The following is a 72,089-nucleotide window of genomic DNA, read 5'->3' on the forward strand; positions in this document are numbered from 1 at the left end:
AGGGACTTTTCCTTCTTTTCTACAAAGAAGATTCCGGCACCTGCTGGAGAAGTGGAGGGGCGGATGAACTTCTTTTGGAGATTCTCGTCAATGTACTCCTTGAGAGCTCCTAATTCTAACTCGGACAGGGGAAAAGTTTGACCGAACAGGATCTCTGAGCCCGGTAGAAGATCAGTGGGGCAGTCATATGTTCGGTGTGGAGGTAGGACGTCTGCCCCTCGTTTGCTGAAGACGTCCAAGAAACTGTGGTAGGCCGAAGGGACGACCTGCCTTAGATTGGAGTCTCCATCCGAGCATAGGAGGAATTGGGGAGCTGCGGGGCCCGAGGCATGGCAGTGTTCCTGACAATATGGGGATAAGAACTGAACGGAACCGGTTTCCCAATCAATCTGGGAGTTATGGGCCCGCAACCAAGGAAACCCCAGAATGACTGGGAAAAGAGGGGAGGCTATGAGGTCTAGTTGGAGAAACTCCTGATGAAGACCGTAGTGGAAATAGGAGGAGTCTCCTGATCCACCAACCCCGACTTAATTCGTGATCCGTCGGCCAAAAATATATTAAGGCCTTGTTCTCTAGTCTGGAGGGAAATTTTTTGCTGATGGGCAAAGTTTAGGTCCACAAAGAAACTGCATGCTCCGAAGTCAATTATGGTCGTCACCTCCACGGTTCTTCCTGGGAGCTGGAAGGAAATAGGTAAGGCTAAGTAATTGGACTGTTTACTTTTTTCAGCAGACATAGAAGAAAAAATAGAGGCAGACTTACTCACTTTCAGTGGACAGGAAGGCACCATGTGGCCGGCTTCTCCACAATACAGGCAGAGGTTCTTTGACCGTCTCCTCTGGCGCTCCTCGGGCGATAGAGAAGGCCGAGCCAGTCCCAGCTGCATGGGCTCGTGGGTATCCATAGGTTCTGGAGTCTGGTTCCCCTCTAGCGTAGGTTGGACTGTTTCCCGGAAGGGTGCCTATGTTGTTCTCTGACCCTGGCTGGTTCTTTCAAACCTGCGTTCCCGCAGCCTGTGGTCTATCTGAATGGCCAAGACAATGAGCTCCTCCAAAGACTCGGGTAGACCTACTCGGGCTAGTTCATCCTTAAGAGCTTCGGAGAGCCCTACGCAAAATTGGTGGCGTAGGGCATCGTCGTTCCACCTGGTATCCCCCATCCACCGTCTGAATTCTGACACATATTCCTCTGCTGCCCGGCGGCCCTGTCTAAGGGAGTATAGGGCTGATTCTGCGGAGGCTGCCTGCTGCAGGTCATCATAAAGTATGGCCATCGACTCAAAAAAATCTGTGACTGTTTCCAGGTGGGGGTCGTGGTTCTCCATCAATCGATGAGCCCAATCTTGGGGTTCATCCTGGAGCAGGGATATTATGAATCCCACTTTGACTGATTCCGTGGAGAACATGCGTGGCTGCAATTTGAAATAGTGGAGGCATGCGTTCCGGAAGGCCCTGAAACGTGCTCGGTGCCCGCGGAAGCGTTCTGGTAATGGAACACAGGGTTCAGAAGTAGGCAGTGTGGCTGGAGCCCCTGTGGATGGTCCTGGATATTCCCCAGAAGGGGCAGGGGAGGCTGGGCCCTGGGAGGTGGCGACAGGTGCAGACAATGTCTGGATACGGTTTTCCAGATGGGTATATCCATCTTGCAGCATCTTGACGGCTTGGGTCAGGGCCGCCAGGTGCTGGTATATATCTTCCAATGGGGATGGTCCTCTTCCAGACTCAGTCAAGGAACCGCCTGACGGCACCTCTAGCAGCCCACTGGTTAGGTTTCCCCAGAGCGCGGAGTCTAAGTTCCGGTATGCTTGTTCACCAGGGCCCCTGATGGTGGGGATGGACTTGGAGCGAAGACCAGGTGGCGGCTCCTGAGTACACCCTCCTGTGGTAGAGGGATCCGCCAGAGGTTTCTGCAGGGGGAGAGTCTGATGTGAAGAGGCAGATATGCCAGAGTGAGGTGGATGGATGAGCAGGAGCGTGGTCAGACAAGCCGAGTCGGTAACCGTGGGAGCAGTGCGGTACAAAGCAGTGGGCAGAGAATGGTTGGGTCACACACCAGGTCAGCAACAGAATATCAGGTCCAATAGGGGGCATCCAGGAGGGAGGTCAGGCAAGCCAGGGGTCAGAGCAGGAGAATACAGCAAGGTCAGGAACAATCTGGGTCAGCAACAATCAGGAATCACGAACAGCAAATCAGGAACACAGGGAGACCAAACGGCAACTCCTGTCAGCGCAGGGCGGTTTAAATACTGCACCCTGCGCTGTCATTGGTGCCAGACACGCACCCGTGGCTTCGAGTGCGCATTCGTGGATTTCGTCTCCGCCGCGGCTGGCCAGGACCTAGTGCCCGTACACTAGTGTGAACGAGCACAGTGCGCCTGCACCGAGCCGCGGATCGTGGCGGCTCCTGACACATATATATATATAGCACATATAACAGCAGAGAGGAAATTATCATCTCACAATTGTGCGCCACGGACCGGAACTACAAGCTGGGAAACAAAACCAGAAGCAGCGATAGCCGCACAGGAACCTATGCAGCTTGCGCTCCACCAACAGAACCACAGAAATAAAAAAGAGAGCCAGAAAGAAAATCAAACTGATATTGTAAAAATCCATAACAAGGCGAAGATTATAGACAAAAAGCTGCAATGATAAAAATGCCTTAAATATATAAAATAAAATGAGATAAATATGCACTAAATGTCTTTGTGGAGAAACAAAATTATATAGCAGCTAACAAAAAATTGATGGCAACAATGATAAAATTAAATATAAAACAAAATGTAGCACTTGTTCTCTCACAATTAGCATAAATATTAGAACATTAAATATAAAAATTCCTTAACCCCTAGACGCCGAGCGCACACAAATATGCGTCCTCTCGGCGTCTGGGCCTTGTTGCTGAGCGGCCGCATATTTGCATACCATTTGAAAATACATATGTGCTGAGAGCACGCGCCCTGCACGCTCCCAGCACATATGTCTGTGACTCACTGAAAGGTTCCGATCTCCCCTTGCGATCTGGACCTTTTCTGATCATGTGACCGCTGTGACAGTGAAGCACGGTGGTCACATGACCCTATAACCCCGTCCCATCTTTCGGCTTCTGAAACCTCTTAAAGGGCCAGGAGGCACTGGCACAAAGGGGTTAAAGAAAAAGTCCTTCAATTGTGACTCAATCTTCCGTAAAAAGGGTGATGAATTGCCCAAAATTGGGAAAGAAGAGACCCTCCACCAACACCATATACAGCCTCTTACCAGAGGATAAGACCACAGGTATATCTTCTCCTCCTAGAGGTACCTCCACAGCTCACACCACAGAAGTTATACTCCAAAATAATAGCCACAGAATGGTGATGGAAATGTAAGACCATAAGGCTTCTCCTCAAAAAAGCAACACATAGGTTTATAACTCAAACGTTATAATTCAATAAACCACCTCAGGATGTTAAGTTGCATGAAAAAGAGAAAACAAGCTACTCATGGCATAGAGTGGAAAAGGTCATGGACATAGGCAGGTAGTTTGTCCCATTGAGTTGTCTCAGGAATGCCTCTTATTTTAAATTGACTGTAGTGGGATCATTCCTTCAGATCCACCACTTTAGATCGTAACCAGGACAATTTGTCAGCATGTTCATTATGGAAGTCTAGGAGATTGATGAAGGATGAGGCAGACTCCCTCACAAAGCATTCAGTCCGACCCACTCTCTCTCCTAGATCGCTGATATCCTCCTTAAATTGTTGCATACATGTCAAAATGTCTGTCTGCAGAGAGGATCTAATGGATAATAACCTATTCTTCAATGTGGTGTACAGAATGGGTTAGGTGGACAAAGGGAACTCAGAAATAGGATCTGGAATAGTAACACTGCCCATGTGTTCTTGTCTGTCATTCAACCCCATAGATGCAGAGTTGCAGGCAGCACTTATGTCCTGTGACAACTGAGCCTTAGTTTTCACTGGGCTCTGGATTGAAGTAGTGGAGGAGTCAGAAAATGATAGAACTGGAAGGGACTGAGGGTTGTTAGCACTGCCTGGGAAGTGCCCAGGAGAAGCTGCAGCTGCAGCATGTGTGCCCTGTGTGCGGCCACCTATACCATTTTGTTCTGGGAAGAAAGTGGACAGTTTCTGAGGCTGAGGACACTCTTTTTGCTGAGAAGACATCCTGGAGTGTGTTGGGGGACATACAGTTGTCAGTGGCTGTGTGAGCGGTGGGGAGGGAACCCTTCCTTCTGTTATAGTGTGCAGCCATGAGCTAGAGCCGTCACCACTCCCCTCAAAGCATCTCCATGTTAATGTGTTGAATAACAATAACAAAATGTTTCATTTTTGAGATAGAACTTTCCTCCACAACATGGATCACTTATATGGCCTATTAAGGCCTTTTTTTACATTAAGGGATGTAATTTTAAAGCACATATTGAAATCACATTAGAAGCTTGGAACAACTCAAAAGGGGAGATAGCAATCAACCAGTCATATAGATGTACAGTATAGTCAGTTGTATGGCATCAGAGATAGTAATAACCATAGAGGTAGAACTCCAGTAAATAACAATTCTAGTGTACTCTGTCTTCATAAAAGAAACATAAAAGTAGATAAACAAAAGAAAAATAATCAGCAGGAAATATCCACAAATAAGAACTTTAAATGGTTGCAGAGTGCAAGGATAATGTGAATTGTGCAACTCATAGAAGTGGGGGATATGGAATTCAGTAGAGCTCAGCTTATTGGGATCATGGTTATAAGTAAGATGGGCCATAAGAAACTTAAGAAGCCATGAATGATATTAGGATTGTGTAGTGCAGGAAACACATTACATGGATCCAACAGGGGACCAATCTCTTGAGAATCTTGAGAATTTAGGAGGTATAGAGTGACTGGGTTTGCATATGTTATTGATGATAAGACCTCATTGAGACAGTAATTTTGCTTCATCTTCTGGAGAATGCAGGACGCATGTTTGGCCCTGGTGTGTAATGGTTATTTTGGTAGGAAATCCCCACTGATAGGAAATGTTGCGTTCCTGCAGGTGACCAGTTAAGGAAGTGAATTTTTTACGTTGCTGCATAGTTGCGGCAGACAGGTCAGCAAAGACCTGAAATTTCAAAAAGGAGTCTGGGAGTTTCCCATTTCCTGGCAGCTATAAAGGCCCTTTCTTTAGTATGGAAGAAATGAATTCTGGCAATTACGTCTCTAGGAATCAAGTCAGGTAACACAGCAGGTTTAGCCAATCTATGGTCTCTGTCAATAGCAAAATCTTTAAGATTTTCACAGCAAAGGCTTTTAGCAACTGCTGCAGACATGGAATGAGTTTTGAAGATGTGACAGATTCCTCAGAATTTCAAATTATTTAGTTTTTTAGCCATTGGATATCCATGATGTAATCACGAAAGTCATCTACTAAGCTGTTGTGTGTATCTGCAAATCCCCCTAATTTCCTTTCAACAATATCAACTCTTTCTTCCACTTGATCAGTTTGTGAATTTGTGGAGATCCGTCTGGAGGTTACTTTTTAAGGAGGGCAGCATTTCTTTAATTGTGGATTATGAAGCGGTTTGGTCTGTGGCAGGAAACTCTGCCAAAGGTTGTTGTGCTGTGTGATGTGTGTCTGTAATTGTGTCATCAGCTGAGGTCATCTGTTCTTTACTCACTGGCCCTCTGGAGTCGGGAGAAGCAGCAAGAGAGGCAGCGGGTGCTTTTATCTTCTGTCTACAGAATTTGCAGAGGTATCGATGCTCTGGGTGCTAGGAGTGCACTATGTCAACCTCCTCTCCTCCATCTTGAGCCGCCATCATGTCTTTCCCCTGAAAGAAGTCAGGGAGCCGCTTCAGGTGTTCTGGTCCCTCTGGCTGGTGGGTCAATGTGCCTGTAGACATCCTGCTGCTCGGGAGTGATGTGTGGGCTGAATCTGGAGCTATTAACAGTGTTGCAGATCCCCACTGAAGCTTCTAGATCATGAAACCATGAAGTCCCATGGTCATGCTCCACCCCCCTCCTACCATCTTGACAGGAAATACTGTAAATTAGAAAATACCAAACATGCCTGAAATTATTTTCCTCAAAGTATATATAAACCCTTTCTATCAATGTCTATTGTTGGACACATAGATTATTGAAAGTATTTTGCGTTCAATAAGTGTTTTTATATATATATAGTGTGTATGTGTGTGTATGTATACACAGTAGTGTATATATATATATGATCTGTGGTCTAGGGGGCTTAGCTGGATCAAACACTTCTTGTCAGGGAGATCACTAAAGGTCATTGCAGGGATACACTCATCTCTGTCACCATTATTGTTTGCCATATATGTGATCTCACTGGGAAATACCATTCAATACCATAGTCTTAGCTACCATTGCTTAATATATGGCACACAAATAAAACTAGACTGGGGGACCCTGTGATCATGTCATCGTAGAGGTCAGGCCCATGATCAGGTGAAATAGATTAGTGGGGTGTGGCTTGGGAGGAGGCAAAACTGAAGGCTAGTTGGTATACTTGGAACCAGGAGGCTTTCTGGTGAGTGCTTCTATTTCATTTATAGATAGTAAGACTGCTAAGCCACCAACCCCATCATTGTCACATCACTTCACTTTTTCACTCTCTAAATCTTGTAAGTCAAAATCTATTTTGAAGTGGTTATTCATCCCATACTGAACATAAAAAATAATCTGAATTTAAATCCAGTTATACTTAAAAGTGTTAGACAACATTTAGTGAACATGTGTGTAGTGGCCTACAATTTCTCCTCCCCACCAGCACCTTTGACAAGCCAGACACTTAAGCTGGGTATACACAAGTAGAATTTTGTTTGAAAATTTTTATTGTAATCCTTTTTTTTATTTTTAATCATTAATGGAGTCAAATCGATGTTTGTTTTTAACCACAATGATGCCTATGTGGTTTTCTTTGGTAAAGTCTATTTGTTCCAAAATAGAATGCTAAAAGCAAAGGAAATTTTGAACTACTTTCGAACAACATTCACCAAGTCAATGAATGTGCTGAGAATTTTTGAACACATTTTTGTTTTCAAACATTGCTTGAAAATCTACTAGCGTATAGCTTAATGTGTCTCTGTGCCACCAAGACGAGTGTTTGTTTTGTCAGAGATGTAGGAGAGGCCATCAGAGGCCGGTTGGTGTACGTCCATTGTAAAATGTATGCTTATTCAATACAAATATGTTTTTCTTTACAGATTTGATAGTGATACAATTATAAATGTTTTTGCTTTTCTTTCTGCTATACGCGATGTTAATGAGAATCCAACAATTTTGCCCAATATTACACTTGGATTTCGTGTGCTAGATTCATTTTTGCATCCTATTTTTGCTGTAAGGAATGTTCTAAGGATTTTATCTGGACCACGGAAGACAGTCCCTAATTATTCATGTTCTAAAGAAGCTGAACTGGTGGGTTTCATTGGAGATCTTTGTTCAGTGACAACAATTCCAATGGCAGAGATACTGGGAATCTATGGATATACACAGGTAGATGCTAAGCCTTTTATCTTTTCATCATCTGCAAAATTCTAATCAAATAAAGCCAATGAGAAAATGCATTTTATTCAATGCAACTGAAATGATTGTGAAAATAACTGCTTCGTACATGGAACTCCTCCTGATATTAAATTTTAAAGAACAATTATATTTAATATCTTGTCGTTAATTAAACCCCCATCCCCCTGATTGCATCCTGCTTGATACAATGCTCCTCCTTGTTCACAGGTTTCACTGTGAGGCCCTGCCCAGAATAGCAAAGTCTTTGCAAGTGTAGCACCTTCCTAGTTAGTACAGGATGTTAGGAAAATGTAGTACAGCTCTTTTGTAATCAGTGGAGCCGGGGGTCATTATTCTGGCTTGCTCAGTGTTTCACAAATTGCTGCTATGGATACTTTCCTCTGTATTCTAGAGGATTCTCTAATTATAGTGGGAGGAAGGATAAGAGAGCAGTCTGAATATTTATGGTGATCCTGCTAATCCCTGGGGAGGTGTGTCCAGTAGGTGGCTGGAAAACCCATAAATAGTCTAAGGCATGGGGCAGGAGTAAGGAGTTCCTGGGCCCAGTCCTGCTGGAGGAGACCTTTGTGCAGAGTCTCTGCCCCTGGGGAAGGATTGCTTGAGGTGCTATTTATAAGACATTGGGGTCCAAGGTGGAGGTTAAGCTGGGGGTCTATTTGCTAAGTCTAGACTTGGAGTTGTTTTGGCTTTCACTGGAGAGTACCAGGAGGAAGTTGAAAGAAAGAGTGTCCAGGTGTCCAGTGATATTGTGAGTCAGTGTTTCCCTCACTGAAAAGTGCCTAGTGGATAACGGAAGGAGGCAACCAACGATCCTGTGAGTAAACGACTTGAGTGCAGGGCCTTAGTCACTCTGTGTAGCTCTTGTTTTCATTTTTGGAAAGAAGACCTAGTCACCTGTTACAAGTACAGAGTTATGTGGGACTTTTTGTGCAGCTTAAAGAGAGAGAAAGAGGGAGAGAGAAGAGTTCTCAAAGAGGTAAGTTCTGCAATTTGGGGTATCCCATGCTCCCTTCACCTCATTCAAGGTTAGATCTTCAATAAAGTAACAAAAGGACACCCCTAGACTGTTCTATTCTATGAAAGTGCAGAACATGCTGTGTTCACTAATCTGGGGAAAAGCATTTGTTTCACCAGTGGCTCCTAGGGGTGTGCTATACAAGTAAAACATCCTGGCCAAAGTTTTTCTACTGTGCACATGCAGCACAACCCCCTGAGCCATAGCCTGCTGTACAGACACTAAGAATACAGTTTAAAGTGGAAATGTATCCATAACAGCTTGAAAAAATAAAGTTCTTTAGCAATGAGCATACATTTAACATTAATACTTATGCTACCAAAATTAGTGTGTGCTCTAAATTGCCTCCAACATTGTTCCTGTTTCTTCTTGCTGGAGACTTACATTTTGCTGAAATCCCTGAGCAGCATTACATTTTTAGGCTGTCAGCAGATCGGCCTCTAGATCTTTGGCAGTGCCAACAAATAGAGCGCGACTAAGCATGTGTAGAGCAGGAGGATAAGAAACCACAGCGGAGTAGGGACAAATGGACGCGCACACCTTAAAAAATCAGTTCACTTTAGTAAAAAGGCAAATACAACAGTCATATTCCAATTCACTGTTGTGATACTAAAACCAAGAACAGTCCCATAAAAGCATCCACTAGTGCAGGCTAATCCTTGGAGCAAGAAGCAAACTAATGATGAAAATAAAAGGAACAGGAGAAGTGCCTCTAAGTGCAGACTTAAGGACACATTTATTATTTAAATCACAAAAATGGCCACTCACATTTTGAAAAAGACAAGAAGGCTCATCACTAAATGCACTTGGACACAATCATTCATCTCTCAAAGGAGAAACGCCACAGGATCTGGTATATCCAGCCACGTGGATGAGGAAGTCAACCACGAATCATGGATGGCCAGCTAATGTTCTGTAACTCTGGGGAGAAAAGGTTAGTCAATTGGGAAGTGGTGGCCAGGATTCAGACAGTGGCTGGGGAATGAGCAGTGTTGGGTGCTCAGTGCTGGTCAGGGGGAGGGGTTGATGGGACAGATGGTCTGTGATTCCCCTCCTCTCCTGGTCCCCCTACCGCCCCAGCTTCCAGCTCAATATCCTCACAAATAATTGATGGACGATGTCTATTGTATTGGAGACCATGACCCTTCATCTCTGCTCAGCTCAGGTGTGTCACTGCCTGCCCCCACCCCATCACAGTGGGCTCTTCCACCCAGAGCGGAGACTGTGGGGGGAGAAGTAGAATGGGGATCGGTGGTTATGACAGGGGAGCAATGTTAGAGGGAGGGTAATGATGATGGACTGGCTTCTTGTTGCAGTGTGGTGAGTGTAGGACAGCCATCGATGGATGCACATGCCAGGGTCCTGTCTGTGTGATGAGTGACATGTGAGGTCAGACCTCGGCTCTAGCAGTGTGTGTGATCCTCCAGTCCTTTGCAATGACCATTCCTTGTCTGTGAGATCACATGACAGTGTATGTGCGCATCAAAGTGAATGTAAAAATCTCACAACTGGTCCAGTGTGAACAGTCTGTGGTGGAGGCTGGATGTCCCACCAGAGGCTCTATGGCCCCTCCTCCAGTACCACTGAATGCAGACTGAAGGGGGAATAGTTCAGTTGGTTCTCTTCTTCCTCCATTAGCTGCTTCCTTTTGGGAATCCCCCAAATTCCTCCTACTAGGGGAGCACTAGGAAGGATGATACAGATTTCCTGGCAGAGGACATTTGATCTGATCCAGTAGTGATCACACTTAGGGGGTGGAATGGCTGTGACCTGTATACTGTGAATAGATCCCATAGACTGGAGGAGCCCAGGGTGACCACTCTATATGCTCTTATGTCCAGCATTCTATGTACTGGGAGGTAAGGCAGACTTCATACACCCCCAGTGCCATCTAGCTGGACGAGATCTGATCACACACTACTATTTCATTCACTGCTCATCCATAGAATACCTAGACTTCCACCTGTCCAGGATTCACCCTGACAGTCTGAGTTTTGAATCATGTGTCCAGATTTCAGTCTGCCTGAACCACGGACACATTAGTCAGATCAGACTGTGGCTCCCCAAGTAACCAAAATATTCACACACAAATGTGTTGCTATTCCAGGAGCTATGGGTGGCTGTGGGCAGTTTTGGCATCACTGGAGGAACGGGGCGATGATGTCAACAAGAGCAATTTGGCCACACTTACTGTTCACCATGGCACGCTATGTACCCTGCATTACGACTTTCCTTGGGACACCCAAAGGTATCCCAGGTCTTTGTGCAGGGAAAAAAAAATTGCTCTGCACCGCTACAGTGTTCAGGTTTGGCTTAAAGAAACGGTGCAACCCTAGGCCAGGGGGCCATGGTTGCAGAGGTCTGTGGTGGCAGAAGGTGATGGTGCTGGGAGGGAGGGGGGTTGGTTCTGTGTTGGCTAGGGCAGCACAAGAACTAAATACACCGCTGAACACATCATGGACCGCAGCGTAGCACAACTTCATAACTCCAGCGCTGCAGTCCTTGGTGCGTTCCAGCTCTCGCTCCAGATGTTTGATTGGTGACCAATTATATAGGGCTACACCGATAGGGCCAGACTGAAAAGTAGGTAAAGTAATAAGATTTATTAGGAATGCACACTTTTTTTTTAAATACAAACACCAACAAAACACAAAACCCCCTATCTAACCTGACAATTAAAGTGACATTAAAGTTTATTTTTTTTAAATAAACAACAAACATATCATACTTACATGCTCTGTGTAATGGTTTTGCACAGAGAAACCCTAATCCTCCCATTCTCAGGTCCCCTTCCAGCGTTCCCAGCTCCTCCCTCCTCCTTATTGCCCACCATAGGAAGCCGCTTCCTATGGTGGTCACATGTGCATGCTTGCTTCAAAGCTGAGCTTCATGTGTCTATACAGACATACAGCCTGGCTTGGCCTGGCCCCCACTCTCTACTCACTGGTTTTGAGCCAATGGCTCCCGATGCTGTGGGAGCTGGGAGAGGGAAGAAGAGCTGCTGGAGACGTGCACAGTGCTGGACCAAGATCGAGCTCAGCTGACTATATAGGGGGGCTGTGGGGAGAGTTGCTTCTTTAAAGATTTTTTACAGAGAATGCATTAAGGTCAAATACATTTTACCTTTTCTACCACTTTAATTAAATATGCTATAAACCAATGCAAATTTCCTAAGATATGTACAAGTGTAAACTACCTAAACTAAATGCAAAGCAGCAGGAGGAGTCAGCTAAAGCAGTGTAAGTCAGGAGGTACAAGGAACAGTGGATATGATGGGTCAGGAACAGGACCGGAACAGGAATCACATACACAGGAATCACATACACAGGAATCACATACACAGGAATCACATACACAGGAAGCAGGTACAGACAGTAGGAACAGGAGGATGGGGATAAAGGTTCATAGGAAGCAGGATCAGGATAACTGGCAAGGAGAAGCAAGTAAGACAGGTAAGGAACTGGACCAGGACAAGGTTCAGGATCACAGAAAGCAGCAACAGGATGAAAGATAGCAGGGATGAAGTTTGGGATTGGAGGGAGTACCAAGACAAATGTCCCATAATGCATTGCAGTGCCTGGGAAATCTGGTGAGGTACAGAGGTTGCATATCCACATTTAAACATTCTTGTTCTCATCAACATGGGGACAAGGTGCTTTGCCAGGGTTGTCCTTCAAGGCAAGGCCCATATTGAGGCCATGTGGCCTGGTATGGTTCAGGAGAGGGAAAAAGCACCGTTCCCCCATTCCTGGCCATCTAGGCCGCATGCTTGGATAAGGGCCTGGTAGGGATATTGGAGAGAATGATTTTTTTTTTCACTTCTGTGTGGGATTACACCTTAAACTCCACACAAGACTCAACTGGTCAAGTGTAAAATTGAAGAGAATCCATATTGTTCTTTCTGGCAAGTCGCCATAACAATTTTGGGGTTGTCTCCCTGTTTATTTTGGGGGTCACCTCATGCTGTTTACTATCCCCACCATTTTGTTCACATTCACCTTTCAGCTGAATTTCCAATGAAATGGGTTAGGTGGAGATTACTCACTATTAGAAATACTGTTGCACTTCCCACTCCAGCAGGAGGTTTGACTCATTCGCTGAACCTCCAAACAAGCAAAACTCAGTCAGAGCATGGGTTGACGCTGAACTAGAAGCTCATCCCTACTGATAGCCACTGGACCAGCTCTTTCCTGTTGTGTTTTGATTCACTTTCCCCCAGAGATAAACAGACTTTCACATGACTATAATCTTCTTTTGGTGGATCCTCCTAAAGCAAATATTACGGACATGCAGGAACAATTCTACAACTTCTCATGCCCAGTTTTTAGAGTACTTTTGGATTGGCAGAGAAGAAAGAGAGCACATCAGCAACACTGGCGAATAATACTGGCTTCTCTGTGCCTCGTAGGGAGAATATGAGCTTTTTGAGCCAGTCAATCATCATGTGTGCTGTGGATGGATAGGTCTGTCACTCTTCCCAAACAAATGGAGGCATGCCTCTTTTACCCCTTTACTCTGCAAGACTTACTTGTTGAGTCAATTACCCACTACTACCTACATTCCAAGCACACCTACTCCTGCCTTCAGACCAGCCTGGCAATGTTTTTTCAGGTCTATACCTTGCTTTATTTACTATGGGAATAAGGGGTACCATGAATGTGGGTAATAGTGTGAAGTGGTTCTGGTGCACATTGCTTTTGCACTTTTTTGTATTTTTTGCATTTTGTATTTGTTTGACTAACAGCATGCTGTAAACAACAGGCACCTACCACAGCAGATTGCCAGGATATTGAAGGCATGTGCTTTTTTAAAATAAAGAGAAAACAGGTGGCGCACACACCTAGTGCATTATCCAAGGTTTATTGAAAGGAGTGAAAAATAAAAACATACTCACAGACGAAGCCTGTATCTAAAACGCATTGAAAAATGACGATGGCCACAAAGGCAGGCAAGATATTCTCACTATTAGTGCGGTCAAATGGCTGACGTGTTTCAGGGACGAATCCCTTTCCTCAGAGCTAATGACCAGCCTCTGATGCAGATGTGTAATGAATGGATAACCAGCAAGGCTCCCATTATCCATTCATTACACATCTGCATCAGAGGCTGGTCATTAGCTCTGAGGAAAGGGATTCATCCCCGAAACGCGTCAGCATTTGACCGCACTGACAGTGAGAACACCTTGCCTGCCGTTGTGGCCATCATCATTTTTCAATGCTTTTTAGATACAGGCTTCGTCTGTGAGTATGTTTTTATTTTTCACTCCTTTAATAAACCTTGGATAATGCACTAGATGTGTGCGCCACCTGTTTTCTCTTTATCTAGTGGCTGAACTCCCCGTCTGAGGAGGGCTGCACCCCTGAAGCATTTCCTTTGGTTGTCGCTGTCCTTGAACCCCTGGCTTCCCTTTTGGCTGTGCATATCCTGAGGCGCTGGAGAGTACATATGATATCATGTGCTTTTTTTACCCCAAACTCAAAGTCAACACAAAAAAAATTATGATACCCCAGAAAATTAAAACACAAAAAATAGCTCACTTAAAAAAGTTGCTGCAAAAAAAATATTAAAACATTAAGAATGAGTACACAAAATGAAAGAAGGCAGCAAGAGCTAGCAATCGAACATGTTGTTATTACAGATAGTAGTCCTAACAAACAATTTTGGGTTGTGAAGAACTGTGAACATGGTGGTGCTGGAGGTGGGGGTGGGGGGGACAAGAAAATAGATCTTACCACTGCAATTTAGCAAAGTAAAGCACAGTTTTCTTACTGATCCCAACCTTTCTCTATGTAATCAATGATCTCTCCTTATCTCCTCTCTACAGCAATTCATACATACTGACACTATGGCCTCTCAGAGCATCCCTTTAGAGTGAGGGACCGGGCTATCCAGTCCCTGCCCTCACATTGATTGTTTTGAGTCTGCTGTCTAATTACACTGTTCAACAAATTTTTATTTTTTGCCAGTTTTGGAAACAAAAGGATTCATTTCTTAATGAATTTCACATTCTGAGTTCAAATATAACAATGAAATTTGTCAATTGGCTCTAGTTTTTCTGTAAACGGAAAGTTTTCTACTATAGGCGTAATGACTACATAATGCACAATAATTATATAGATAGATGTCTTTCCACAAATATAAAGCAAGTGATATTGACTACATAAAGCCTAAATGGCATAATATATTGCATAGGATTACCAAGAAAAATTATAGCCATAAGCTAAGTTGAATCATTTTAATACTTAGGATTCTCACTAGTTTTGTCTTCAGTTTGTGTCGGTTTTGCTTCTCTTGGCTTTTCTCTTGTATTCGAGGAAAGGGCTATCTCTTACAACTGCACGTGACTACAGCTTCAGGTTCTTCCTCACTTGACTCAACCACGAAGGATTCTGGTGCTTTAGGAATTGGTAGCCCCTCTCCATGAGGAACTGGACGTATTGCCGATGGAATATTTGGATAGTGCACAGATAACTTTTTCTTCTTATTTAGCCCTTTTACAATTGGAGGCACCATACAAAAGTAACAATTACTAACATGATCTGTTGGCTCTCTCCAAATCATTGGCACAGCGAAAGGCATAGATGCCTTTTTTCCATTCAACCATTGCTCCAGTGCCGTCCCACAAGAATTGCAGCATATATGTGGTGCCCAGCTCTTGTCCTGGTCTCCTATCTTGCAGCCAAAATACAAGTTGTAGGCTTTCCTAATCATTCCTGTTATCCTCCTTTTTTGTGAGATTAAAGTTATTTCACCGCAGATATAGCAGAAATTATCTGCTTTATTCACACAAGTTCGAGGCATTACTGAGTAGCCTATATAAGCATAAAACGAAATGTAAAGACGCTGCGAACTACAATCAGCTACAGATACTGCAGCTTTTATGCAGTGAAGTGATGCAATTAAAGGCTAATATTGCATCATCTCAGTATACATGCAATTTTCTATTGGTCACCAGTATCAATTGCGCAATATGCAGCTGAAGTTGCATCATAATTTTGAATGGCTTACGTCATTAATGGGTGAATATATCATGGAAACTAGAGCCAATCAACATTTTTTAGGGTCATTTTCGTTTTCAGCACCTCAAAATTATGTAAGATTAGCTAATTTTATGCCCAAAACTTTTTACCTGTTGAACAGTGTTATAAAAGGTTCATAGTAAGGACACACTGATACCGGTCTGAGTATTTTCATGAGTAATTGTACTCGTGAAAATGCTCCTGATACTGGAAACCGATACTTTGCGGTGCAATATGCGTAAATATAAATTGCACCACAAAGATTAGCATGCGATTTGCACAGGAATGTGATTCCTGTCAAAATCACATGTGGTTTCCTCACTGCTCCTGTGTGAACCCAGGATTTTTATAGCTTGAGTTCACACAGATGCGGTGTGGGAAAAATTCTTGTACTCATCCCATGCTGAGCGGAGAGTGGGCGATTGTGGATGCAGACTATGGAAGCAGATGCTCCATATTCTCAGTGGTAGGAGAGGAGAGGAAGTGATGGGGATTTGAAATCGCAGCGATGACAGTATGGGCTACACAGCATCTGACTGGTTAGCACTGTCCATGTGACAGTGCTGACCAATCAAAAGCCCTCTAGCCCAAACTGTCATCTCTGCAAGGAGAGGAGAGAAAGCAATGTGGATTTCAAATCCTCACCACTTCCTCTCCTCTCCCACCACTGAAAATATGGAGCATCTGCCACCATAGTAGATATCCCCACACGCCCACACTCTGCTGCGGGAAACCTCCCTGCACTACTTCTGTATGAACTCAGACTATGACAAGCCTGGATTCACACAGAAGCCATGGGGAAACCACATGTGATTTTGGACAGGAATCACATTCTATTCTTTGCAGTACAATTTGCTTCCATACATTTTGTATAGACGCAAATCGCACCACAAAGTATTGGTAATCGGCATAGGCAAGCACTTGACAGAAAGTATCCATACTTGTCGATAAAGAAAAGGGTATTGGTGCATCCCTAGTTCAGAACGCATTATGGGTGGAAGCCAGAATTCATCCAGTGCAAACTTTACCCAAAATGTACCAGTTTGAGGAGAATTTGAATCCTGGAAAATCATTTCAAATTCATCATCAGGCAAATCTAAATCTCATTCCTATAGTGCACTTGTTGAAGCCATGATATGTGTATGATAGAGGCATCGGCTTATGCGGCTCTTGCTCCTTACTACAGATCCAGCTTTATAAGTAGCATTGCTCTCTGTTTGATGCTCAGGGATGGGGGGGTCAGCAATCCCAGACCACCATCTACCAGTCACCTGGCTGCGATCTACTGGTAGATCACAATCTACAGGTTGCTGCCCCCGGTCTAGACTATAGTAGACTGATTTAATTCCTTTTATCTTGTGGATATATTTCATAAAATCGACTTCAGCATTGAAAATAATGTCTCTTTTTCTGTTCTATAGATCAGTTATGGAGCTACGGACTATTCTCTAACCAACAGGCTTCTCTATCCTCATGTATTCCGGACAGTTCAGAATGACCACGTTCATTATATGGCTGTTATTAAGTTGCTGAAACATTTTAGCTGGACGTGGGTTGGAATAATTGCATCACAAGATGATGCCGGAGACCAAGATAAAGAGATATTAATAAAGTACATGAAAAGTAACAGTATTTGTGTGGAATATACAATATCAATCGGGTCTTATATGTTTGCTGATGACATTGATATAGACCGTGCTATAAAACGTGATATCTCTGTTATTAAAGAGTCTAAAGCTAAAGTAATTGTAATATGTGGATCACTTATCAGTCAGAGTGTATTTTATATGTATTTACATGATGTAAGTACTAGCTTTGAAAAAACATTTATCTTTCCTCCTCTGAGGTATTTGAGCTTTTCTGGATATACTCCAATACTTGCCTTTAATGGTAGCTTGGCTGTGGATTTATACCCTTTATTCATCCCAAATAAACAACATTTTTTTGATGGAATTGACAAGACTTTTAGCTTAACTAATTCATTTGGAGACATCTATATTTTATCAATTGCAAAGTGTATGTCTGCAAACAAAGAAAATGAAAATATATATGTGTTATATGTATTTACATGATGTAAGTACTAGCTTTGAAAAAACATTTATCTTTCCTCCTCTGAGGTATTTGAGCTTTTCTGGATATACTCCAATACTTGCCTTTAATGGTAGCTTGGCTGTGGATTTATACCCTTTATTCATCCCAAATAAACAACATTTTTTTGATGGAATTGACAAGACTTTTAGCTTAACTAATTCATTTGGAGACATCTATATTTTATCAATTGCAAAGTGTATGTCTGCAAACAAAGAAAATGAAAATAGTACCATATCATGTCCACTTAACTATACTGATTGTATAATGGAAGAAATGTGTCCAAATTTATTTCCTTTTGTGCATCAAGGACTCGCTCCACGAATTTATTATGCAGTGAAAGCTATGGCTGAAGTACTGCATTATATGAACCTGATCTATAAAGGAACATTGAATACAAAACAACCTTACAGGCACAAGGTAGAGTACTCTCTTTTTTTGGAAAAGTATAAAATAAAAAAGCGATATGGTCAAATTTCAAATATTCAATCCCTCTACAAAAAAAAATGTTCCTCTAATAAAACAGTTTTGTTGGAGATGCTGACCATGGGGGCAAACATGACCAATTGGCCCATTCATGGTAGGGACACTTTCAGGGACAAATCACGCTGCAATATGAACGGGGTGAATAAATGTTTTTTGCACTAATGTTTCCTTGCTCTGTCAGGCTTCCCTCTACTAAGTCACCGGTCACACCGCTGCGATTTAAAATTGCGCAATTCGTGTGCAATTTCAGAGTGATTTCTGAAGACTTTATTACTACTTGTGAAGATTTTCAATGATATCTTGCAATTTGCAGAGCGACTTCCATGATATTCTATGTATGTGAAATCGCAACAAAACTGCAGAAAAAGTAATGCAAGAACTACTTTAGAAATTGCGCTGCAGCAAATCGCACATGTCAAGACACTGACATTCACATTCTTTAAATACGATTTCAGGTGCTATTTCAATTCGCACCAGTATGATCGAGCATTAAAATGTGTTTTCAACTATCCCCTATACATATACCCCTCTAAGTGTCTGCTATGTAGTTTGATGGACCTTTGGACGGGTGTTTTTTCTGTTGTTGTTTGGTGTGTGCTTTATTATTATTTTTATTTAATTATTTTATTTAATTATTTATTATTATTTTATTTAAGGAAGCCAGTAAAGAAATGTCATTTTCAGCAAATCAACTGGTTCTAAAGGTTGAAGTTTTTTTCTACCTTTAAGCATTTTATGGATAAAGGTAGAAAAATTTAGTGTGCAGATCCCCCCTCACCCCACCCCCCTTCCCCCAATACTTACCTGAGTCCAATCTCAATCCAGCGATGTGCATGAGAGCAGCTGCTCTGCTAGCTCTCTCCCTCCTCAGTGGCTCAGGCATAGCAGGGGGAGCCATTGGCTCCCACTGTTGTCAATCACAGCCAGCGAGGAGGGAGCTGGGGGTGGGGCCATGCTGCACTCTGTATGTCTTATGGACTTACAGGGCTGGCTCTGGAGTGAGCACGCATGAGTGCCCCAGAGCAAGTGGCTTGTCCAATGACACGCTGATTACCGGGAAATGCAATTGCCGGTTCTTGGCTGCACTTTCCTCACGCTGTCAGAGCGTGAGGAAAGTACTGCCGAGAACCGGCAGTTGTCAGAGCAGGGATCGGCACCGATCACCAGGGCACTGATGATTAGTGCCCTGATAATCGGTGCCCAGCAGTGCCACCCACCAGCTCCGCCCACCTGTGCCCAGCAGTGCCACCCACTAGCTCCGCCCACCTGTGCCAGCAGTGCACCCACCTGTGCCCAGCAGTGCCCACCAGTGCCACCCAGCAGTGCCACCTACCTGTGCCCAGAAGTGCCACCCACCTGTGCCCACCAGTGCCACCCACCTGTGCCCACCCACCTGTGCCCACCAGTGCCACCCACCTGTGTCCACCAGTGCCACCCACCAGTGCCCATCAATGCAGCTAGTCAGTGCCACCAGTCAGTGCCTAGCAGTTGTGCCAGTCAGTGCCCAGCAGTTGCACCAGTCAATGCCTAGCAGTGTCGCCAGTCAGTGCCCAGCAGTGATGCCAGTCAGTGCCACCTATCAGTGCTGTCTATCAGTACCCATTATCAGTGCCGCCTATCCGTGACACCTCATTAGTGCTGCCTATCAGTGCCGCCTATCAGTGCCCTTCAGTGCTGCCTATCAGTGCCGCCTATCAGTGCCCATCACTGCTGCCTCATCAACGCACATCAGTGAAGGAGAAAAATTACCTGTTTGAAAAATTTTATAATAGAAACAAAGAAACTTTTTTTTTTTTTCAAATTTTTTGCACACTTTCTGTTTATAGCGCAAAAAGTAAAGTGCCCAGCAGCAATTAAATACCACCAAAAGAAATCTCTATTTCTGAGAAAAAAATGATAAAAATTTCATAAGGGTACAAGCTTGCATGACCGCGCAATTGTCAGTCAAAGTGCGACAGCGCTGAAAGCTGAAAATTGGCCTGGTAAAGAAGGGGGTATAAGTGCCCGGTAGGCAAGTGGTTAAGTATAATATGTTTGTTATTTTAAAAAAGCCATAAACGTACTCTGAATCTGGAATTTTAAGGGGGTTACCCACTAAAAAATAAAGGAACCAAATGTATGAGGTTTCCCAGGAAATCCATAACACACCCTTTGGATCTGGTATAGATTTTCTCATGAAAAAAAAAAAATAGTGTGAAGCCGCCTTAAAAATGCAAAGCAGAGCATTAATCTGATTATGCAGTCTGTATGGCCAGAAGAGTGGGCAACAAATGTGTGCCCCCCCCCCTTTCCTGGATCCTACCAGCCCACAAGACCTGCTACAGAATTATTATTATTATTATTATTTTACAGGATTTATATAGCGCCAGAAAGGTTTGCTCAGCAATGTACATTATAGTGGGGGACAGAACATGAGACAATACAGTAACAAAACAATACATGAGGGGGTCTAGGGCCCTGATATTTGGAGCTTACAATCTAGGAGGGAGGGGATAGTGTTACAGGAGGAAATGGCTGTGGGGGATGGAGTGGTAGAAGGAGTAGAGGAGATTGGCTGTTAGGTGAGGGTGGGGTAGGCTTCCCTGAAGAGATGGGTTTTCAGGGTGTGCCTAAAGGTGAGGAGGGTAGGTGACAGTCTAATGGATTGGGGTAGTGAGTTCCAGAGGATGGGGGAAGTCCTGGAGAAGTCCTGCAGTCGGGCATGGGAGGTGGAGACCAGGGAATTCAACAAATGCCTACCAAAACTTTTCTGGAGGTACAACCCTTTCAAATAACCTGTGGCTGCTTCAAAAAGTCCTGCCTTCTGTTTTGATAGTGTTGTCAACATGTGCAGAAGATTCAGGAAGTTATTAATAATGACAGTTTTACAAAGTGGTGCCATTAATGTACCAAATTCAAAAATAATTACCTTCAGTTTGTAGATAATGAAAGTGGAGGTGTATAAGACTTGTGTCTGTCTCTGTCCTCTGCTGTGTAGCCGAGTGGCAGATTTGTTGCATCTACTGCCTCCCCTTCTACCTGTCACTGGTTGTTAATGATGTTGTTGACTTTACAGCCGACTAGACATGTGTGTTTAGTTTTGTAACAAATCAATTTTCAGACAAAAATTTGATTTTTGGAGATTCCAATGTATTTGAGTCTCTGACGAGACATAATAACACGTCAATGAGTCTGAAAAATGTTATAATGATGGTAAAAAATAAAATTTTCTAATTTGTTTGATAATTCAGATTCAAGTAAAGTTGGAATTTAAACTGAATTTGTAATTGTCAGTCAGTCAGTCAGTTCAGTTCCACAGTCTAATGCAATTCTTAGCTTTGAAAATGTATAAATGAATAACGAATCCAACTGAAAACTAATACATATATAGCGATCTTTAGAAAAAACTAATACATTATTTGTATCCACCGGGACCAACTTGTATATGAAATGAACGCCGAAGATATGAAATGATGTCACAGTGGATGGAGCCTGATGGGGACGCTGAGATACTAGTTCCCCCACATGTCCACTTTCTACTTTTGATTGATATCAGGCATCAGGCAGTTTCTATAGCCATAAGAAGGCTGTCTAGTTTCTTAACCACTTGCCTTCCTGTGGATTTACCCCCCTTCCTGACCAGGCTTTTTTTTGCTGTTTGGCTCTGCACTACTTCAACTGATAACTGCGCGGTCATGCAATGCTGCACCCAAACAAAATTAACATCCTTTTTTCACACAAATAGTGCTTTCTTTCAATGGTATTTAATCACCTGTGCGCTTTTTATTTTTTGCGCTATAAACAAAAAAAGACTGAAAATTTTGAAAAAAACCCCAACATTTTCTACTTTCGGCTATAAAAAATATATCGTAAACTCAAAGTTAGTCATAAATTTAAGCCAAAATGTATTCTGCTCCATGTTTTTGGTAAAAAAAAATCCCAATAAGTGTATATTGATTGCTTTGTGTGGAAGTTATAGCGTCTACAAACTATGGTATAGATACTACAATTTGCGCCATTTTTTTGCTATACAGCGCTGCGCTAGTTTAACAGACAATTGCGCGGTCATGCAATATGGTACATAAATGAAATTTATGTCCTTTTTTCATACAAATAGAGCTTTCTTTTGGTGGTATTTGATCACCTGTGCACTATTTATTTTTGGCCCTATAAACAGAAAAATTTGAAGAAAAAAACATTTTTTTGAAAAATACAATATTTTCTCATTTCAGTCATAAAAAATATCCCAAAAAACTAAAATTTCATCATAAATTTAGGCCAAAATGTATTCTGCCACATGTTTTTGGTTAAAAAATCCCAGGAAGTGTATATTGATTGCTTTGTGTGAAAGTTATAGCCTCTACAAACTATGGTATAGATAATGGAATTTACACAGCTTTTACTTTCTGATGCCCATCACATTTCTTGAGGTGCTAAAATACCAGGATAGTACAAACAACCTCAAATGACCCCTTTTCGGAAAGTATACACCGTAAGCTATCTGCTGAGAGGCATATTGAGTCCATGGAAGATTTATTTTTTTTTACAAGTTTCTGGAAAATGACAAAAACATTTTTTTTTTACACAAAGTTGTCATTTAAATGATTTATTTCTTGCACAAGCCATGGGTATATGTGGAATTACACCCCAAAGTACATTCTGCTACTTCTACCGAGTATGGGGATACCACATGTGTGAGACCACTTTGGTAGCCTGAAAGTGCGTAACTTCCTCATTTCATTTCCTCACTACCTATCACAGTTTTGAAGGCCCTAACATGCCAGGATAGCACCAAACCCCCAAAATGACCCCCTTCTGGAAAGTAGACACCCCAAGGAATTTAAAAAGATTCACGGTGAGTATTTTGCAGATCTCATTTTTTCTCACAAGGTTTTGAAATAGAAAAAAAGAATAGAAAAAATGTTTTTGTTTATTTTCTTCATTTTCCAAAAAAATTGTGGCAACAAATGAGATCTGCAAAATACTTGCCATGCTTCTTACTCCTTGGGGTGTCTACTTTCCAAAACGGGGTAATTTAATTTAGGGGGGTTAGGTGCTATCCTGGTATTTCAGGGCCTCCAAAACTATGATAGGTAGTCAGGAAGTGTAATGAGGAAATAAAGCCCTTGAAAAGCCTGAAGGTGCTTATTGGATTTTGGCATTAGAAGTTTATGCCACACATCTCTCACTCTTCTAACCACCTGAAGACCAAGCCTTTTCTGACACTTTTTGTTCACATGAAAAAAAATCAGTATTTTTTGCTAGGAAATTAATTTAAACCCCCAAACATTATATATTTTTTTAAAGCAGACAGCCTAGTGAATAAAATGGTGGGTATAACAATTTTTTATGTCACATAGAACTCGCGCAGCGATTTTTCGAAAACAATTTAAAAAAATAATACACTTTTTAGTTTTAATACACAAAAACACAATATATTGGCCAATAGATACCAAACATGACATGCTTTAAAACTGTGCATCCCCCGTGCAATGGTGACAAACTGCATACATTTTTAATATCCATAGGCAAAATATTAAAAGCCTTTAAAAGCTACCATTTTAGATTTACAGAGGAGGTCTAGTGCTAGAATTACTGACGTTCACGACAACACCTCACATTTAGGATGCAACCACTGTTTACATACCGTCACAGGGTCAATGCTTGTGCACAAAGGTGTGCGCGCATGGGAGGGGCGAGTTTTTTTTTTTTATTATTATTCTTACACTGTACCATTCATTTTTTTTTTTTGATCACTTTTAATGCTATCACAGGGAATGCAAATATCCCCTATAACTTCAATGGGCGTTGTCATATATTCTTTTTTGAGAAATCTGGGGTCTATCAGACTCTGGATATCTCCTCTGCCCTTACATTATCTAATCAAACCAAGTTCAGTGTGATCAGATGCTTTCCCAATTTACAAATGGCGATGTTTATATCCTGCGAAACTGAAGTGATGAAATGCTTGTAGCTTCCGAATTCTTAGGCTATAGAGATGATTGGCACCACTCTGGTCTCCAATCAGCTCTATGGTCAGCCAGCTGCATTCTCAGGTTCCCCTGATGGCACGGGACTGCCCGAGAAGGCAGTGGAAGGCAGCGGGAGAGGGGGTCATCATCTCCTGCTGCTTGTAAAAGCAATCCTGCAGCTAATTAGCCACTAGGATTGCTTTTACATGAAAGCCGATCACCGGCTGAAAAAAATGACACCAGGATGATTCCTGCAGCTTTAGGCATCATCCTGGTATAACCATTCAAAGTCCTGTGATGTACCAGTACATCGCTGATCCTTGTTGGGTATATATGCTATGTTCTATTTTTTTTTTGTATGCAGCCTGTGGACTGAATAAAAAAAAAAAAGAAATCTCTGCCAAAAAAAGTGTGTGGTATGCCCACAATTAGAATATACCGCCCTGCATCCACCCACTTCTAATGGTGGGCACACATTAGGTCACACTTTGCCACAAGCGCCAGTTCCAAGATTGTACAAATATCTAAATAGTGGCACACTTGAATAAAAATTGTCCACGTATAAGTGGTACCCCATATGGAAAAAGGATGACATCAAGTCCCAAACTATCTTGCCACTGCTCCCCATGTAGTCGGGCATCCGAGTATAGCCTGTTGCCCTCTCACAGGTCTTCTACATCTTGACCCCATATCTGGCACGCTTGCTGGGGAGAAATTGTTTGAATGCAAGGTGGCCAGTAAAATTAATCAGGGACTCATCAACGCAGATGTTTTGCTGGGGAGTATAGACATCTGCAAATTTTTGATTAAGGTGATACATAAGGGGCTAAATTTTGTGGAGCCGGTCAAATTCAGGGTCACCTCAAGGACAACAGAGTGTATTGTTGTTGAAATGCATAAAACACATTATACTCTCATATCTATGCCTGGCCATGGCAGCAGAGAATACGGCATATGATGAATCAGGTCTGTGAACCAATACAACCGAATTCATTTTTTATTTAGTAATGCCCATGTTGAGGGTTAGGCCCAAAAAAAATGTCAATTTCGAAAACCATAATGAGTTTCCCTGAGACTGGTCTGGCAAGGTTTGAATTTGGGTTGGTGGCGATAAATTGTTGTGCATATAAATTACTTTGATCCACAATCAACGCATACAGATATTCAGTGAAAAACAGCTACAAAAAATCAAGGGGAGGAGTTAACTTTGCTATTTCCACCTGAATTCTGGGTTGGGCAGTGAACGGGGGAAGTACAGATGCTGCAGAATTTGTGGGCTGTCAATCGGGATTTGCAAGCACATTTGGAAGGATACTAGGGGCTCTACGGGCCTGTGTGCAAATTCTTGGTGGTTGCGGAACAATACTTGTGCTCGCCACCACACCAGCTTATACTGCACTTGTGGGACTCGCCACGTCGCCAAGTCATAATGCAGTGCTGGTATCATTATTATTATTATACAGGATTTATATAGCGCCAACAGTTTGCTCAGCGCTACAATATAATGGGAGACAATACAGAACAATACAGTTCAATACAAGAGGGTTAGGAGGGCCTGATCCTAGGAGCTTACAATCTAAGAGATTTGTGAAAGACCAGGATGTACTAGGCCACTAGTACTCGCCAGTTCACCAAAAGGTAGCGTGGCACTAGTACTGGCACTCTGCTGCATATGAGAGTCATCAAAATTTACCGACAAGTGCTAACAGAGATCAGGCCTGATTCTGCCAACACTGCGGTTTTGTGTGCAATGTATCAAGTGACAGGGACCTACTGACACTGCACTTGCTGAGGGAGAAGGGGGGGTAAGCGTAGGGGCTAAACTCAGGTGCTGGCAGGTGTCGGGGCTGATCCCGCTATTGATTCGTTCAGACACTATACTAGCAATGGAGGTTTATTGTGCATGAATGTCTTCCTGGCAGTCAAGGGTTTAAATGTGATGATTGGTGTACTGACGGGCACTCTGACACTATCTGGGAGATGCGTGAAAACCACGGGAGCGCCAATCACGTATATATATATAGGGATTTGTGCACCCATGCCACCCTGTAGCAGTATTTCTGCTATAGGGCGGTCAGGAAGCGGTTACAGAAGCAGTTTGTGTTTCATCGCTGTGTTACTTTATCTGACAATTGCACGGTCATGCAACACTGAACCTAAATTAAATTTATGTCCTTTTTTTTCCCACAAATTGAGCTTTCTTTCGGTAGTATTTGATCGCCTGTGCATTTTTTATTTTTTGCACTATAAAAAAAAGGCTGACAATTTTGAGAAAAAAATTGGACTTGGACTTTTTGCTATAAAACATGTCCAGTAAAAAAATTTAAAAATCAAATTTTGTCATAAATTTCAGCCAAAATGCATTCTGCGACACGTCTTTGCTAAAAAAAAATCCCAATACGTGTAAATTAATTGGTTTACGTGAAAGTTATAGCGTTTACAAATGGCGGTATAGATAGTGGATTTTTAATTTTTTTTTTACTAATAATGGCGGCGATCGGTGACTTATGGCGATGATCAGCGACTAATGGCGGCGATCAGCGACTTATGGCAGGACTGCGGCAGACATTCTGATACTGGGGGGGAATTGACTTGGGGTCACTGACATCCCCAGTGACACCAATACAGTGATCAGTGAAAAAAAAACACTGACACTGTACTAATGGCACTGGGAAGGAAGGGGTTAACTTTTTTAGGCAATCAAAGGGTTAACTGTGTGAGCAGAGTGTTTTACTAGTGGACGGGGGGGTGGGTACTTCACTGTTGCATGCTGTCATGGAAAGCTAATCTCTGCTCTCCGTGACAGTGTGTTGGGAACTGACAGGGAGCAGAGCTGCATTGAAAACAATGCAGCTGTGCTCTGGGTCACTGTTTGCCGGCAATAAAAGATGCTCCCATAGCGTATCAAAGTTTTAATTGCTCAAATGGTATAAAAGTTACAAATCTCACTCACATTTCTCACATAAATAATAAGCCTCTGTACATATCCACATGCTGTGGGTGTACTTTACATGGATCTGAATAGGAGTTCCAAGTTGGCGTCCACGCCGAAAGTTGCGTCAACATGCCCGAAAGTTGCGTCACCACATGCCCACGCATTACGCCACAATGCCATGTGACTTCATCAGGAACCTGATGAAGGGAGCACTATGGGAGCATCTTTTATTCTCTCTTTGGCCATATGAGGAGCTATTACTTCTAGGACCACTTTGAGGAGGCTGCGCGTAGGACCTTGCCCACCAGTGAGGGAAACTGACATAGCGGTGGACCGTACATCCGTTGGAGAGGGTCCAGGTTCCAGACCTGTGGTGTTTGTTACCGAAAGGCATGTTGACCCTGCAGGATCACCGCATGGAGGTGAGGGGCCATTGCACCTAGTGTGGGATTCACAGTATCCTGTTTCATATTCATGTTAATTACAGGACTACAGAGCACCTCCATCATTTGGACTGTTCTAGACTTTTTGCAATGAATTGGACATTTATTTCACGTTTGCTATTATTATTTAGAACACGTAATCATTTCTTAGGTCTGGACTTTTACGTTCATATTGGTTTGTGGTTTATCCACTGATTTATGAATGAAGTTTATGGATAAAGTGAGGCGTTGGTGTCACATATTTTCATGTTTATTTAGAACCCCCATTTGGGGTCACGTATTACTTCAATATTTATAGGCAATCCAGTCTATTTTTTCTGTTCACTTATCCCCGATAAAGGGGGTCACACATTTGTTTATTCAGCGATTGTTAGTTGTTCACAGGCGTTTAGCCTGATTCCTCTACTTTTTTCACGTTTACACAATTTGTGGTTTCAGGGATTCACTTTGCGTATATCCCCCATTGGGATCAATGTTATTTTCTTTATTCACTAGTTGGCCTTGGACATGCAGGTTATACATGCGTTTGTGTCACTCTATTGCATCTATTTACTGTTGTTGTTTTTAGGGTTCTATATTCATTATCACGGCAGGCATTGTGTGTATGTGTATATATACATGTTTAGATTTTCTCTGTGTGGCTCATTTTTGCCCAATAAGGGGAGGTGTTGCTGTTGTTTTTTCTTTTGTTATTTTTGGGGTATTTATTTCATATATGCTGTTTATTTAGTCACATAGATACTCAGGTATTGTTTTGTATAGGGGGGTGTATTGTTTATGATTCACATTATTACACAGTGCATTTATTAGCGCAGCACCACATTATTACACAATCAACAGCAGCAACTAGCTCTCCCTGCAAACACTGCTTGATCTGTCCCTAATATGATATATGACTGTCCACCAGTATCTCAGTTTTCTCTCTAGTGTTCTGATCGTCTCTGCTAGTGGTCCCTGCTAGTGGTCCTATGGCTTCTTCCTCCTCAGTCTGCTAGTATCTGGGGAAGCAACCTTAGGGAAATAGTCCAAACCTCTGTGAGGAGTCCCTAGTGAATATTGCCCGTTCTTCAGACTCCACTCCTCAGGGAACCCAGACATAGTCAGAGTAGGGTCCAGGTCACTCCACTATGCTCAGTTTGTGACAACTAAGTATATTGATTATTTTCTACAAGATCAGGAGATAATCTGATGGACACTGGGGGCTGGATATAAATATTGATTTCCCTTTGTCCGGTTGCTTTTCTTTACTTAACACGTTTTATCTTTCTATATTCAAACTGAAGTTGTATCATCTTTTAAAAGAAATTAAATATGAATTTGGATTACTCGAGCCAAGATCATTTTTTAATGAATACGGAGAATTTGTTTATCATTACAAAATACTAAATTGGGTATTTAAGGATAATCTCACTATGATTTATAATGATGTGGGAAATTTTACATCCTGGGCACCAGAAGATCAGCAATTACAAATGAATACTAAAGCCATAACATGGAAGCTTGGCAATGAGGTAAGTCCATGATATACACTCACCAACCACTTTATTAGGTCCACTTTGCTAGTACCTGTTGGACCCCCTTTTGCCTTCAGAACTGCCTTCATTCTTCATGGCATAGATTCAAAGAGGTGTTGAAAACATTTCTCAGAGATTTTGCTCCATATTAACATTATAGCAGTTGCTGCAGATTTGTTGGCTGCACATCCATTATGCGACTGTCCCGTTCCCCCACATCCGAAAGTCCTCTATTGAATTGACATCTGGTGACTATGGAGGCCATTGGAGTGCAGTGAACTCATTGTCATGTTCTAGAAACTGGTTTGAGATGATTTGAGCTTTGTGACATTATCCTGCTGGAAGTAGCCATCAGAAGATGAGGACACTGTAATCAGAAAGGGATTGACACGGTCACCAAAAATAATCAGGGAGGCTGTGGCATTTAAACAATGCTCAATTAGGACTCAGGGGCCCAAAGTGTGCCAAGAAAATACCTCCACACCATTACACCACCACCAGCTTGAATCATTGATACAAGGCAGGATGGATCCATGATTTCATGTTGTTTACACCAAATTCTGACCCTACCATCTGAATGTCACAGTTTAAATCGAGGCTCATCAGACTAGGCAACGTTATTCCAATCTTCTATTGTCCCATTTTGGTGAGCCTGTGTGAATTGTAGCCTCTGTTTCCTGTTCTTAGCTGACAGGAGTGGCACCTGGTGTGGTCTTCTGCTGCTGTAGCCCATCTGCTTCAAGGTTGGATGTGTTGTGCATTCAGAGATGGTATTCTGCATACCTTGGTTGTAATGAGTGGTTATTTGAGTTATTGTTGCCTTTTTATCCTCTTGAACCAGTCTGTCCATTTTCCACTGACCTCTGACATCAACAAGGCATTTTTTTCCACACAACTGCCACTCACTGGATATTTTCTCTTTTGCGGACCATTCTCTGTAAACCCTAGAGATGGTTGTGAGTGAAAATCCCAGTAGATTAGCAATTTTTTAAATACTCAGACCAGCCCATCTGGCACCAACAACCATACCATGTTCAAAGCCACTTAAATTCCCTGTATTCCCCATTCTGATGCTCAGAACTTTAGCAAGTCGTCTTCATCATGTCTAGATGCCTAAATGCAGTTGCTGTCATCTGATTGGCTAAAATGATCAAAATGAAAAACGTATGTGCTGAAGACTGGCCCGTGGGGTGCATGAGGCGCAATCCTGAGAGGATGTCATATGACGTCCACCCAGAATAGAAATGCTCCCGCTCAGCTGTCATATTGCTAAAGACCGGGAGAGAGAGAGTTTATATAGTGCCAACAGTTTACGCAGCAATTTACAATAAAAATATATATATTGTATTTATAGGGTGGACAGCACCAGCAGGAATCTTAGCTTGGAACCAGGTATGCCCCAAAAACCCCCCAAAACAAACAGAATACAAGGAGATTACAGCACAGAGCGCTTAATGCATTGCTCCTATTAGATAAAAAATTATCTGGTCACTTGAGGCATCCCTGCCCTTATAATCACTGACCTGCACAATGCAGTAGAAATAGAGATACACTATATTGCCAAACATATTTGGCCAGCCCTCCAAATCACCGGATCCAGGTTTTCCAATCCCCTCCATGGACACAGGTGTATAAAATCAAGCCCCTAGGCATGCAGACTGCTTCTACAAACATTTGTGAAAGAATGGGTCGCTCTCAGGAGCTCAGTGACTCCAAGCGTGGTCCTGTGATAGGTTGTCACCTGTTCAATAAGTCCATCCATGACATTTCCTGGCTACTAAATATTCCACGGTCAACTGTTAGTGGGATTATAACAAAGTGGAAGCAACTGGGAACAACAGCAACTCAGCCACCAAGTGGTAGGCCACGTAAAATGATAGAGCAGTGTCAGCGCATGCTGAAGCACACAGTGCACAGAAATTGCCAACTGTCTGCAGAGTCAATAGCTAAAGACCTCCAAACTTCATGTGGCCTTCAGATAAGCACAACAAAAGTGTGTAGAGAGCTTCACGAAATGGCTTTCCATGGCTGAGTAGCTGCATCCAAGCCTTACATTGCCAAGTGCAATGCAAAGAGAAGGATGCAGTGGAGTGAAGCACGCCACCACTGGACTCTAGATCAGTAGATACCTGTTCTCTGGAATGATGAATCATATTTCTCTGATTGGCAATCCAATGCATGTGTCTGCATTTGGTGATTGCCAGGAGAACGGTACTTGCCTGACTGAATTGTGCCAAGTGCAAAGTTTGGTGGAGGGGGGATTATGATGTGGGGTGGTCTTTCAGGTGTTGGGCTTGGCCCATTAGGACCAGTGAAGGGAACTCTTAAGGCATCACCTTACCAGGACATTTTGGACAATTACATGCTCTCAGGTTTGTGGGAAGAGTTTGGGGATGGCCTCTTCCTGTTCCAACATGACTGTGCACCAGTGCACAAAGTAAGGTCCATATAGACATGGAGGAGCAATTTTGGGCTGGAGGAACTTAACTTGACTGACCTCAACCAAAACACCTTTGGGAAGAAGTAGAGTGGAGACTGTGTCAGGTCTTCTTGTCCAACATCAGTGCCTGACCTCACAAATGCGCTTCTGGAAGAATGGTCAAACATTCCCATGGACACCCTCCTAAAATTTATGGACAACCTTCTGAGAAGATTTGAAGCTGTTATAGCTGCAAAGGGTGGGGCCAACTCCATATTGAACTCTACTAACTAAGACTGGGATGTCATTAAAGTTCATGTGCGTGGAAAGGCAGGTGTCCCAATACTTTTGGCAATATAGTGTATGTCTGAGTTCAGATCCTAATGGTTTACAAACATACAACACATGAGATGCTAAAGGAAACCTCAAGAATGAAAATTCTTAGTGATAGCAATCACTTTGATGCAGTTGGCTAACTTTAACATGTATTGCAAAGTACATGAACCAAGAATTCCTGTTTTGTATGGAAACGTTTGCTAGGAATAAATAAGAGTGTATGGTAATTGTGGAGGATTCACTTTAAATGTTAGTGTGCGTGTGTGTACTTGTGAATCCGACTGTCAGCCTTCTGATGGAAGTGAATTGAGTGACTGTATTTATTTCCTATGATCATCAGTGCCATCTAGTGCCGATAATGCTGTATTTCTCTAATTACTTTATTCTAGATTAGGGGTCTCCAAACTTTTTAAAGAAAGGGCCAGTTTACTGCCCTTCAGATTTTAGGGGGGCTGGACTGTATCCAGTGGGACTGGTAAATACCCCGACATCAGTGCTTCAGTGCCTCCATATATCAGTGAGAAGAATAGTGCCCCACTGATGGTGTCAGTAGGGGGGATGGTGATCCATCAATGGTGTCAGCTGGTGGAATAGTACCCCAAGGGCCAGATAATGGTACACAAAGGGCCACATATGGCATATTACAAGCTTTTTTGCTCCAACACAGAACAAATGTAGATGCAGTTTCATAGAATTATGAGCTCTGCATTTTTTATAAATGCACCTTTTAGTTTGCACAGTCTCATGGGATATGATAGACCTATACAAAATAATAATAATAATAATAATATCTGAATTTCAGGTCCCAGTATCTCGATGCTCAGAACCCTGCTTACCTGGCAGCAGAAAAAAGGTTGGATCTTCTGTTCACAAATGCTGCTATGAGTGTGTCCCATGTCCAGAAGAAGAGATATCCAACATTTCTGGTAGAGTTTGTGTTTTTTTTTGTCTGGATAGAGATTACCAGTATTGCCCTCCAGAGGATTTACCCCTCTTCCTGATAAGGCCATTTTTTGCGATGCGGCTCTGTGTTACTTTAACTGACAATTGCGCAGTCATGCGACACTGTACATAAATTACATTTATGTCTTTTTCCCACAAATAAAGATTTGTTTTGGTGGTATTTTATCACCTGTGCGTTTTTTATTTTTTGTGCTATCAATAGAAAAACACTGACAATTTTGAAAAAGAACAATATTTTTTACTTTTTAAATTTAAAATATTTCCAGTAAAAAATGTAAAGAATCAAATTTCTTTGTAAATTTAGACCAAAAGATATTCTGCTACATGTCTTTGCTAAAAAAAAATCCCAATAAGTGTAAATTATACACAGCAGCATGTCCTTGCTGGCAGGAGAGAGACCTGTGTAAACAACACAGGTCTCTACCCTGTCAGTTTTACTTGGTGATTGTCTAGTGCTGGCGGGGGATCTCTGGCTGGGACCTGGTGATTGACATCCCTAGCCACCAATGGTGGTGCAGGTAAGGCGGTGCATGCACGCCCCCTACCCAGAAATGTAAATCACATATACAGTATATACGTGATTTTGTGCAGCCCTACCGCCCTGTAACAGCAGTTCTACTATAGGGTGCGGGGAAAGCGGGAAAATACGCAGTACATTACTACAAGTTAAGCTCATTTTCTCAGGAGTTTGTAAACCGAAATAAAAATAAATGGTGTCCGCTCTGCCCAATCATCTTTTGCTACTGCTACTTTACTAAACAACCAAATCCCTCCCCATCTTTTAAATATAGAGAGCAATTGTTCTGTAAAACTGGGAGGGTTTGAGATGACACTGGGATAGGACAGCTCTTTATTTCCTGCGGAATCAAAAGGTATTTTTTGCACTTTTCAAACACATCATTCTTGGCGAGCAGTCATTGGGAATGGATCATGTCGGTGGACTGCGTGCATTGGATGGTGTGATTGGCGATGGATTTATGTGGTTAAGGATGAACGTAGCTAGGTTCAGTTTGGGGCAGGATCTAAGAACATAGTTAAAGTTCTGGTGCCGAATCTGAAATTCTGTTTTTTTTTTAAAGAAAATTTATTAGGTTTTAACAAATTACAACCACGGGTAAATGATGATGCAGTTATGACACCCATGTTACATCAAATCTGGTCAAGGATATAATATTGCGGCAAATAAACATAACATGACCTTAGCAAGTAGGAAAAGGCATTGATACAATGCTAAGGTATACCAGTTGTGTTCATGAATAACAGGGAAGATAGATTTGAGGGAGTGGAAGGCGAGAGGTTTGTGTGTAAAGAAGGGAAAAAATAATATCTAGTAGAGATTATGCATAACGGACTTAATCTGGTGAAGATGTAATTTGCCAGTAAATGGTGTTGAATAATAGGGATGTACATAGATGTCATCAGTGTCCCACCAATACTGTGTCCAAAATACAGTACAAAGGAAAATATCTGGAAGTTGGATGATGGGAGTAAATGGTAGTGGTAGTGGCAAAAAGAGGTGAAGGAAGAAAAGATGAATAAATAGAAGAGGGGGGAATTTGTGAACAAATGAAATAATCAGCGGCGATGAGATTATTGAGGCATGATGAGAAGATGGTATGTCATCTGGAGTCAGGAAACAGACAGAAGTAGAAGTAGAGCAGAGTTTACTCGAAGGCGTGGATATAATATAGAGAGATAGGAGACCAAGAGACCGAGGTAAGAAAAGAGCAAGAAGATAAAGATCAGTGAGTCGCATTTAGAAAGTGGCAATGAGAAATTGGAGAGTAGTAATTATTAATTAAATAATTATGTATTAATTATTTATTAAGTATGTATTATGGGTTCCACCATGAGAGATGTGATGTGAAGGAAGTGTCATCCTCCACCTGGCTAATGAAGGTCTATGGTGTGCAGTGTGTAGAAGACCATTAGTTGATAAAATAATTAGGGAGTCAAGATATAGGGGAGATAAGGACAAAGAGGAAATGAGTGAGAAACGAAGAGAAAATAAATAGCAATTAAACAATTAAGCCATGCACATGACCAATTAGAAGATGGAACTATAGCAATGAGTCCGCGTCTTAGAAAAGAAGGCCTGCTCCTGTAGGGATAGGGAGCCTGTGATATAGGACTTCCATTTTCTAAAATAATGGGATTCCTTTGAAGTAGTCGGTGATGTAATTAGATGAAACCTGTCCAAACGGAGGAGAGAGTTGAGCTCCTGTTTGATGTCTGTCATAGTTGGAGGGCAGTTGGAGACCCATTTGCGAAGAATGGCCCATCTTGCAATTAGAAGGCATGTGGATATCCAAGATTTATTATTTCTGAAGGATGACGTTTCTGAAGAGAAGAGACCAATGATTGGCTGTTCCAGAAATCCGAAAAGTAATGGTAGAGGGTGGATGGGTAATCGGAAAGCAGTGACGACAGAAATGAAATGAACAACTTGCTTCCAAAATGTAGAGATAGCAGGACAGGTCCAAAATCTGTGTTGTAATGATGGTTTTTGAATTCCACACAGAGGGCAGGTAGACATAGCCGGATTTGTTTTGGAGTAAAGACAGGGCATATAGGCACGGTGAAGAATCTTAAGTTGTTGTTCACGCCAGAATTTGTTACTATTGAAGGCACAAGTGAATTGAAAGCCTGAGAATAATTGGTCAGCTGTGAGTGCATTGTTGAAATCTTTGATCCAGGATTTCGCAGCATTGAATGTCTCGAAAGGTTTAGCAAATAGAAGGTTCAGCGGTCTATATATGTTCGAAATGTTATATTTTCGAGAGTTCACCAAGACATAAATAAATGTCGATTGAAATCTGGTAGATTTAGTAGGTGCCACGGTGTTAACAAAGCTCCTTACTAGGAGCATGTAGAAGAAATGATGTGTTGGAAGTCCATAAGTTTGCAGGATACTGTTAAGAGGTCTTGGGGAACCCATAGAGATGTCATATAATTGATGTACCAGAGTTAGGTGTTGAACTCACCAAGTATCATATGCATCGTGAGATTGAGGAGGAGGAAAGGAGGGGTTATGATTAGAGATGAGCGAATCGAAGTATCCGAAGTGGAATTCGAGTCGAATTTCGGAAAAATTTCGATTCGTGCCGAATCCGAAAAACAGCCTAATTCGGACGCGCGAATCGAAATTTTTCCGAAAATGGCGGCTGACATGTGCGGCGACGGAGCGGGGATGTCGGGGAAGGCGCGCAGACAAGGCGCGCTGCCCCATAATGCATTCCTCAACGACATGTGATCGCATCAGCCAATCAGCAGCCAGCCAGCCAGCACTGTGTAATGGTCGAGGTATATATAGCGGCCATTTTGGAAATCTTCATTTGCCTGCAGTCATTGAACAGAGGCAGACCGCTCTGTACTAGGGACAGGGACAGAGTTAGGGCCACAGAAACGAGAATTGGGGACAGAGAGAAGTTACTTAGGGACAGAGAACCATTACTCAGGGACACAGACTTGTTAATGAGGGCCACAGAATCGTTATTTAGGGACAAAGAAACGCTAGTTAGGGCCACAGAATTCATACTCAGGGACAGACAGAATTGTTACTCAGTGCCAGAGAATTGTTACTTAGGGCCACAGAAACGTTATTAGGGCCACAGAATTTTTACTCAGGGACAGACAGAATTGTTACTGAGTGCCAGAGAATTGTTACTCAGGGACAGACAGAATTGTTACTGAGTGCCAGAGAATTCTTACTCAGGGCCACAGAATTCATTCTCAGGGACAGACAGAATTGTTACTCAGGGACAGACAGAATTGTTACTGAGTGCCAGAGAATTGTTACTCTCACAGACACAAAATTGTTACTTGCACAGACACAGAATTGTTACTTGCACAGACACACAATTGTTACTCAGGGCCACAGAATTCATACTCAGGGACAGACAGAATTGTTACTGAGTGCCAGAGAATTCTTACTCAGGGCCACAGAATTCATACTCAGGGACAGACAGAATTGTTACTCAGGGACAGACAGAATTGTTACTGAGTGCCAGAGAATTGTTACTCAGGGACAGACAGAATTGTTACTGAGTGCCAGAGAATTGTTACTCAGGGACAGACAGAATTGTTACTGAGTGCCAGAGAATTGTTACTCTCACAGACACAAAATTGTTACTTGCACAGACACAGAATTGTTACTCGCACAGAGACAGAATTGTTACTCAGGGCCACAGAATTCATACTCAGGGACAGACAGAATTGTTACTGAGTGCCAGAGAATTGTTACTCAGGGACAGACAGAATTGTTACTGAGTGCCAGAGAATTGTTACTCTCACAGACACAAAATTGTTACTTGCACAGACACAGAATTGTTACTTGCACAGACACACAATTGTTACTCAGGGCCACAGAATTCATACTCAGGGACAGACAGAATTGTTACTGAGTGCCAGAGAATTCTTACTCAGGGCCACAGAATTCATACTCAGGGACAGACAGAATTGTTACTCAGGGACAGACAGAATTGTTACTGAGTGCCAGAGAATTGTTACTCAGGGACAGACAGAATTGTTACTGAGTGCCAGAGAATTGTTACTCTCACAGACACAAAATTGTTACTTGCACAGACACAGAATTGTTACTTGCACAGACACACAATTGTTACTCAGGGCCACAGAATTCATACTCAGGGACAGACAGAATTGTTACTGAGTGCCAGAGAATTGTTACTCAGGGACAGACAGAATTGTTACTGAGTGCCAGAGAATTGTTACTCTCACAGACACAAAATTGTTACTTGCACAGACACAGAATTGTTACTCGCACAGAGACAGAATTGTTACTCAGGGCCACAGAATTCATACTCAGGGACAGACAGAATTGTTACTGAGTGCCAGAGAATTGTTACTCAGGGAAGACAGAATTGTTACTGAGTGCCATAGAATTGTTACTCAGGGACAGACAGAATTGTTACTGAGTGCCAGAGAATTGTTACTCTCACAGACACAAAATTGTTACTTGCACAGACACAGAATTGTTACTCGCACAGAGACAGAATTGTTACTCAGGGCCACAGAATTCATACTCAGGGACAGACAGAATTGTTACTGAGTGCCAGAGAATTGTTACTCAGGGACAGACAGAATTGTTACTGAGTGCCAGAGAATTGTTACTCTCACAGACACAAAATTGTTACTTGCACAGACACAGAATTGTTACTTGCACAGACACACAATTGTTACTGAGTGCCAGAGAATTGTTACTCAGGGACAGACAGAATTGTTACTGAGTGCCAGAGAATTGTTACTCAGGGACAGACAGAATTGTTACTGAGTGCCAGAGAATTGTTACTCAGGGACAGACAGAATTGTTACTGAGTGCCAGAGAATTGTTACTCTCACAGACACAAAATTGTTACTTGCACAGACACAGAATTGTTACTCGCACAGAGACAGAATTGTTACTCAGGGCCACAGAATTCATACTCAGGGACAGACAGAATTGTTACTGAGTGCCAGAGAATTGTTACTCAGGGACAGACAGAATTGTTACTGAGTGCCAGAGAATTGTTACTCTCACAGACACAAAATTGTTACTTGCACAGACACAGAATTGTTACTTGCACAGACACACAATTGTTACTCAGGGCCACAGAATTCATACTCAGGGACAGACAGAATTGTTACTGAGTGCCAGAGAATTGTTACTCAGGGACAGACAGAATTGTTACTGAGTGCCAGAGAATTGTTACTCTCACAGACACAAAATTGTTACTTGCACAGACACAGAATTGTTACTCGCACAGAGACAGAATTGTTACTCAGGGCCACAGAATTCATACTCAGGGACAGACAGAATTGTTACTGAGTGCCAGAGAATTGTTACTCAGGGAAGACAGAATTGTTACTGAGTGCCATAGAATTGTTACTCAGGGACAGACAGAATTGTTACTGAGTGCCAGAGAATTGTTACTCTCACAGACACAAAATTGTTACTTGCACAGACACAGAATTGTTACTCGCACAGAGACAGAATTGTTACTCAGGGCCACAGAATTCATACTCAGGGACAGACAGAATTGTTACTGAGTGCCAGAGAATTGTTACTCAGGGACAGACAGAATTGTTACTGAGTGCCAGAGAATTGTTACTCTCACAGACACAAAATTGTTACTTGCACAGACACAGAATTGTTACTTGCACAGACACACAATTGTTACTGAGTGCCAGAGAATTGTTACTCAGGGACAGACAGAATTGTTACTGAGTGCCAGAGAATTGTTACTCAGGGACAGACAGAATTGTTACTGAGTGCCAGAGAATTGTTACTCAGGGACAGACAGAATTGTTACTGAGTGCCAGAGAATTGTTACTCGCACAGACACAAAATTGTTACTTGCACAGACACAGAATTGTTACTCGCACAGAGACAGAATTGTTACTCAGGGCCACAGAATTCATACTCAGGGACAGACAGAATTGTTACTGAGTGCCAGAGAATTGTTACTCAGGGACAGACAGAATTGTTACTGAGTGCCAGAGAATTGTTACTCTCACAGACACAAAATTGTTACTTGCACAGACACAGAATTGTTACTTGCACAGACACACAATTGTTACTCAGGGCCACAGAATTCATACTCAGGGACAGACAGAATTGTTACTGAGTGCCAGAGAATTCTTACTCAGGGCCACAGAATTCATACTCAGGGACAGACAGAATTGTTACTCAGGGACAGACAGAATTGTTACTGAGTGCCAGAGAATTGTTACTCAGGGACAGACAGAATTTTTACTGAGTGCCAGAGAATTGTTACTCTCACAGACACAAAATTGTTACTTGCACAGACACAGAATTGTTACTTGCACAGACACACAATTGTTACTCAGGGCCACAGAATTCATACTCAGGGACAGACAGAATTGTTACTGAGTGCCAGAGAATTGTTACTCAGGGACACCTAATCGTTGAATTAAATAGTATGTCAGACAACATGCAGAGGAGTGGCAGAGGAGGCAATGTTTTAGGAGCGAGCAGACGTGGCAGCAGAGGAAGGGGTCGAGGCAGCAGTATTCGCAGCCAGAGGCCAGTGCTCCCGGTGTCATCCAGCGGTCGTGTCTCCACCGACAACCCTGCCGTCATTGATTGGTTGGCTCGGTCGTCTTCCTCTTCCCAGGTCACCTCTGACACCTACAGCCAACGGTCGGTGGGTACGTCAGACACAACCGTTAGTTGGCATGGCCCGGGACCAAGCCCACTGAAATCACGTGTCCTCTACCTGCCCCTGTCCTTTGCTGTTCCCTCACCAAGCGAAGTATCGCATGCTGTGGGCTCAGCCCCACTGTACAGTGAGGAAGAGCTAACAGAGGGCGGTCAGGAACGGGGGGAGACATCGGCCTTTTCAGCAGCCAAGCGAACAAGTACTGGCGAGGAGAGTGGCTCGGTAGCCGGTCTAGAGACAGGTCTGTCTCCTGTCTCATGTGCCACTTTCAGGTCTCTTCACACTGCTGGTGTGTTTAATTTTTTGACATAGGGTGCAGGCAGATTACGGGCCTCACATAGCTGCTGCCAGGCCCCTAATCTGCCATGGGCCCCTATATACCGCCTCCTCATGCTGCTGCCAAGTCCAGAGTCTGTCATGGTCCCTGTACGGCCTCCCATTGCTGCTGTCTCCATCGCCACACTCTGCTGCCATGTGCCACTTTCAGGTCTCTTCACACTGCTGGTGTGTTAAATTTTTTGACATAGGGTGCTGCAAGATAACGGGCCTCACATAGCTGCTGCCAGTCCCCTAATCAGCCATGGGCCCCTATACCGCCTCCTCCTGCTGCTGCCAGGTCCAGAGTCTCTCATGCCATGTGCCACTTTCAGGTCTCTTCACACTGCTGGTGTGTTAAATTTTTTGACATAGGGTGCTGCAAGATAACGGGCCTCACATAGCTGCTGCCAGGCCCCTAATCTGCCATGGGCCCCTATATACCGCCTCCTCATGCTGCTGCCAAGTCCAGAGTCTGTCATGGTCCCTGTACGGCCTCCCATTGCTGCTGTCTCCATCGCCACACTCTGCTGCCATGTGCCACTTTCAGGTCTCTTCACACTGCTGGTGTGTTAAATTTTTTGACATAGGGTGCAGGCAGATTACGGGCCTCACATAGCTGCTGCCAGGCCCCTAATCTGCCATGGGCCCCTATATACCGCCTCCTCATGCTGCTGCCAAGTCTAGAGTCTGTCATGGGTCCCTGTACGGCCTCCCATTGCTGCTGTCTCCATCGCCACACTCTGCTGCCATGTGCCACTTTCAGGTCTCTTCACACTGCTGGTGTGTTAAATTTTTTGACATAGGGTGCAGGCAGATTACGGGCCTCACATAGCTGCTGCCAGGCCCCTAATCTGCCATGGGCCCCTATATACCGCCTCCTCCTGCTGCTGCCAGGTCCAGAGTCTCTCATGGGTCCCTGTACGGCCTCCCATTGCTGCTGTCTCCATCGCCACACTCTGCTGCCATGTGCCACTTTCAGGTCTCTTCACACTGCTGGTGTGTTAAATTTTTTGACATAGGGTGCAGGCAGATTACGGGCCTCACATAGCTGCTGCCAGGCCCCTAATCTGCCATGGGCCCCTATATACCACCTCCTCCTGCTGCTGCCAGGTCCAGAGTCTCTCATGGGTCCCTGTACGGCCTCCCATTGCTGCTGTCTCCATCGCCACACTCTGCTGCCATGTGCCACTTTCAGGTCTCTTCACACTGCTGGTGTGTTAAATTTTTTGACATAGGGTGCTGCAAGATAACGGGCCTCACATAGCTGCTGCCAGGCCCCTAATCTGCCATGGGCCCCTATATACCGCCTCCTCATGCTGCTGCCAAGTCCAGAGTCTGTCATGGTCCCTGTACGGCCTCCCATTGCTGCTGTCTCCATCGCCACACTCTGCTGCCATGTGCCACTTTCAGGTCTCTTCACACTGCTGGTGTGTTAAATTTTTTGACATAGGGTGCAGGCAGATTACGGGCCTCACATAGCTGCTGCCAGGCCCCTAATCTGCCATGGGCCCCTATATACCGCCTCCTCCTGCTGCTGCCAGGTCCAGAGTCTCTCATGGGTCCCTGTACGGCCTCCCATTGCTGCTGTCTCCATCGCCACACTCTGCTGCCATGTGCCACTTTCAGGTCTCTTCACACTGCTGGTGTGTTAAATTTTTTGACATAGGGTGCTGCAAGATAACGGGCCTCACATAGCTGCTGCCAGGCCCCTAATCTGCCATGGGCCCCTATATACCGCCTCCTCATGCTGCTGCCAAGTCCAGAGTCTGTCATGGTCCCTGTACGGCCTCCCATTGCTGCTGTCTCCATCGCCACACTCTGCTGCCATGTGCCACTTTCAGGTCTCTTCACACTGCTGGTGTGTTAAATTTTTTGACATAGGGTGCAGGCAGATTACGGGCCTCACATAGCTGCTGCCAGGCCCCTAATCTGCCATGGGCCCCTATATACCGCCTCCTCCTGCTGCTGCCAGGTCCAGAGTCTCTCATGGGTCCCTGTACGGCCTCCCATTGCTGCTGTCTCCATCGCCACACTCTGCTGCCATGTGCCACTTTCAGGTCTCTTCACACTGCTGGTGTGTTAAATTTTTTGACATAGGGTGCTGCAAGATAACGGGCCTCACATAGCTGCTGCCAGGCCCCTAATCTGCCATGGGCCCCTATATACCGCCTCCTCATGCTGCTGCCAAGTCCAGAGTCTGTCATGGTCCCTGTACGGCCTCCCATTGCTGCTGTCTCCATCGCCACACTCTGCTGCCATGTGCCACTTTCAGGTCTCTTCACACTGCTGGTGTGTTAAATTTTTTGACATAGGGTGCTGCAAGATAACGGGCCTCACATAGCTGCTGCCAGGCCCCTAATCTGCCATGGGCCCCTATATACCGCCTCCTCATGCTGCTGCCAAGTCCAGAGTCTGTCATGGTCCCTGTACGGCCTCCCATTGCTGCTGTCTCCATCGCCACACTCTGCTGCCATGTGCCACTTTCAGGTCTCTTCACACTGCTGGTGTGTTAAATTTTTTGACATAGGGTGCAGGCAGATTACGGGCCTCACATAGCTGCTGCCAGGCCCCTAATCTGCCATGGGCCCCTATATACCGCCTCCTCCTGCTGCTGCCAGGTCCAGAGTCTCTCATGGGTCCCTGTACGGCCTCCCATTGCTGCTGTCTCCATCGCCACACTCTGCTGCCATGTGCCACTTTCAGGTCTCTTCACACTGCTGGTGTGTTAAATTTTTTGACATAGGGTGCTGCAAGATAACGGGCCTCACATAGCTGCTGCCAGGCCCCTAATCTGCCATGGGCCCCTATATACCGCCTCCTCATGCTGCTGCCAAGTCCAGAGTCTGTCATGGTCCCTGTACGGCCTCCCATTGCTGCTGTCTCCATCGCCACACTCTGCTGCCATGTGCCACTTTCAGGTCTCTTCACACTGCTGGTGTGTTAAATTTTTTGACATAGGGTGCTGCAAGATAACGGGCCTCACATAGCTGCTGCCAGGCCCCTAATCTGCCATGGGCCCCTATATACCGCCTCCTCATGCTGCTGCCAAGTCCAGAGTCTGTCATGGTCCCTGTACGGCCTCCCATTGCTGCTGTCTCCATCGCCACACTCTGCTGCCATGTGCCACTTTCAGGTCTCTTCACACTGCTGGTGTGTTAAATTTTTTGACATAGGGTGCAGGCAGATTACGGGCCTCACATAGCTGCTGCCAGGCCCCTAATCTGCCATGGGCCCCTATATACCGCCTCCTCATGCTGCTGCCAAGTCCAGAGTCTCTCATGGGTCCCTGTACGGCCTCCCATTGCTGCTGTCTCCATCGCCACACTCTGCTGCCATGTGCCACTTTCAGGTCTCTTCACACTGCTGGTGTGTTAAATTTTTTGACATAGGGTGCAGGCAGATTACGGGCCTCACATAGCTGCTGCCAGGCCCCTAATCTGCCATGGGCCCCTATATACCGCCTCCTCCTGCTGCTGCCAGGTCCAGAGTCTCTCATGGGTCCCTGTACGGCCTCCCATTGCTGCTGTCTCCATCGCCACACTCTGCTGCCATGTGCCACTTTCAGGTCTCTTCACACTGCTGGTGTGTTAAATTTTTTGACATAGGGTGCTGCAAGATAACGGGCCTCACATAGCTGCTGCCAGGCCCCTAATCTGCCATGGGCCCCTATATACCGCCTCCTCATGCTGCTGCCAAGTCCAGAGTCTGTCATGGTCCCTGTACGGCCTCCCATTGCTGCTGTCTCCATCGCCACACTCTGCTGCCATGTGCCACTTTCAGGTCTCTTCACACTGCTGGTGTGTTAAATTTTTTGACATAGGGTGCTGCAAGATAACGGGCCTCACATAGCTGCTGCCAGGCCCCTAATCTGCCATGGGCCCCTATATACCGCCTCCTCATGCTGCTGCCAAGTCCAGAGTCTGTCATGGTCCCTGTACGGCCTCCCATTGCTGCTGTCTCCATCGCCACACTCTGCTGCCATGTGCCACTTTCAGGTCTCTTCACACTGCTGGTGTGTTAAATTTTTTGACATAGGGTGCAGGCAGATTACGGGCCTCACATAGCTGCTGCCAGGCCCCTAATCTGCCATGGGCCCCTATATACCGCCTCCTCCTGCTGCTGCCAGGTCCAGAGTCTCTCATGGGTCCCTGTACGGCCTCCCATTGCTGCTGTCTCCATCGCCACACTCTGCTGCCATGTGCCACTTTCAGGTCTCTTCACACTGCTGGTGTGTTAAATTTTTTGACATAGGGTGCTGCAAGATAACGGGCCTCACATAGCTGCTGCCAGGCCCCTAATCTGCCATGGGCCCCTATATACCGCCTCCTCATGCTGCTGCCAAGTCCAGAGTCTGTCATGGTCCCTGTACGGCCTCCCATTGCTGCTGTCTCCATCGCCACACTCTGCTGCCATGTGCCACTTTCAGGTCTCTTCACACTGCTGGTGTGTTAAATTTTTTGACATAGGGTGCTGCAAGATAACGGGCCTCACATAGCTGCTGCCAGGCCCCTAATCTGCCATGGGCCCCTATATACCGCCTCCTCATGCTGCTGCCAAGTCCAGAGTCTGTCATGGTCCCTGTACGGCCTCCCATTGCTGCTGTCTCCATCGCCACACTCTGCTGCCATGTGCCACTTTCAGGTCTCTTCACACTGCTGGTGTGTTAAATTTTTTGACATAGGGTGCAGGCAGATTACGGGCCTCACATAGCTGCTGCCAGGCCCCTAATCTGCCATGGGCCCCTATATACCGCCTCCTCATGCTGCTGCCAAGTCCAGAGTCTCTCATGGGTCCCTGTACGGCCTCCCATTGCTGCTGTCTCCATCGCCACACTCTGCTGCCATGTGCCACTTTCAGGTCTCTTCACACTGCTGGTGTGTTAAATTTTTTGACATAGGGTGCTGCAAGATAACGGGCCTCACATAGCTGCTGCCAGGCCCCTAATCTGCCATGGGCCCCTATATACCGCCTCCTCATGCTGCTGCCAAGTCCAGAGTCTGTCATGGTCCCTGTACGGCCTCCCATTGCTGCTGTCTCCATCGCCACACTCTGCTGCCATGTGCCACTTTCAGGTCTCTTCACACTGCTGGTGTGTTAAATTTTTTGACATAGGGTGCAGGCAGATTACGGGCCTCACATAGCTGCTGCCAGGCCCCTAATCTGCCATGGGCCCCTATATACCGCCTCCTCCTGCTGCTGCCAGGTCCAGAGTCTCTCATGGGTCCCTGTACGGCCTCCCATTGCTGCTGTCTCCATCGCCACACTCTGCTGCCATGTGCCACTTTCAGGTCTCTTCACACTGCTGGTGTGTTAAATTTTTTGACATAGGGTGCTGCAAGATAACGGGCCTCACATAGCTGCTGCCAGGCCCCTAATCTGCCATGGGCCCCTATATACCGCCTCCTCATGCTGCTGCCAAGTCCAGAGTCTGTCATGGTCCCTGTACGGCCTCCCATTGCTGCTGTCTCCATCGCCACACTCTGCTGCCATGTGCCACTTTCAGGTCTCTTCACACTGCTGGTGTGTTAAATTTTTTGACATAGGGTGCTGCAAGATAACGGGCCTCACATAGCTGCTGCCAGGCCCCTAATCTGCCATGGGCCCCTATATACCGCCTCCTCATGCTGCTGCCAAGTCCAGAGTCTGTCATGGTCCCTGTACGGCCTCCCATTGCTGCTGTCTCCATCGCCACACTCTGCTGCCATGTGCCACTTTCAGGTCTCTTCACACTGCTGGTGTGTTAAATTTTTTGACATAGGGTGCAGGCAGATTACGGGCCTCACATAGCTGCTGCCAGGCCCCTAATCTGCCATGGGCCCCTATATACCGCCTCCTCATGCTGCTGCCAAGTCCAGAGTCTGTCATGGTCCCTGTACGGCCTCCCATTGCTGCTGTCTCCATCGCCACACTCTGCTGCCATGTGCCACTTTCAGGTCTCTTCACACTGCTGGTGTGTTAAATTTTTTGACATAGGGTGCAGGCAGATTACGGGCCTCACATAGCTGCTGCCAGGCCCCTAATCTGCCATGGGCCCCTATATACCACCTCCTCCTGCTGCTGCCAGGTCCAGAGTCTCTCATGGGTCCCTGTACGGCCTCCCATTGCTGCTGTCTCCATCGCCACACTCTGCTGCCATGTGCCACTTTCAGGTCTCTTCACACTGCTGGTGTGTTAAATTTTTTGACATAGGGTGCTGCAAGATAACGGGCCTCACATAGCTGCTGCCAGGCCCCTAATCTGCCATGGGCCCCTATATACCGCCTCCTCATGCTGCTGCCAAGTCCAGAGTCTGTCATGGTCCCTGTACGGCCTCCCATTGCTGCTGTCTCCATCGCCACACTCTGCTGCCATGTGCCACTTTCAGGTCTCTTCACACTGCTGGTGTGTTAAATTTTTTGACATAGGGTGCTGCAAGATAACGGGCCTCACATAGCTGCTGCCAGGCCCCTAATCAGCCATGGGCCCCTATACCGCCTCCTCCTGCTGCTGCCAGGTCCAGAGTCTCTCATGCCATGTGCCACTTTCAGGTCTCTTCACACTGCTGGTGTGTTTAATTTTTTGACATAGGGTGCAGGCAGATTACGGGCCTCACATAGCTGCTGCCAGGCCCCTAATCTGCCATGGGCCCCTATATACCGCCTCCTCATGCTGCTGCCAAGTCTAGAGTCTCTCATGGGTCCCTGTACGGCCTCCCATTGCTGCTGTCTCCATCGCCACACTCTGCTGCCATGTGCCACTTTCAGGTCTCTTCACACTGCTGGTGTGTTAAATTTTTTGACATAGGGTGCTGGCAGATTACGGGCCTCCTATAGCTGCTGCCAGGCCCCTAATCTGCCGTAGGCCCCTATATACCGCCTCCTCATGCTGCTGCCAGGTCCAGAGTCTCTCATGGGTCCCTGTACGGCCTCCCATTGCTGCTGTCTCCATCGCCACACTCTGCCATGTGCCACTTTCAGGTCTCCTCACACTGCTGGTGTGTTCCATTTTTTGTCATAGGGTGCTGGCAGATTATGGGCCTCCCATAACTGCTGCCAGGCCCCTAATCTGCCATGGGCCCCTATACCGACTCCTCATGCTGTGACGTTGCAACAAGGTGGAATTCAACCCTACATATGTTAGACCGCCTTTACGAACAGCAAAAGGCCATCACAGATTTCCTGATGTTAAAAGCAGATAAAGGTACTCCCTGTGTAACTTAGATGTCAGCCATTGGCAGCTCATGCGTGACACCTGCGCTTGCTCAGGCCCTTTGAGGAGGCCACGCTATTCGTGAGTCGGCAGGACTATGGGATGAACGACGTCATTCCTCTGTTGCACGTCCTGGAACAAATGCTGTTAACAATGGCTGGTCAGGGTGCGGTAGACGTGGCGCACAGATCTCAACGCCACATGGCCCCTGTGGGGGCAGGACTGGAAGAAGAGGAGGAGGTAGAGGAGGACATTGGTGCTCAGGAATTATTGAGTGAAATGGGTGGTTTTTCCACTCAGCGGACAGGAGTGGAGGAGCAGGAGCATCTGGTAGAGGAGGAGGAAGAGGAGACAGAGGACCTAGACGCACCGTGGCAGTATGCTGTGGAGATGGAGGCAGGGAGTCCCTCGCATTCCTTGGCACAAATGGCCCATAGCATGCTCGGTTGCTTGCGTAGCGACAGCCGAATAATAACCATCAGACAGAGGGATGACTTTTGGCTGTCCACCTTGTTGGACCCTCGCTACCGTTCAAAAATGGTGGCCTTTTTCACACCTGCTGAGAGGGAGGCCAAAATAACGTACTATAAAAAACACCTATGTAGTCAGCTGGTCTCTGCCTGTCTGCGCCAACGTCCATCCTCAGACACTGTGGGCCCTGTGCGCTCGTGTTCCGCTGCCATGGCAGCAGGGGAGGGGTGGGGTGGTAGGAGCAGTGGCAGCTCCACCAGCAGCGGCTGCCTCAGTCTGCAGTCGATGATGAGTAGCTTTCTTCACCAGCGCAGTGAGGAAACTACTAACCAGCCGCAGCAGCAGCAGCAGCATCAGGTGGACCTGGAGCAGGACCTCAAACAACAGGCTTAGGCCTACTTGGACAGCACCCTGCCAACCGAGGTAGACAATCCCCTTGACTACTGGGCAACGAAACTTGACCTTTGGCCCCAACTAGCTGAATTTGCCCTTGAAAGGCTGTCATGCCCGGCCAGTAGCGTGGCATCGGAGCGCGTGTTTAGTGCGGCAGGAGGTATTGCAACTCCGCGGAGGACACGACTGTCCACCCAAAGTGTGGAGAGACTCACGTTTGTGAAAATGAATCAGGCGTGGATTAGTCTGGATTTCAAACCACCAGTTCCTGACACAACTGACTAAATCCGCCATGAATCATGCCCCAAACATGTGCCACTTTCAGGTCTCCTCACACTGCTGGTGTGTTCCATTTTTTGTCATAGGGTGCTGGCAGATTACGGGCCTCCCATAGCTGCTGCCAGGCCCCTAATCTGCCATGGGCCCCTATACCGCCTCCTCATGCTGCTGCCAAGTCCAGAGTCTCTCATGGGTCCCTGTACGGCCTCCCATTGCTGCTGCCTCCATCGCCACACTCTGCCATGTGCCACTTTCAGGTCTCCTCACACTGCTGGTGTGTTCCATTTTTTGTCATAGGGTGCTGGCAGATTACGGGCCTCCCATAGCTGCTGCCAGGCCCCTAATCTGCCATGGGCCCCTATACCGCCTCCTCATGCTGCTGCCAGGTCCAGAGTCTCTCATGGGTCCCTGTACGGCCTCCCATTGCTGCTGTCTCCATCGCCACACTCTGCCATGTGCCACTTTCAGGTCTCCTCACACTGCTGGTGGGTTCCATTTTTTGTCATAGGGTGCTGGCAGATTACGGGCCTCCCATAGCTGCTGCCAGGCCCGTAATCTGCCATGGGCCCCCGTACCGACTCCTCATGCTGCTGCCAGGCCCGTAATCTGTCATGGGCCACTGTTGTCGCTTGTTGGCATATTCCGCTCGTTCAGATGCTCCTTCTCCTGCTACTCCTCTTCACGGATTCCGTCAGCAGTCTTTCTTGGAATCCGTTTCCAAGAGACAACAGTTTGCGAGCACGCACCCGACGGTGCAGAAGCTGAACGTCCTCCTGTCCAAGTTGCTGCTGCCAGGCTCGTAATCTGTCATGCGCCCCTGTACCGCCTCCTCATGCTGCTGCCAGGTCCAGAGTGTGTCATGGGCCCCCGTACCGACTCCTCATGCTGCTGCCAGGCCCGTAATCTGTCATGGGCCCCTGTACCGCCTCCCCATGCTGCTGCCAGGTCCAGAGTGTGTCATGGGTCCCTGTACGGCCTCCCATTGCTGCTGCCAGGCCCGTAATCTGCCATGGGCCCCTGTACCGACTCCTCATGCTGCTGCCAGGCCCGTAATCTGTCATGGGCCCCTGTACCGCCTCCTCATGCTGCTGCCAGGTCCAGAGTGTGTCATGGGTCCCTGTACGGCCTCCCATTGCTGCTGTCTCTATCGCCACACTCTGCCATGTGCCACTTTCAGGTCTCCTCACACTGCTGGTGGTTTCCATTTTTGTCATAGGGTGCTGTATGGCCTCCCATTGCTGCTGCCTCCACCGCCACACTGTGGCTCCACACTCTGGTTTTGGCCCCGTGACTGCCCAAATGAGTGAAGTGTGCGGTGATTCTAAGATCGACGGCACTCATCTGCATGTCATACTGACTGACAGTATTATTTCTCTTCCCCAGCAGACTCCAAGGGCATTTAAATTAAAGGTACAGTGTTCTGCACTAATATTAAGTCTCTCTGAAGCCTAGAAACACCCTTTTTTAAGTTAAATTCACAGCGAATTTATTCGACTCGAATCGAATATTGTCCACGAATTCGCCGAATCAGTCGAATCGAATTTTTCATTTCTTCGCTCATCTCTAGTTATGATGAATAGGAAGAAAATGTGAAAGCCACGGGAGACCCCAATTTACGCCTGACTTCCCTCCATGTGATAAGGGTGTCGTGAATGAGTGAGTTATGTTTTAAGTGGGGTGGCAAAGAGTTAACATTGGAGTGTAATAAGGCAGAGAGATCATAAGGGTATGCTAGTGCAGATTCCAAATGATAATTAGAGAAATTAGAGGATTGGGTGAGCCAGTATAGGCCTATCTGAAGTAAACAGGAAAGATTATAGATGCGAATATTCGGGAGACCGGAGCCTCCCTCGCATCTTGGTAGGAATAATTTATCAAGTGCTGTGCGGGGAGGTTTGCCTTTCCATAAAAAGGTTGATATTGCCATATTTAGCCTCGTTATGTCATTGTGTTTAAGCAAGAGAGGTATGGTTTGGAGCGGGTAGAGAAGTTTTGGAAAGCTGACCATCTTAAAAAGGTGCGATCTGCCCAGGAGTGAAAGTGGTAAGTCCTTCCACATATCCAATTCCCCAATAATTTTGGCAATCGTTGGCGTATAATTTATCGTATATAAGGATGAAGCTGGCTTCCCTATCTTTATACCTAAGTAGGTAATATGTTTGGGAACGATTTGAATGTCGAGTTTGGCTCTAGGGCCAAGTTGAAAAGTAACGGGGATAGAGGGCACCCCTGTCTAGTGCCTTTGTGGAGAGGAATGGGTTAGATATGTGACATCTCGGGCTGTTGGAGTGGAGTACGTGGTTTGGATTAGATGCGTAAATGGGCCTTCAAACCCAAACTTTCTTAACGCTAAGAAAAGTAATTAAAAACTAACATTATCAAAAGCCTTTTCGGCATCTAATGAGATTATTGCCGCTTCTAGGAGTGTGTCATTCGAGGCTTGATTCAGAGCGGATATCACCTTCCGAATATTCGAGGCTGCTGAGCATCCCTGCACAAAACCTGCTTGGGAAGGATGAATAGGAGTGGGTAAAATAGTTGTTAGGCGAGAGGCGATAAATTTTGACAAGAGTTTTGCATCAAGATTCAGCAGGGATATAGGACGATACGAACCAGGTTCTAATGGGTCTTCATCTTTTTTGGCAATCAATTTAATGTGGGCTTGAGAGCCAGAGGGAAGGTAGTCTCCTCCTGTCTGAATGGTTTGAAACACCGATTGTAAAGTAGGGGAAAGGGTTTCAGCCATTAATTTGTAAAATTCGGCTGTATAGCCATCGGGGCACGGGGCTTTACCATTTGCAAGTGACTTAATAGCTAAAGATACATCCGCCAGAGTAATAGGAGCATTTAAGGCTTGAAGTGAGGTGGGGTCTAACCGTGGCGATGAGACATGGTCCAGGAAGGGGGTAGCTTTAGTGATGTCTGTAGGGTCCGAGCCATAGAGACTGCAGTCGAAGTTTTCTAAAACAGATATAATGTCTAGAGGATCGCTTTTCAGTATTCTCTGCGCGCCTCTCAGAGACGTAAGAAGAGTAGGAGTAAATGGCTTTTTACATAGTCTTGCTAACAACTTGCCTGGCTTATTGCCGAATTTATGAAATTGCAGGTCGGTATGTGATTGGTGTATGGCCCCTTGGGCAGCTGCCCATGTGTCAAATTGATGCTTAGCCTCTGACCATGCAGTCCTATTTTCGTGGGAATTAAGAGTTGCTAGATCTTGCTGCGGTTGTCTTATTCGGAGGCTGGCTGCTGAGTAGTTTCGGAGAAGGTTTTTCTTGTAGGTGGAAGTGAATGCTATGATTCTGCCACGTAAAACCACTTTGCCCATCTCCCAAAAGAGGTTGGGGTTTGTTTTATGCTCCGCATTCGTTTCACAGAACTCGCTCCAAGCATTATTCAATACTCAGGGGAAGTCCCAATTGTGTGCCAGAAAGGAGGGGAAACGCCAGGTGTGTGAGTGGTGGTTATTTTGCGCGTGACGTATGGAGATGGAAATCGAGGAGTGATCAGAAATCGCTATATCATGTATCTCAGAATCTTTGATGTTTTGCAAGAGTATGTGATTAACAAAGAAATAATCAATTCTGGATAGGGTATGGTGTACAGGAGAGAAGAAAGTGAAATCCCTTTCCTCTGGGTGTGTAAGCTGTAACGACTCTGTCAGGGCTCCGGGTATGACCAGAGGTGTGTGGACTGACACAGGGAAACGCGAGCTTCAGATATGGTATAAATAAGACAATTTATTAAGACTAACAATACAAACATAAATGCAGTGCACCAAACCCCAAGCTAACACAAATACATACAACAAGGTGAAACAAAGCCAAACCTAAACTGATATAGATACACAGGTACATACACATATAGAGCACAACATAGTCAGGCAGGCCTGGTCTATAACTATCGGGCAGGTAGGTACAGGAGGAGCAGGCGGAGAGTAATCAGTTCACGAGCCGGGTACAGCAACTAACGTACAGGTAGGTACAAGGGGTCAGGCAGAGAATGGTCAGGGTCAAAAGCCAGGGATCAAACAGGAGAAGTCAGCAGAGGTCAGGATCAGGCAGGGTCGGCAACAAGTCAGGCAGAAACAGGAACAGGAATGCAGGTTACAAGATACAGAGGCCCATGGAAAAACACACACCAAGGCACAGACTGCAGGTCTGGCCATCCCTTAAATACACCACCTGCAATGAGCCCCAGGTAACGGCTAATTGCCGAAGTGAACCTCTGGTTGTTGAGAGCACCCGCTGGCCAGCCCTGGTACTGCAACCCACAAGGCAGGTGAGTCCCTCCACTATTGGCAAGTCCATTCCTGACAGACTCAGTGAAGTTGTTCAATAGCGTGTGTGTTGATGGGGAGGTGGGGTTAGCTGGACAATCCGGTGTGAAAGGTTTTTGTCTGTCTTCTCGCATGTTCATACATTGATTGAAGTCTCCTCCCAACAATACAGGGAGGTGCACAAAATTTGACAATTTTGAGGACAGATCTTGAAAGAAAGGTTTGGGCGAGGAGTTTGGTGCGTATATATTGGCCAATACTAAAGGAGAGGAACCTAGCATGACATGGGCCGCAACGTATCGGCCCTCCTCATCTGTGTCTAATGTGACAATGTCGGGTGTGAGGCGTTTATGAAAAAGGATGAGTACACCTGCTTTGCCAGAGAGAGATGGCGACCCCAGCACTTGTCCTACCCATAATATTTTCATACACATAAAGTCCGTTTAGGTTAGGTGAGTTTCTTGGAGGAACGCGATGTCTGTGTTCATGCGTTTTAGATGGCGAAGAATGGCCATGCGTTTATGAGGCAATCTCAGGCGCTTAACATTCCATGAAATCACATGAAGCATAGGAAAGTAAATGCAAGGATGATTAGGAAGGTATCAGTATCGTCCTTGCTGATCAGCAGATCCGCAAACTCAGTCTCATGGTCTGCGCTCCCTTGGCTCTGTGTGAGAAGAAAGGGCGTTGTGGGGTCTCCGGGTAAGAAAGAGATAGAGCAAAGAGAAAGAAGAGAAGAGAAGAATGGGGAAAACATACAAAAATTAGACCATCCCAACATGGGTCGATCGAAAAACTGAAAAGAACAATAAACTGCATAGTTACTTGGACTTCAAATTATTCCACATGTGATCTCCTTTCTTTAGCCTGCGTTACCGGAAATTATTAGGTGTGGATCCTGTACCAAGGAGTTGCGTTGTCAGGTAGGGGGAAGGAAGAGCCCCCTATGGAGGCATCGGCCATTAGTGAAAAAAGGGATCAACTCACTCTATTATCTGCGGTAGCGCAGCAGCCAAAAGTATGATAAGACATTGCATACATATTGTAAATAAATCATTGTAAATAAGAATGAGAGAGAGCCCATGAATCCAAAGAGAACAGGATTGAGCAGCGTCATTAACCAATAATATTATAACTGAACTAAAAGCTTGAGCATGAGGCGGTGACTACCAGTATATAAGTTTTCCAGTAAGGTGTGTCTCGGCCTTCAGGGTGGTCTTTGCTTTGCTGACGTGTTATTAATGCGCTGGCATTTTGGTGGGTCCTTTCTTGGACTGCGTTGATCTTGCGGGCCGAGATCTCATGGTGGTTGTAAAATCAGGTAAATTATTTTGTAAGAATAGAATGGCTTCCTCTGGGTGTGCGAATAATTTGCTTTCCCCTGCAGGCGTAGTGAAGCGAAGTGTAGCGGGGTAAGCAAGGGTGAATTTTACCCCTTTCTGAAATAGGGTAGCACAAATTTGTTGGAACGACTTGCATTTGTGGGAGACTTCTGGCGAATAATCAGCAAACAGTAAAAGCTTGTGACCATCCAGTTGCAGGGAACTTAGAAAGTTACGAAATTAATTAAGAATGGCTATTTGGTCAGCGTAGTTAAGATACTTAACAATTGTAGACCGCGGCATGCGTCGATCATTTGAGGGGGCGCCTAATCGGTGTGTCCTTTCGACCTGGCAATGTGTCGTGATTCCCAGTGCTGCGGGTATACGTTTACAGCAGATTTCAGATAATTGACCTGAACTGTAAAATTCTGGGAGGCCCACAACCCGTAGATTATTCCTGCGTGAGCGGTTTTCTAAGTCATCCAATTTTTTTAGGCTGGTCTGTTGCTCACGTTTGACGTGTAGACCGCGCCTGCATTGCTTGAAGCTCATCCTCTAAGTCTGAGAGGCGGTGTTCAACTTTAGTTATGCGTTTGGTGTTTTTTCCCAAATCTCTTCTAAGCTGCTCTATGTCCTGATGTACTGCTCTGTCTACTGCTGTGTTGCTTGGGCAGCAACAGCCTGTGCAATTTGCTCATATTGATCCGTGGGACTACTGTGCTCAGCACGCCCTATCAGGAGAGTGTGGGGCGGCTGTGCCTCTCTCCTACCTGGTCCTGACCCTGGATCTGGGTCTGGCTCCCGTTCTGTCTCCATGCTGGCCATCAGGGGAGAAGAGCTGGGGCTGCTGTGCTCTGTAGCAGATGCTGTGGAGCTGCTATCAGCAGTGAGGTCAGTGGCGGCCATCTTGGCTGCACGGATGGGAGACCTGTCCCTCTGTGAGCAGGATCCTGTGCGGGTGCCGCCGGCCACAAGTACCGCTCCATAGGTGGTTGGGAGCGGGGGAGGCAGGGGGGCACTGCCGTGCTGTTCAGGTAAGCCCTCCGGTGCAGGAGGCTGTATTTATATGCAAAATGTTGCGGAGCCGCGGGATGCCTTCAATACCTCATGCGGTGCCGGAACCGGAAGTTCTTCAAATTCTGTTATTAAAATACACCTACCATTCGATTTTTAGACTGATCATTTCTTTGTGAGTGGACAAACATTCAAAATCAGCAGGGGAGCAAATACTTATTTCCATCACTGTACATACTTTGCGGAAAACTCGGGATCTGTCTCTTCAACAGTGCCCCTGTGGGAGGCGCATAAAGCCAGGGTGATGGGTCCCATATTACAGCTGGCGGCGGCACGGAAGTGGGAACGCCATCTTTTGGATCTTTATTCTCTACTGGCCTCTGCGGATGCTTGTTGATTATCCGAGGCGGTGCAGATGGCCCTCAACGCTGGTGTAACCATATAGAAAGTGCTTCAAGCTATCAAATCTCTACAGTCCTGATGGCTTTTCCAGTCTCTATTATAATAAATTTGTGACCCTGTTGGCACTCTTCTTTGCTGATTATTTCAATGAGTTACTCCGTCTCCGGATGCGCTCAGGGCTCATATTTCCTAAAACGACAGATTGTGTGCAGGAACCGCGAGCCTTTTGGCCCATTTTTTTTCTTAATGAAGATCTGAAGATATTGGGCAATATCCTTAGTCTTCATATCAATAAATATTTGCGTAGTCTGGTCCACATGGACCAAGTAGGTTTTGTCCCTGGGAGGCAGGCGGGTGATAACGTTCGTAAAGTGGTCCACCTTAAACACCTTCTACAACAGAAAAAAATCCTGGGATTCTTACTGTCCTTAGACGTATATAAAGCCTTTAATTCTCTATCCTGGCAATATCTGTGGTTTGTGCTGTCTCGTTGGAGTTTTGGGGACTCTATTCTCTCTTGGATTCAAGCCTTGGATTCGTCCCCTTCAGCTTTGGTTAAATACGCTGGGTATTTCTCAGATTCCTTTCCTATTTGGAGAGGGACGAGACAGGGCTGCCCCCTGTCCTCAGTGCTCTTTTCCTGGCGCTTGAGCCGCTGGCTTCAGCACTTTGGGCTGATTGTAATATATCGGGTGTTCCATATGCGGGACAGGAATTTAAGTGGAACCTTTTTGTGGACGATGCCCTCTTGACTCTCACTATTCCCCTGATGAAGCTTCCAAATTTGCAACAGGTTTTTATGCGCTTCTCCTTGATTTCGGGTCTCCGAATTAATTTGGATAAGACTGTCGCACTCAATATTACTTTGACCTCAGATTTGGTTTCACGCCTACAATCCCACTTCCCTTACAAATGGGCTTCCTCTTCTCTTGAATACCTAGGCATTCGCTTGACCCCACCTATGTCTTGTTGTTTGCTGTGAATTATTATGCATTGCTTCGGCTCCATATCCTCTCTTATGCACTTCTGGCAATTTTCACACCTGTCTTGGATAGGACGGGTTAATTCAGTGAAAATGACCATCCTGCCGAAATTGTTGTACTATTTTCGCACTCTTCCAGCGCATGTTCCTCCTCATTTCCTTCAGTTGATTCAAGCGAGGATTATGCGCTTTATCTGGGCCTGTAGGCACCCCAGAGTCTCCAGAAATACGCTTTTTGTCCACAAACTCCAGGGTGGTCTTGGGGTGCCTAATGTAATTAAGTATTATCAGGAGAGCCAGATTGCCCCACTGTCTATGTTGCACACTTCCTCTGACGTTCCTCTCTGTGTCCTACTCTATCCCCCCGGCAGAATTTTTTCGTTACCTTCAATTGCGGCACTGGCTGACCTCACTGCAGAGCACTTCTGCTTTCCTGTACCAGAAATCTGCCTTTGAAGAGCTTTGCCAACAGCGTCTGGGTTCCCCAGGCCTTATTTCCCTTCTTTATGCAGCTTTGAACAGATGTTCAACGCATACTTCTCTCTCATATATTCATTTAATACAACCACACTGGAGTCGGCATACAAAGTTTTATTTAATTGGTATTGGGTTCTGGTTTCTTTGGCCCAGGCGAACCCTGCCTGCTGTGATCGATGCTTTCAGAGTTGTGGCCATCGTGGAGATGTATTGCATATATGGTGGTCATGCCCGAAACGGATTCGTTTTTGCTCTTGTGTATTTGGCCTCCTTTTCACCTTGTTCCATCTCTCCATACGCTGGGATGCTCTGTATGCTTTGCTTCATTGTCCCATACCGGGCCTCTTGGCCCGGTATTGGACCTGTTGATCTGTTGATCTGTTGATCTGTTGAAGCCCTCAGTTCAAAGTTCCTGTTGATCTGACAGAAATGCCCTCAGGTTCTAAGTCCTGTCATGAGCTGACAACACAAAGCATTTTTGTGGACTTCTTCACAACAGAAACCAAGCATTCTACAGTCTTATGATAAAAACTAGGAGGACTAATTAGACTTTTTAAGATAACACAGGAAGTGTACGCAGGACACATCTATATGTCTGACATGATTGATGGGTATTGTTTGCACTTATTGATCAGATAGATTCCAAGATGCTGTTTAGAAGAGAAGAGAAGTACAGCCAAAGATCTTTTGGCTGTACTTCTACTGTGGATCACAGGGTGCAGTTCATTCTGCACTCCTTTGACCAGTTTTCAGCTGACAGCGGGCAGAAGTCCACTGTCAGCTGAAGTCACTCAGCCAGTCCAGACTGGGGAAAGATCCCGACTTTAAAGTCGGGATCCACCCCAGAGTCTGGAGCAACACCTGGCTCAGCCTCTCAGCAATGCACTGAGAGTCTTAACCAGCCACTCCCACCCCTCCACAGCTCAGCGCTCCAGTGAGTGTGGGGGGGGGATCGAGCAAACAGCGGTGACTGACAATGCAGCTGTGAGAACTCAACGATCGGCAAGCATGTGGTCGCTGAGTTCTCACACTTGGAGCCAGTGGGGGCCAGATGTAGCTTCGGACTGATGCTGCATCCACCTAGGTAAGTATGAATAAAAAAAAAGCAAGCCCACACTTCTCTTTAATGATATTTTGAGGAGACCAAAAGGTAGCAGATAGGAGAATTTCATTATCAGGTTTACATACACTTTAAATTAAAACTCCACCTTTATTACTTTTTCTGCTTATAACAAATTTCCTCTACATTCTTCTTTGTTTTTTTACATACTTTGCAATTCCTTAAAAGCATCATTCATGTTTTCATATTTTACTACTGGCCATAGCCAGTCTCTACATACAAGGAGGTCCAGCAACCCTATTTTTATGTTACATGATAACTATAGAACCAGAGAAAAAATAAAGCTAAAGATATATCTCTTAATTTATAATACAACATAACTCTAATATATAAATACTATTTACTCTCCCACAATGAACTGATGGAAATCAAATTGCTAGCTGTGAGCTAAAACAGTATATGTGTTTATTTTCTTAGAAACTTTGACACAGATGCTCATTGTGTTGTATTGATCTTCCTGCAGACAGTGAAAACTGCATGAAATGTCCTGATGATGAATGGCCAAATGAGAAGAAGGATCGGTGTGTTCCAAAATTGGTGGAATTTCTCTCCTACACCGAGGATACAATTGTTGCAGTATTTTCATCTGTCTCCATCTTCTGTTGTCTTCTGACTGGTTTAATATTGGGGATATTTCTACATTACCAGGACACCCCCATTGTTAAAGCGAATAACCGGAACCTGAGCTATCTCCTCCTGGTCTCCATCATGCTGAGCTTCCTCTGTGTCTTCTTGTTCCTCGGCCGTCCAGTCGATGTAACCTGCATGCTGCGTGTAACCTCTTTTGGTGTCATCTTCTCAGTTGCGCTCTCTACTCTACTTGCCAAAAGTATCATGGTGTGTATTGCTTTTAAAGCCACCAAACCTGGAAGTCCCTGGAGGAAATGGATGGGAGCCAAACTGCCAAATTTTATAATCTGTGTGTTCTCACTTGTTCAAGTCATAATCTGTGTCACTTGGTTGTCTATTTCTCACCCCTTCCAGGATGAAGATGCTCACTCTTATCAGGGAAAGATCATCATTCAGTGTAATGAGGGTTCAGTTATCGGCTTCTACTCTGTCCTGGGATATATGGGGCTTCTGGCAGCTGTGAGCTTCATTATAGCTTTTTTAGCCAGGACATTACCGGACAGTTTTAATGAGGCCAAGTACATCACCTTCAGCATGCTGGTGTTCTGCAGTGTCTGGATTGCCATGATCCCGGCCTATCTGAGCACTAAAGGGAAAGACATGGTGGCTGTGGAGATTTTTGCTATAATGGCATCAAGTATTGGACTTCTTGGTTGTATATTTTTCCGAAAATGTTATATAATTCAGTTCAGACCTGACCTGAATACAAAAATAGGTTTGTTTGAAAACAGAGGATAATATATATTTTTAGTGTTTTGTATACAGTAGTTGCTGTGTGTGTGTGTGTATGTGTATATATACACTGCTCAAAAAAATTAAAAGAACACTTTGAAAACACATCTGATCTCAATAGGGAAAAATATCATACGGGATATCTGTACTGATATGGACTGGGTAACCTACGGAGGACTGAATTCAAAGACACCTAGAAAATTAAAATGAAAAAATGATGCAGCAGGCAGGTCCATTTTGCTGAAATTTCATTGCAGGAACTCAAAATGGTACTCAGTAGTTTGTATGGCCCCCACGTGCTTGTATGCATGCCTGACAATGTCGGGGGAGGCTCCTAATGAGACGATGGATGGTGTCCTGGGGGATTTCCTCCCAGATCTGGACAAGGGCATCACTGAGCTCCTGAACAGTCTGAGGTGCAACCTGGCGGCATTGCATGGACTGAAACATGATATTCTAGAGGTGCTCTATTGGATTTAGGTCAGGCGAGCGTGGGGGCCACTCAATGGTATCAATTCCTTCATCCTCCAGGAACTGCCTACATACTCTTACCACAAGAGGCCGGGCATTGTCGTGCACCAGAAGGAATCCAGATCCCACTGCACCAGAAGGAACCCAGGACCCTCTGCATCAGGAGGAACCCAGGACCCACCGCACCAGGAGGAACCCAGGACCCACTGCACCAGCGTAGGGTCTGACAATGGGTCCAAGGAATTCACCTCGATAGCTAATGGCAGTCAGGGCGCCATTGTCTAGCCTGTAGAGGTCTGTGCGTCTCTCCATGGATATGCCTCCCCAGACCATCACTGATCCACCACCAAAACAGTGTAACGGGGTTAGCTCGGCAGCGGGTGTGTGTGACCCCCTGGATGGGTGCACAACACAAAAAGACAGGCACAGCACAACAGTGGAGGTGAAAACAAACAGGTGCAATTTATTTACAATATTTACAGAAAAATGGTAAACCAAAAAAGAAACATCAAAATAAATTCTGGCCAACTTGGCTACTTACTGCAACAACAGCTTTCCCTAGCTACCCACTAGGTACAGCCTGCTGCTATACCTAGTTGCGAATACTTGGAGGCTAGCCACACAGGCTTTGGTCTCTCTGCACACTGATAAGAGGTCAGCTCCCCAGTCAGTTCAGACACAGATCTGGTTCCAGGTTGGAGCAACTCCCTAAGCACTCTGGGAAGTTTTATACAGGTCTTAATGAGCCCACTACCTTCAGCTGGGCTCATTACCTCCGTGCAGAAGGACTCAGCACTTCCCTCTAGTGGAACAAATCCCCATAAAGCCTGAACCTCGGACAAATGTATCGTCCATCCAGGACGCAACCAGGTGATTTCACCTGTCTACTGTCACATAAGTCATGCTGAACGATGTTACAGGCAGCATAATGTTATCTATGGCTTCTCCAGACCCTTTCACATCTGTCACATGTGCGCAGGGTGAACCTGCTCTCATCTGTGAAAAGCACAGGGTGCCAGTGGTGGACCTGCCAATTCTGGTTTTCAATAGCAAATGCCAATCAAGCTTTATGGTGCTGGGCAGTGAGCACAGGGCCTACTAGAGGATGTTGGGCCCTTAGGCCACCTTTGTGAATTCTGTTTCTGATTGTTTGGTCAGAGATATTCACACCAGTGGCCTGCTGGAGGTCATTTTGTAGGGCTCTGGCAGAATTGGCAGGTCTGACACTGGTGCCCTGTGCTTTTCACAGATGAGAGCAGGTTCACCCTGAGCACATGTGACAGACATGAAAGGGCCTGGAGAAGCTGTTAAGAACATTATGCTGCCTGTAATATCATTCAGCCTGACTGTTTTGGTGGTGGGTCAGTGATGGTCTGGCATCTGATGGATGGGGGGTCTGATGGGGAGGCATATCCATGGAGGGACACACGGACCTCTACAGGCTAGACAATGGTACCCTGACTGCCATTAGGTATTGGGATGAAATCCTTGGGTCCATTGTCAGACCCTATGCTGGTACAGTGGGTCCTGGGTATTTCCTAATGCACAACAATGCCTGGCCTCATATGGCGAGAGTATGCAGGCAGTTCCTGGAGGATGAATGAATTGAAACCATTGAATGGCCCTCAAGCTCCCCTGACCTCAATCCAATAGAACACCTGAGATATCATATTTCGGTAATGGTTGCACCTGTGAATGTCCAGGAGCTCAGTGATGTCCTGGTCCAGATCTGGGAGGAAATACTCCGGGACACCATCCGTAGTCTCATAAGGAGAATGCCCAACGTTGTCAGGCATGCATACAAGCACGTGGGGGCCATACAAACTACTGAGTACCATTTTGAGTTTCTGCAATGAAATTTCAGCAATATGGACTAGCCTGTTGCATACTTTTTTCACTTTGATTTTTGGGGTGTCTTTGAATTCAGTCCTCTGTAGGTTGATCACTTTCATTTCCATCATACGATGGGGCATCCTTATGTTTCTAACACTTTACCCCGTCCATATCAGTATAGAGATCCAGCAGGAGAATTTTCCCCATTGAGATCTGATGTGTTGTCAAAGTGTTCCTTTACTTTATTTGAGCCGTGTATATTGTATGTAGATGTATCTGGCTATATTAACAAATGCATTTTGCTATTGTAGATTCTAAATTTTTAATATTAGTTATAGTTGATGCAATCATGCTCATAATAAGTTCACATTTTAAGAGAAATATCACTTCATTTTAACCCTTTTGCTACCACATGGCATACGTCAGCAGCAGTGGTGGGATTTACACTCATTCCTGACTGACAAGACAATTGTTGGCTGTCAGGTGGAAGTGATCAGGAAGCTGTACAACTGTTAAATCTCTTCCATGGACCTCCAGTAGTGTGGTTTCACCCACCTTGTTTCCTGGGCTCTGCTGTCCCACCTGAAAAAATAAAGTAAAAAACAACAACAGAAAAAAGACTTTGCTTAGAACAGGCTTTCTCAGCTAGGGTTCCTCAAGAAGTTGCTAGGGGTTCGTTGAGCAATGAGCAATTTCTGGCTTTTGGATAAAATCCCACTGACACCATTGATCTTTTTAGCTTTTTGTAAGAGGTACAATGACCCAATGAGCCCATTGAATATAATTCTAATGTATCATGAGTTGTAGATATAGTGATTTCTAGTAGGGGTTCCCTGAGCCTGGAAAGTTGTTTCAAAGCTTCCTCTGGATTAAAAAGGTTGAGAAGGGCTGGCTTAGAAGCTTAGAACAATACAGTACAGCACAAGAAGACATTGAAAGAAGATAAACCCTAACCAAAAAAAAAAAATACTGAGAATTTTAAGGTGCCATACCAATAACAATCATAAACATTATGTAAAAATTAGCTTTATTATACAAAATACAAGACATGATTGTAGTACAAAAGCTAAGCATAACCATGCTCTCTGAAAACATATACAACTACGTATTGTAACAATAGAGACATTAAGCTGGATGTAAATAACTTCATGATTGTATATTAAGCCAGTGAAGAGATTACATTTTGATGTATAGAACACTGACACGTTTCACTGGGCAAAGCCAGCTTCCTCAGGGAGGTCTAGTATTAATCTCTAGGATCATAAGCAGAACCATAGTAAACAAACTGAAAAAAAAAAACAGAAAAGATAAAACAGGATACATTGTACATTTTATTAAAGTATATCTATATATCCAAAGAAGTAGTACCTATTTGTTCAAAGTTCACAATGCAAAGAAACTCACTGTGATGGAAAACCACAATCAAACATTCGGGAGGAGGACCAATTCATTAAATAGATTTAAACATATATAGCATAGAGATGAAGCAAATATACAATAGGTCCTATAGAAAAATAGATTAAAATGGTCAAAATAAGCAAAGAAAAAAAAAGAAGTACTTAAAAAGGAGGAACAAAGGAAGTAACTTTCTAAACTGAGCTACTTAAATACATGTAATAAATACTCCATCAATAGTGTCTTAAAGGCCCAAACTGTTCTAAACTACACCCCTACTCCCAATACTGATATCAAACAATTCACATGAGGACCCACAAGTCACTTCTATCTTAAGTACTTTTTTTTTCTTTGCTTATTTTGATCTGTTCAATTTATGTTTTCTATAGAACCTATATTTGCTTCCTCTATATGCTATATATTTACATATATTTAATGAATTGGTCCTCCTTCAAAATGGTTGATTGCATTTTTCCATCGCTGTGAGTTTCTTTGCATTGTATTCTTTGAACACACGGATACTATTTCTTTTGACATATAGATATATCATCATACAATGTAGAATGTATCCTGTTTTGTCCTTTCTGTTTATTTATCATGGTTCTGCTTATGGTCCTAGCGATATATACCAGACCTCCCTGAGGAAGCTGGCTATACAACTCAGAATTGTATTTAATCTCTTCATTGGTGTAATATGTAACCATGGATTTATTTACATCAAGCTGAATGTCTCTATTATTACAATATGTAGTGGTATATGTTTTAGAGAGCATGTTTATACTTAGGTTTTGTACTACAATTATGCATTTTTAATATTGTATAATAAAGCTAATTTTTACATATTTATGATTGGTATTATTATTTCAGGTACTTACATAGCGCCGTCAATTTATGCAGTGCTTTACATATATATTGTACATCCACATCAGTCCCTAATCCTCAAGGGGTGTACAATCTAAGGTCCCTAACTCACATTCATACATACACATACTAGGGACAATTTAGACAGGAGCCAATTAACTTACCAGCATGTCTTTGGAGTGTGGGAGGAAACTGGAGTACCTGGAGGAAACTCACGCAGGCACAGTGAGAACATGCAAACTCCAGGCAGGTGGTGCCGTAGTTGGGATTTGAATTGAAGACCCTAGTACTGCCAGGCAGAAGTGCTAACCATTTAGCCACTGTGCTGCCCGGTATGGTACCTTAAAAGTCCCATTAGTTTTCTTAGTTTGAGTTTTGTCTTCTTTTAGTGTCTCTATAATAAAGGATGCGGTATAAGTAAAACCCATTGACAAGGTATAGACTGGATATTACGTGTCTCCTTCCCCTTTTTTTCATACCGTACTGTACAATCCGGCCATATTAATATTACTGGCAGAGGGCACCTCATCAATGTTGTTGTTATTATTATTAAAATTTACTTTATTGTAAAACTGCTGAGATTATAAACATATAATAATAATAATAATAATAGGCCTATTGAGGAAGCCCAATCACAAGGTGTAACACATATAGGTGGGAGGAGCCAAGCCAGCCATCCAGCAGACCGGGGTGGTATACACTATATTGCCAAGTATTGGGCCAGCCCTCCAAATCATTGGATTCAGGTATTCCAATCCCCTCCATGGACACAGGTGTATACAATCAAGCCCCTAGGCATGCAGACTGCTTCTACAAACATTTGTGAAACAATGAGTCACTCTCATGAGCTCAGTGAAATGAAGTGTGGTCCTGTGATAGGTTGCCACCTGTGCAATAAGTCCAGATCCCAGATGGATGGATGGATAAATGGAGTTTTTCCTTTTTTCCAGCAGGGGGTCTCGCCGTTATCAAGAGATCCTTTTCCTCAGTATGGATGGATGGATGGATGGAGTTATCCCTCTTCCCACTAGGGGGTCACTTGGCTCCTTTCAAACGTTTTCCTCCATATGTATGTATTCTTGTAATTGGAAGAAAATATATAGTGCCTTATCCTCTTTTTTAAAAGATTTATTAAATATATATAATGCACTCACATGTGAAACAATAAAAAAAGCCTTTGATACAATTTTGCTTTGTTTAGTAAGTTTTTCTCACTCCCATCTACTTGCTGTGTGTTATGCCTAATGTTTCCATTAGAGTAGTAGTTGAGTTTTAATCTTTGTGTACTTCTATCAAATTGGTACATTAGTAAGGAGCGTAATTCGTTCCTTAGTCTGGAGAGTGTATTCGAGGTGGTTTGATCGATTTGAGCTTTATTTTGCATTTCTAGTTTGCGAATATCCTGTAGTAAGTCATTAAGCTGTTCATTTCTTTGCTTTTTAGCTTTAGCGCACATTTGTAAAATGATACCACGTATATATGCTTTGTGAGCTCACCAAAGGGGGCCAGAGTTTGATACAGATTGCAAATTTATATGGAAAAACTCCTCAAGATGTTTTTCAAGTATCAAGTTATTGTTGTTATATATATATATATATATATATATATATATATATTTTTTTTATATATATATATATATATATATATATATATATATATATATGTATAATTATTATGTTTTTAAAGTATATTGAATATGGCCAAAACTGTAGCATGTCAATATATTTGGGAAGAATATTTTTAAAATATATTTCAAATATATTTTTCTTTCATATGGGTTTCTTGTTGCTAAATAGGGCTGAAGCATCTGATCGTTAAAATCCACCAACCCCCCATACAGATTATAATTCAGGCTTTTAGATGAGACCACATCTTCCATAAATTTCCCCTGAGGTGTCATTGTGGATGGTGGACAGGATGTATACATCTCTCTTTTCCCTCCATTTCATGGCCAACACTTTGTCATTATTCAAACTTGTTAATTCCCCCCTTTGTAGCCTTGCAGTCATCATTTTTTTTGGGTGGTACAACAGGCCAAGGTTTTATGGAGGTACAGGTGGCAGGAAAGGGGCAGACTTGTATAGAAATTATCCAGATAGATGTGACAACTCTTTTTGAATAGTGGAAATGCCAGGTCCCAGACAATTTTTCCACTTTTGACAATGTAGGTTGGGCACTTATTGGGCTAGAGCTGGAGATCATTGCCTTTGTACACATGAAATGCATACAAATACCCCGAGGCTCTTTCTCCATACCTGGCCCTTTTTACTGGGAATGTCCTGCTTGATCCCCAGTTGGCCAGTGAAGTGGACAAGGGACTCATCTACACTGATGTTTTTGTCAAGGACATGCAAGTCAGTGAATCTCTAGGGAAAAAAATAAGTATTGGGCAAATTTTGTAGAGCTTATCATATCCAGGCTGATCTCTGGGAGGACACTGTGTGATATCACTGAAATGAAGGAAGAGCGTGATCATTTCATAGCGTGACGTTGACATTACAGTTGAATAAATGGGCATGTGATGAAAGGGGTGGGTATACCAGTAAGTATGTGCTTCATTTTGCAAGCCAAGGTCAAGGTAAATTGTGAGGCCCAAAAATAATTTGGACTCTTCCACTGTGAGAAGTTTCCATTCAAACGGATGGGGATAGGATGAATTGTGGTTATTTACAATATATTGTTGGACATAAAGATTGGTCTGGTCCACAATCAACTGGAATTGATTTTCAGAAAAAAAAACCTAATTCTTCGTGTCAGATGGGATATCTCTGTACTAGTAGCAGGCCTTTCATCTAGGGGTCAAGGGCCAATTCACCATTGGAGTATATGTGGCTACTGGTGGTTGCCTGGACTTCAAAGCATCTCATCCTTTTTGGAAGGACTGTTTCTTCCCCCGATTCAGTCACAGATCCACAACTTTCGATCGGTTCACACTCAGAACTGGAATTGGACAATGAGAGCTTCTCGCTGCTTTAATCCGTCATACTGAGGATTTGAAAAGCCTCCTCACTAGTATAACTAGGGAAAGGTATAGTTGCAAGAAAAGTATGTGAACCCCTTGGGATTACGTGGAGTTTTGCATGAATTGGGCATAAAATGTGCTCTGAATGTCATCTAAGTCACAACAATAGAAGAACACAGTCTGCTGAACATAATACTACACAAACATTAGATGTTGCCATGGTTTAATTGCACATAACATGTAAGCATTCACAGTGCAGGGAGGAAAAAGTATGTGAACCTTTGGACTTAATAACTGGTTGACCCTCCTTTGGCAGCAATAACCTCAACCAAACGTTTCCTGTAGTTGCAGATCAGACCTGCACAACGATCTGGAGTCATTTTGGACCTCTCCTCTTCACAAAACTGTTTCAGCGTAGCAATATTCTTGGGATGTCTGGTGTGAATCGCTCTCTTAAGGTCATGCCACAGCATTTCAATGGGGTTGAGGTCAGGACTCTGACTGGGCTACTCCAGAAGGCGTATTCTGTGCTGTTGCAGCCATTGTTTTGTTGAATTACTTGTATGCTTTGGGTCATTGTCCTGTTGCATCACCCATCCTCTGCGGAGCTTCAGTTGGCGGACAGATGGTCGTACGTTTTCCTGCAAAATGTCTTGATAAACTCTGCAATTCATTTTCCCATCAATGACAGCAATCCATCCAGGCCCTAAGGCAGGCAAAGCAGCCCCAAACCATGTTGCTCCCTCCGCCATGTTTCACAGTGGGGATGAGGTTTTGATGTTGTTGTGCTGTTTTCTCCACACATAGTGTTGTGTGTTCTTCCCAAACAACTCAATCTTGGTTTCATCTGCCCACAGTATATTTTGCCAGTAGTGCTGTGGAACATCCAGGTGCTCTTTTGCAAACTTCAAACGTGCTGCAATATTCTTTTTGGACAGCAATGGCTTCCTCCGTGGTGTCCTCCCATGTACTCCATTCTTGTTTAATGTTTTCCTTATTGTAGATGTGTCAACAAAAATGTTAGCATGTGCCAGAGATTTCTGTAGGTCTTTAGCTGACACTCTGGGATTCTTCTTTACCTCATGCAGCATTCTGCGCTGTGCTCATGCAGTCATTTTTACAGGACGACCACGCCTAGGGAGAGTAGCAACAGTGCTAAACTTTCTCCATTTGTAGACAGTCTGTCTTACCGTGGACACATGAACATCAAGGCTTTTGGAGATACTTTTGTAACCCTTTCCAGCTTCATGCAAGTCAACAATTCTTGATCGTAGGTCTTCTGAGAGCTCTTTTCTGCGAGGCATGGTTCACATCAGACAGTGCTTCTTGAAACCAGTAAACCCAAAACAGGTGTGTGTTTTTTAAGGGTAGGACAGCTGTCAGCAACACATCCAATATCATCACACTGATTGGAGTCAAGGTTGGCTCACTCCTGGCTCCAATTAGCTCTGGGAGAAGTCATTAAGCTAGGGCCTCACATACTTTTCCTCCCTGCACTGTGAATGTTTACATGTTATGTGCAATGAAACCATGGCAACATCTAATGTTTGTGTAGTATTATGTTCAGCAGACTGTGTTCTTCTATTGTTGTGACTTAGATGACGTTCATAGAACATTTTATGCCCAATTCATGCAAAACTCCACGTAATCCCAAAGGGTTCACATACTTTTTCTTGCAACTGTATACTGCTGATGGTGACTGTGTGACGGGTATACTGATGATGGTGACTGTGTGACAGGTATACTGCTGATGGTGACTGTGTGACGGGTACACTGATGATGGTGGCTGAGTGACGGGTATACTGATGATGGTGACTGTGTGACAAGTATACTGATGATGGTGACTGTGTGACAAGTATACTGGTGATGGTGACTGTGTGACGGGTATACTGATGATGGTGACTGTGTGACGGGTATACTGCTGATGGTGACGGGTATACTGCTGATGGCGACTGTGTGACGGGTATACTGCTGATGGCGACTGTGTGACGGGTATACTGATGATGGTGACTGTGTGACGGGTATACTGATGATGGTGACTGTGTGACAGGTACACTGATGATGGTGGCTGAGTGACGGGTATACTGATGATGGTGACTGTGTGACAGGTACACTGATGATGGTGACTGTGTGACGGGTATACTGATGATGGTGACTGTGTGACGGGTATACTGATGATGGTGACTGTGTGACAGGTACACTGATGATGGTGACTGTGTGACAGGTACACTGATGATGGTGGCTGAGTGACAGGTATACTGATGATGGTGACTGTGTGACAGGTACACTGATGATGGTGGCTGAGTTACAGGTATACTGATTATGGTGGCTCTTATCACTCTGTGGGACAGGTACACTTGTTGGGGAACTGAAGGGTCGCTGAATTTTTGGGTCCCCCTTAGCTCTGCACGGCCAGGCGACATGCATTTTCCACATGTTCTAGAGTCAGTAAAACAGTCCTTGAGTCCTTGTTTTTGTTGTTTTTATGGAGGGTTAAATACTTGGATAGGGTCTAGGAGTATATGGGATGCCCAAAGGAACTGTAAACCTAAAGTACAATGTCTTTACAAAAAATGTACAAGATGTGGACCAAAATCAGCAACTGTCTGTCAGAAATGGACTCGCCAATGGTGGTGGGACTCACCTGCCTTGTGGGCTGCAGTACCAGGGCTGGCCAGCGGGTGCTCTCAGCAGCCAGAATCTCACTCCTGCAATCAGGCCATCAACTGAGGCTGATTGCAGAAGGTGTATTTAAGCAGGACCAGGCCTGTGATCAGTGCCTTGGTGTATGTTTCCCATGAGCCCCTGTACCTGCATCCTGTCTGCTTCCTGTCTGATCCTGACTCTGCTTTGATCCCGACTCAGAACGAACGCCGCCTGTCCTGACCTCGGCTATTCCTGACCACTCTTCCGCTCGCTCCTGGTACCGTTTGCCCGTTTGCTGTGGTGCAACCATTGATTCAGGCTTGTGTTGAGTTGGCTTCATCCAATACCCCTGAAAGCAGGGTGACTTTCTTCCACCATTCAGTGTGGATCAAATAGAATCACTGGTATGGTTGTTTGAGGATGATCCGGATTGCTTCTGGGAACATTATTCAGCATGTTCACCACATGTGCTAGTGGATTGTATAAACACAGTGCAGTCTTTGGTCAGACAGGCTATATATAAGCTGAGTTTTGTTCAACCAATACTACAGTCCTGGTCAGACTTGTTACACCCAGCCTCAGGCAGCTTGCAACAAACCAGTCCTGCTTCTAATCATTCCTCTGCTCAAAGCTCTATTCCTGCATTCCCAACAGCACCCCCAGTGACAGCCCAATATACCCTGTTATCTACCACATGTCAGTCCCCTGTTCCCACTCGCTGCACCTATCCTGCCTTTAACCCTGTAAAAAAGGCCGCTGTAGCAACTATTCCTTCCTCTGTTCCATCCTCCAGCTCTTCTCTGTCTCCAGCTACTCCCTTCATTTACAGACCTGCATTTACTTGCAGTGCCCCAGTAACTAAACCCAAGAAGAAGCGAAAATTCTTTCCAACCAGTACCATCCTACCAGTATCCAAACCGGTCAGCCTGCCGTCTGTGAACCCGACTTCCGTTGTTCAGCCTGATGCCCTGATGCCTGATGACCCAGTGTACGCTACCCAGCCTGATGGTCCCACCCGGCCTGATGGTCCTACCCGGCCTGATGATCTAGTGCCCGCTACCCAGCCTGATGACTTGACCCAGCCTGATGACCTGACCCAGCCTGATGACTCGACCCAGCCTGATGACCCTACCCAGCCTGATGATCCTATCCAGCTTGATGATCTGATGCCCACTACCTGGCCTGATGGCCCGATCCAGCCTGATGACCCGATCCTGCCTGATGACCCTATCCAGCTTGATGATCTGGGGTACACAACCAGCCTGATGACCCCATCCAGCCTGATGACCCGGTCCAGCCTGATGACCCGGTCCAGCCTGTTGATCTGGTGCCTGCTACCCAGCCTGATGGCCCGATCCAGCCTGATGACTCGGTGCCCGCTGTCGTGCCAGATGACTCAACGCCCGCTGTCCTGCCAGATGACTTGGTGCCCGCTGTGGAGCTTGGTGACTCAGTGCCCGCTGTCGAGCTTTATGACTCGGGGCCTGCTGTCGAGCCTGGTGACTCAGTGCCTGCTGTCGTGCCAGTTGACTCGGTGCCCGCTGTCAAGCCTGGTGACTTGGTGCCCGCTGTCGAGCCTGGTGACCGGTGCCCGCTGTCAAACCTGGCGACTTGGTGCCCGCTGTCGTGCCAGTTGACTCGGTGCCAGGTGACTCGGTGCCCGCTGTCTTGCCAGATGACTCGGTGCCCGCTGCTCCACCTGATGTGCCCGCTGCCCAGCCTGATGTGCCTCTGCCCGCTTCCCAGCCTGATGTGCCTCTGCCCGCTGCCCAGCCTGATGTGCCTCTGCCCGCTGCCCAGCCTGATGTGTCTTTGCCCGCTGCCCAGCCTGATGTGCCTCTGCCCACTGCCCAGCCTGATGCGCCAGCCCCTGATATCCAGCCAGTTACCTTACCCGGGCGGTGGAACATTTTGCCCACTAAGGACTGCTTGGAGCTTCCTGAGGCCGCTCCTTGAGGGGGGGGGGGTACTGTCAGGAATGGACTCTCTAATGGTGGTGGGACTCACCTGCCTTGTGGGCTGCAGTACCAAGGCTGGCCAGCGGGTGCTCTCAGTAGCCAGAATCTCACTCTTGCAATCAGGCCATCACCTGAGGCTGATTGCAGGAGGTGTATTTAAGTAGGACCAGGCCTGTGATCAGTGCCTTGGTGAATGTTTCCCATGAGCCCCTGTACCCTGTCTGCTGCCTGCCTGATCCTGATTCTGCTTTGATCCTGACTCTGAACGAACTCCGCCTGTCCTGACCTCGGCTATTCCTGACCACTCTTCCCTGTTTGCCTGTTTGCTACCGACCCGGCCTGCCCGACTACGTTTGATTGTATATATGGTTATCTGTTGGAGGTTGGGTTGTTTGCACTGTGTTATGTTTACCTTGCACTGCGTTTGTGTTGTTTAGTCTTAAATAAATTGTCTTGTTTACTCTATACCTGAAGCCTGCGTTTCCC

General features: G+C 45.0%; 1 protein-coding gene across 1 annotated transcript; it reads left to right on the top strand.

Annotated features, from left to right (window-relative positions):
* Positions 1 to 5,173: 5,173 nt before the first annotated feature.
* Positions 5,174 to 59,483, top strand: LOC149449820 (vomeronasal type-2 receptor 26-like). Its single transcript, XM_089692715.1, has 6 exons — positions 5,174 to 5,211; positions 7,202 to 7,493; positions 16,979 to 17,299; positions 28,744 to 28,975; positions 32,539 to 32,655; positions 58,579 to 59,483. Exons 1-6 carry the CDS (start codon positions 5,174 to 5,176, stop codon positions 59,481 to 59,483), a joined length of 1,905 nt encoding a protein of 634 aa, XP_089548841.1.
* The last annotated feature ends 12,606 nt before the right edge of the window (positions 59,484 to 72,089 follow it).

This window comes from Staurois parvus, unplaced genomic scaffold (genome assembly GCF_062004578.1).
Source record: "Staurois parvus isolate SC_StPar_1 unplaced genomic scaffold, SC_StPar_1.0 ptg000602l, whole genome shotgun sequence".
Lineage (NCBI taxonomy): Eukaryota > Metazoa > Chordata > Amphibia > Anura > Ranidae > Staurois > Staurois parvus.

Coding starts and splice junctions, on each gene's coding strand:
- LOC149449820 (XM_089692715.1), top strand. CDS start 5,174: ATGAATTCTGGCAATTACGTCTCTAGGAATCAAGTCAG. Junction 7,494..16,978: donor GAATCTATGGATATACACAG/GTAGATGCTAAG, acceptor TCTGTTCTATAG/ATCAGTTATGGAGCTACGGA. Junction 32,656..58,578: donor AGAGATATCCAACATTTCTG/GTAGAGTTTGTG, acceptor ATCTTCCTGCAG/ACAGTGAAAACTGCATGAAA.